Source organism: Magnolia sinica, chromosome 5, assembly GCF_029962835.1.
Source record: "Magnolia sinica isolate HGM2019 chromosome 5, MsV1, whole genome shotgun sequence".
In the NCBI taxonomy this organism is placed as follows: Eukaryota; Viridiplantae; Streptophyta; class Magnoliopsida; order Magnoliales; family Magnoliaceae; genus Magnolia; species Magnolia sinica.
The window spans coordinates 27497635-27569723 of record NC_080577.1 but is presented as its reverse complement, the minus strand read 5'-3'; the positions used below and the strand labels follow the sequence as shown (position 1 = coordinate 27569723).

Sequence of the window (72089 nt, the reverse complement as noted above, 5' to 3'; positions counted from 1 at the left end):
GGTTTAGGTTATAGGTTAAGGTTTAGGTTTAGGTTATAGGTATAGGTTTAGGTTATACATTAAGGTTTAGGTTTAGAAAATTGGGTTCGGGTTCAGGATTGGGTTTAGGTTTGGGTTATAGGTATAGGTATTGGGATTTGAGAATAGGTTTAAGTTAAGGTTATGAGTCTAGGTTTAGGTTATAGGTTATGGTTTAGGTTTAGGCTATAGGTATAAGTTTAGGCTATAGGTTAAGGTTTAGTTTTAGGAAATCGGGTTCGGGTTCGGGATCGGGTTTAGGTTTGGGTTATAAGTATAGGTTATAGGTAATGAGAATAGGTTTAGTTAAGGTTATGAGTCTAGGTTTAGGTTATAGGTTTTGTTTTAGGTTTAGGCTATAGGTATAGGTTTAAGTTATAAGTTTAGGGAATGGTTTAGGAAATCGGGTTTGGGTTTGAGATTGGGTTTAGGTTTCGGTTATAGGTATAGGTTTTGGGATTTGAGAATAGGTTTAAGTTAAGGCTGTAAGTATAAGTTATAGGTTAAGGTTAAGGTTTAGGTTTCGGCTATAAGTATAGGTTTTAGGATTTGAGAATAGGTTTAGGTTAAGGTTATAAGTCTAGGTTTAGGTTATAGGTTAAGGTTTAGGTTTACGTTATATGTATAGGTTTAGGTTATAGGTTAAGGTTTAGGTTTAGAAAATCGGGTTCGGGTTCGGGATCGGCTTTAGGTTTGGGTTATAGGTATCGGTTTTGGAATTTGAGAATAGGTTTAGGTTAAGGTTGTAAGTATAAGTTATAGGTTAAGTTTAAGGTTTAGGTTTCGGCTATAAGTATAAGTTTTGGAATTTGAGAATAGGTTTAAGTTAAGGTTATAAGTCTAGGTTTAGGTTATAGGTTAAGGTTTAAGTTTAGGAAATCGGGTTCGGGTTCAGGTTAGGGATCGGGTTTAGGTTTGGGTTATAGGTATAGGTTTTGTGATTTGAGAATAGGTTTAGGTTAAGGTTGCAAGTCTAGGTTTAAGTTATAGGTTAAGGTTTAGGTTTAGGCTATAAGTATAGGTATAGGTTATAGGTTAAGGTTTTGGTTTAGGAAATTGGGTTCGGGTTCGAGATCGGGTTTAGGTTTGGGTTATAGGCATAGGTTTAGGGATTTGAGAATAGGTTTAGGTTAAGGTTGTAAGTATAGGTTATAGGTTAAGGTTAAGGATTAGGTTTCGGCTATAAGAATAGGTTTTGGGATTTGAGAATAGGTTTAGGTTAAGGTTATAAGTCTAGGTTTAGGTTATAGGTTAAGGTATAGGTTTAGGTTATAAGTATAGGTTTAGATTATACGTTAAGGTTTAGGTTTAGGAAATCGGGTTCGGGATCAGGTTTAGGTTTGAGTTATAGGCATAGGTTTTGGGATTTGAGAATAGGTTTAGGTTAAGGTTGTAAATATAGGTTATAAGTTAAGGTTAAGGTTTAGGTTTCGGCTATAAGTATAGGTTTTGGGATTTGAGAATAGGTTTAGGTTAAGGTTATAAGTCTAGGTTTAGGTTATAGGTTAAGGTTTAAGTTTAGGTTATAGGTATAAGTTTAGGTTATAGGTTAAGGTTTAGGTTTAGGTTATAGGTATAGGTTTAGGTTATACATTAAGGTTTAGGTTTAGAAAATCGGGTTCGGGTTCGGGTTCGGGATCGGGTTAAGGTTTGGGTTATAGGTATAGGTATTGGGATTTGAGAATAGGTTTAGGTTAAGGTTATGAGTCTAGGTTTAGGTTATAGGTTATGGTTTAGGTTTAGGCTATAGGTATAAGTTTAGGTTATAGGTTAAGGTTTAGTTTTAGGAAATCGGGTTCGGGATCGGGTTTAGGTTTGGGTTATAAGTATAGGTTATAGGTTATGAGAATAGGTTTAGTTAAGGTTATGAGTCTAGGTTTAGGTTATAGGTTTTGTTTTAGGTTTAGGCTATAGGTATAGGTTTAGGTTATAGGTTTAGGGAATGGTTTAGGAAATTGAGTTCGGGTTTGAGATTGGGTTTAGGTTTGGGTTATAGGTATGGGTTTTGGGATTTGAGAATAGGTTTAGGTTAAGGCTGTAAGTATAGGTTATAAGTTAAGGTAAAGGTTTAGGTTTCGGCTATAAGTATAGGTTTTAGGATTTGAGAATAGGTTTAGGTTAAGGTTATAAGTCTAGGTTTAGGTTATAGGTTAAGGTTTAGGTTTAGGAAATCAGGTTCGGGTTCAGGATCGGGTTTAGATTTGGGTTTTCAAGTTTAGGTTTAGGTTTAGGCTAGGGAGTTGAGATTAGGATTAGGTGTAGGTTTAGGTTTAGGGATTTGAGAATACGTTAAGGTTTAGGTTTAGGTTTAGAGATTTGAGAATAGGTTTAGGTTATCGGTTTGGGTTTAGGTTTAGGAATTTGAGAATAGTTTTAGGTTATAGGTTTAGGTTTAGGTTAAGGTTATAGGTTTAGGTTTATGTGAAGTTTATAGGTTTAGGTTAGGTTAGGTTATAGGTTTTTGGTTAAGGTTTAGGTTATAGTTATAGGTTTTGGAATTTGAGAATAGGTTTAGGTTATAAGTATAGGTTTAGGTTAGGTTATAGGTTATACCTAGGGAATTGAGAATAGGTAAAGGTTTAGGTTTAAGAAATCGGGTTCGGGTTCGGGACCGGGTTTAGGTTTGGGTTTTCAAGTTTAGGTTTAAGTTTAGGCTAGGGAGTTGAGATTAGGATTAGGTGTAGGCTTACGTTTAGGCATTTGAGAATACATTAAGGTTTAGGTTTTGGGATTTGAGAATAGGTATAGGTTATAGGTTTAGGTTTAGGTTTAGGGATTTGAGAATAGGTTTGGGTTATAATTATAGGTTTAGGTTAAGGTTATATGTTAAGGTTAAAGTTATAGGTTTAGGTTTAGGTTAAGTTTATAGGTTTTGGTTTAGGTTAGGTTATAAGTTATAGGTTTATGTTTAGGTTATAGTTATAGGTTTTGGGATTTGAGAATAGGTTTAGGTTTAGGTTATAGTTATAGGTTATACCTTTAGGGAATTGAGAATAGGTCAAAGTTTAGATTTAGGAAATCGGGTTCGGGTTCGGGACCGGGTTTAGGTTTGGGTTTTCAAGTTTAGGTTTAGGTTTAGGCTAGGGAGTTGAGATTATGATTAGGTGTAGGTTTAGGTTTAGGCATTTGAGAATACATTAAGGTTTAGGTTTAGGTTTTGGGATTTGAGAATAGGTATAGGTTATAGGTTTAGGTTTAGGTTTAGGGATTTGAGAATAGGTTTGGGTTATAAGTTTAGGTTTAGCTTTACGGATTTGAGAATAGTTTTAGGTTATAGGTTTAGGTTTAGGTTAAGGTTATAGGTTTAGGTTTAGGTGAAGTTTACAGGTTTAGGTTAGGTTAGGTTATAGGCTTTTGGTTAAGGTTTAGGTTATAGTTATAGGTTTTGGGATTTGAGAATAGGTTTAGGTTAGGTTATAGGTTATAGCTTTAGGGAATTGAGAATAGGTTAAGGTTTAGGTTTAAGAAATCGGGTTCGGGTTCGGGATCGGGTTTAGGTTTAGGTTTTCAAGTTTAAGTTTAGGTTTAGGCTAGGGAGTTGAGATTAGGATTAGGTGTAGGTTTAGGTTTAGGGATTTGAGAATACGTTAAGGTTTAGGTTTAGGTTTAGGGATTTGAAAATAAGTTTAGGTTATAGGTTTGGGTTTAGGTTTAGGGATTTGAGAATAGTTTTAGGTTATAGGTTTAGGTTTAGGCTAAGGTTATAGATTTAGGTTTATGTGAAGTTTATAGGTTTATGTTAGGTTAGGTTATAGGTTTTTGGTTCAGGTTTAGGTTATAGTTATAGGTTTTGGGATTTGAGAATAGGTTTAGGTTATAAGTATAAGTTTAGGTTAGGTTATAGGTTATAGCTTTAGGGAATTGAGAATAGGTCAAGGTTTAGGTTTAAGAAATCGGGTTCAGTTCGGGATCGGGTTTAGGTTTGAGTTTTCAAGTTTAGGTTTAGGTTTAGGCTAGGGAGTTGAGATTAGGATTAGGTGTAGGTTTAAGTTTAGGGATTTGAGAATACGTTAAGGTTTAGGTTTAGGTTTAAGGATTTAAGAATAGGTTTAGGTTATAGGTTTGGGTTTAGGTTTAGGGATTTGAGAATAGGTTTGGGTTATAAGTTTAGGTTTAGGTTAAGGTTATATGTTAAGGTTAAGGTTATATGTTTAGGTTTAGGTTTAGGTTAAGTTTATAGGTTTAGGTTTAGGTTAGGTTATAGGTTATAGGTTTAGGTTTAGGTTGAGGTTATAGTTTTAGGTTTTGGGATTTGAGAATAGGTTTAGGTTATAGGTTTAGGTTTAGGGATAGGGATTTGAGAATAGGTTTAAGTTTTAGGTTAAGGTTATAGGTTTATGTTTAGGTGAAGTTTATAGGTTTATGTTAGGTTCGTTTATAGGTTTTTTGTTAAGGTTTAGGTTATAGTTATAGGTTTTGGGATTTGAGAATAGGTTTAGGTTATAAGTATAGGTTTAAGTTAGGTTATAGGTTATACCTTTAGGGAATTGAGAATAGGTCAAGGTTTATGTTTAGGAAATCAGGTTCGGGTTCGGGATTGGGTTTAGATTTGGGTTTTCAAGTTTAGGTTTAGGTTTATGCTAGGGAGTTAAGATTAGGATTAGGTGTAGGTTTAGGTTTAGGGATTTGAGAATACGTTAAGGTTTAGGTTTAGGTTTAGGGATTTGAGAATAGGTTTAGGTTATAGGTTTGGGGTTTAGGTCTAGGAATTTGAGAATAGTTTTAGGTTATAGGTTTAGGTTTAGGTGAAGTTTATAGGTTTAGGTTAGGTTAGGTTATAGGCTTTTGGTTAAGGTTTAGGTTATAGTTATAGGTTTTGAGATTTGAGAATAGGTTTAGGTTATAAGTATAAGTTTAGGTTAGGTTATTGGTTATAGCTTTAGGGAATTGAGAATAGGTCAAGGTTTAGGTTTAAGAAATCGGGTTCGGATTTGGGATCGGGTTTAGGTTTGGGTTTTCAAGTTTAGGTTTAAGTTTAGGTTAGGGAGTTGAGATTAGGATTAGGTGTAGGTTTAGGTTTAGGGATTTGAGAATACGTTAAGGTTTAGGTTTATGTTTAGGGATTTGAGAATAGGTTTAGGTTATAGGTTTGGGTTTAGGTTTAGGGATTTGAGAATAGGTTTGGGTTATAAGTTTAGGTTTAGGTTAAGGTTATATGTTAAGGTTAAGGTTATAGGTTTAGGTTTAGGTTTAGGTTAAGTTTATAGGTTTAGGTTTAGGTTAGGTTATAGGTTATAGGTTAGGTTTAGGTTTAGGTTATATGTTTAGGTTTAGGGATAGGGATTTGAGAATAGGTTTAGGTTATAGGTTTAGGTTTAGGTTAACGTTATAGGTTTAGGTTTAGGTGAAGTTTATAGGTTTAGGTTAGATTAGGTTATAGGTTTTTGGTTAAGGTTTAGATTATAGTTATAGGTTTTGGGATTTGAGAATAGGTTTAGGTTATAAGTATAAGTTTAGGTTAGGTTATATGTTATACCTTTAGGGAATTGAGAATAGGTCAAGGTTTAGGTTTAGGAAATCAGGTTCGGGTTCAGGATCGGGTTTAGATTTGAGTTTTCAAGTTTAGGTTTAGGTTTAGGTTAGGGAGTTGAGATTAGGATTAGGTGTAGGCTTAGGTTTAGGGATTTGAGAATATGTGAGACCTGACTCGAGTTCGCAGGTGTGCATATGCGTGTGTGAATGCATTCCATCCATCTTGATCCCGTGATCCTACCGGTCGAATCCCGGCAACCTGTAATCCTTGGATAGTGTTTGCGGTCATCCGTGAGCCCAGTCCTGAAGACCCGACTCGGATCGAGTTGAGACCTATGCCATTGTGACCGCATCGTCACCGCGATTCCAACGATGCGTCTTGTGTGTCCATCCGATGTGTGGATCATAAGTTATGTGTATCTCATTTGTAGCCTTTGAGCATGATCATGTGGCCCACCTAGTGTGGAGGGCATATTTTTCAAGGTGGCCACCCTCTTTTGTGTAAATTCCAACACACACTACCCATACACTACCTAAACCCCCAAATCTTACACCACCCACCTCTCACACACTACCCATTCCTACTCTAGCCTAGCAACATAGTTTATATCACTATAGGCTATGATGATTTTTCTCTTATCTAGGAGAGAGAGTGATGATTACTTTTCCTCTCTCTCTTTTCTAGCAAATTTCCATACTCTCCCTCTCATTTCTCTCTACTCTCTTCTCTCTTACTTTCCCTCTTCTCCAGCCCCTTCTCCCCCAAATCCCCTCCCATTTAACCTTCAATAATCCATCTCACCCATTGAAACATGTCCCTTGGAGCATAAAGAGAAGATTGATGTAACTTTGGAGTGGGATCCATTAAGGTGGGTGATTATAATTGCTGATATTCTTTTCTACCCTTTGATCTTATTTTTCTTTCTAGATGGATCATATGGGACCTACCAATCCATGGTGGGGATCCCATTTGATCCCATGGATGTGGCCTTATTTTTCTTTCTAGATGGATCATATGGGACCTACCAATCCATGGTGGGGATCCCATTTGATCCCATGGATGTGGCCCTTTGGCCCATCCTACATGCATGTCATGATCCATGATGGGGCCATTCTCCATGGAACCCATCATGATGTATTTAATGATCCACTCCATCTTAAGGTCATCTAGACCTTAAGGATCATGTTGGGATGGCATCCCAACCATCCATAACAATTATAGATCATACATGTAGTGATTTTATGTTGCATGTACAATCAATGTAGTTGTATGGGTATGATTCACTCTTGGGAGGGCCCACTAGTGGCAGGGCCCTACCCTCATGGCCAGATTACTCTCTTTCTTTCTTCTCTTTTCTCTGATGTATGGATGATAATGTGTGTGTGGCCCATTTATAGTGGGCCTTGGATGTCCCAAAATAAATAAAAATAAAAATCCAGCAAGGTGGGATGCTCTTACCACCTAACTCCATGATCATTGGACACCTTAATCAATGCATGCCAGTGTCCTAGTCCTAGTATGTGATCTGGACTTATGTGGGGCCCACTGAGGAAGGCCACACACCCTTTTTATGGCTGAGATTATTGAGATATAGGCTAATGTGTCCAGCCATATATTGCTGTCCAAAAACCTGGACTGTTGCATGGACTGTCATGTTCAATCTTTGGCATGGATTTTTGGATCATGATTACCATTATTTTCTTTATAATTATGGGTGTAATGAGAAGGTGTGGACCCCACCGTGAGGTGTGATGATTCATATCTTAGATGGCCCATGAAATGGTACCCAAAAAGGAGGCCCATAGGAGTAGGCGGTCCACTTTGTTGGGCTGTCCAGCCCACATGTATGGAGGAAAAACATACACTTCAGCTTGGTTTTTCTGAGGGATGAGCCACTTTTATGGACCATACCTTACTTTATTTTATGAAGAAAATACTAAACCTCCATTTTCTCCCTCTTGGATGAAGGTTGGGCCCACCTTATTGGGTAAACAATGCATGGATAACAACATCTCTTCCTGGATAGATTGAAATTCCTAATTTAATTAAAATATTTATGAGTATCTAAAAATCATAAGATTTTGCAGAGAGGTGGTTCACTCATGGTAGGACTCACCTACAAAATTTAAGGGCCAATGAACACCTGTACATACCATGGTAGTGGCTGGACCGGTTCATTACAATATGGTGTCCAGATCAGTCCGATTTTCTGGATAGTCTGTTTCATTTAAATAAATTAAAATATTTTTAAGCGTTTAAAAATTCTAAAATTTTGTGGGGGTGTGACCCACCTATACAAGTGTCACTCTGTAAAATTTTAAGCCCAACGGAAAATCGAGTTGACTGTGGTACGGCCTGTAAATTTGGGTCAGTTTAGGCCTTACCCAGGCCCATATGGGACGCCCCATGTGGGCTACCTGCTGGACTTTGGTCTAGCAATGTGGCCCACCTACTCCCTTCTGTAGTATGATGTAACCCTATGTGGTGGGGCCCTCTGACTTGATAGCTGGACCACTTGGGCTGATGTCCTAATTAAATGAAACAATTACTGGACTCCAATAAGCCCATAAACCTGTTGGGTTAAAAAAATCCAGCAACTTGTTATAATTATGATTGACCTTTGGGCTAAAATTTTGAGGAGTGGGGCCCACCACATTGTGAAGATCTTAGAGAGAATAATTTATACCTTTGGTTCCTTAAATGTTGGGCTTGATAAATGCACTTTTAAGGACCACCACAGTTGAATTTAATCGGGTCCATGAATGTAGCTGGTTGTTGAACTCTTTAGGCCCAATTGGGCTAGAACTTTTCAGATAAGCCCATTAAACTCTTGCGCCATTTTTACCATACTATTGTGTTGGGTTAGTGGGCCGAATTACACAAGTAGATGGGCCCTTGGTTGCCCACCAAATCAACTTTAATACTTGGGCCGGGTTGTAGGCCCAACTTACTTGACTAAGAGCATGACATTTGCCCATGTGGTTTGAGCAATGGGCTACCCACTAGGCCACCACAATATATGGGATTAGTGGTCTTTATGTTGAGCCCTAACGTTTCCCCTATGGGCCCATAGCGATATATATGGGTTGGGCTATATGTGTTTCCCTTGGACCCATGTTGTAGATAGGCCTTGGGTCGCCTTTCTGAAGCCCAACATAAGTATTTGTGATATGATTATGGCTGCCCGTTTCTTATTTCTGATGTTGCGTGGGCCTTGATCCATGATCAATTAGAGATGGGCTACCTCTTGGGGACCAATTGTGGTTGGATGTCCACATTGATTGCCCTAAGGTAGGCCCATGGGCTTCTATAGGTGGTTAAAGGCCTACCATAGACCCTTGCTAGGCTCGTTTCATCTATTTAGGCCTATACCATTAGTCTCATAGTCCTTAGTCTAGGTCCTTAGTCTCGTGGGCTACCCCAGGTATATGGGCCCCCACTAGAAGTTGTATTCCTTATGAGGAATTGGTTAAGTACCTAGAGCCTTCATAGTTAGGTGGAGAGTTCATCTTCACCTCATCGGCACCCCTATTCATCTTCATGGGCCACTCCCATACGCATCATATGCATGCTTGGTTGAGGTATGATTGGCCATGACTGTGTCATTGTGTAGGACATATTGCTATCTCCCCAAGAGATGGATGCCTGGAATTGATGCATGAGTGATTGTATGATTCATGCATCTGGCATTGCATAGCTTGTGGATATCCGCCCTTACTTCATCAGGGCCTTGGCTTCACAGGGGCATTCGTGGATGGCCGTATGTGTGGACACCGGAAATATTAGTTGAGCATACCGGGTGCATAGGATGCCCATGGGTGAAATTCTCAAAACTTTCATGGTACCAAGGATCTGCTCCAATACCGTGACCGGGTGGAATACATGAGTGCACGAGGGCCTTATACCTTTAGGCCGCGACTCCCACTATCGTGTAGTCGGTTGGATAGGGGTGTGGCCTTACCTGTCTGGTGTGAGGAGGCATTGCTAGGCTGAGTCTGACCAGCTCGTAAATGGGTCCGCTACCTTCAGGCCTTGTTGGTGATTGGTTGTCCACAGGCGGGTAGTGAGGTCTTTTACGCTCGTTTGACTGTGCGGGGTCTGCAGAGCGGCAGTCATTCAGCAGTGTAATGGACCCCGGTGATTTCCTTATGATTGAAAATGTACTTGACTTATGGTTTGGATATGAGCACTGACATTACTTGCATTGCATTAGCATTGGCTGTACAAGCCCTCCTTCATACATTGCCTTGGTATGGCACCCATTACTTATTGCATCGCATTCATGGTAAGCCTTGGTAAGACTAGTGATATGTTCATTGATCATGCTTCTCTCCTTATACCTCCTACTATTCTTCTGTGCACCATTGTCACACACTTACACCACCCTCTAAGCTTCTATAAGCTTATACACTATGATGCGTGCAGGAGACTCTAGGTAGGCACTGTAGCAGCAGACCGTAGAGTAGAGTTGAGCAGTGAGGACTCCAGTGTTGTTGATTTCTCTCTCTTTTCCTTTTATTCTCATGTATGTCCTTTTGGACCTTTTGGATGATTGTAAAAGTTTAAATTTTTAGTGGATTTTGCGATGTGTGCCTTTATTATTCTCAGATATACTTGCTGTGATCTTGGGTATGCTCGTATTGAAAATGATTATACTGTTATGAAAATCCTCCTTATAGGATCCTAGGATCGGAACCTACCTTAGGAGCCAAGAATGGTACTACGGAGGCTGTTGCGGCCAGAACCGGCCATCGGGTTCCTTATGAGTCCGGTTACCGAGTCTGGGGTGTGACAGGAGTACGTTAAGGTTTAGGTTTAGGTTTAGGGATTTAAGAATACGTTTAGGTTATAGGTTTGGGTTTAGGTTTAGGGATTTGAGAATAGTTTTAGGTTATAGGTTTAGGTTAAGGTTAAGGTTAAGGTTATAGGTTTAGGTTTAGGTTTAGGTTAAGTTTATAGGTTTAGGTTTAGGTTAGGTTATATGTTATAGGTTTAGGTTTAGGTTAGGTTATAGGTTATAGGTTTAGGTTTAGGTTATAGTTATAGGTTTTGGGATTTGAGAATAGGTTTAGGTTAGGGTTATAGGTTTAGGTTTAGGTTATAGTTTATAGCTTTAGGGAATTGAGAATAGGTCAAGGTTTAGGTTTAGGAAATCGGGTTCAGGTTCGGGACCGGGTTTAGGTTTGGGTTTTCAAGTTTAGGTTTAGGTTTAGGCTATGGAGTTGAGATTAGGATTAGGTGTAGGTTTAGGTTTAGGGATATGAGAATACATTAAGGTTTAGGTTTAGGTTTATGGATTTGAGAATAGGTTTAGGTTATAGGTTTAGGTTTAGGTTTAGGGATTTGAGAATATATTTAGGTTTAAGTTAAAGTTAAATGTTAAGGTTAAGGTTATAGGTTTAGGTTTAGGTTAAGTTTATAGGTTTAGGTTTAGGTTTAGGTTATAGTTATAGGTTTTGGGATTTGAGAATAGGTTTAGGTTATAAGTACAGGTTTAGGTTAGGTTATAGGTTATAGCTTTAGGGAAATGAGAATAGGTTATAGGTCCAGGTTATAGGTTATAGGTTATAGGTTTAAGAAATTTATTTGGGTTATAGGTTTTGGTTTAAGTTAAGGTTATAGGTTTTTGGTTAAGGTTTAGGTTATAGTTATAGGTTTTGGGATTTGAGAATAGGATTAGGTTATAAGTATAGGTTTAGGTTAGGTTATAGGTTATAACTTTAAGGAATTGAGAATAGGTCAAGGTTTAGGTTTAGAAAATCGGGTTCGGGTTCGGGACCGGGTTTAGGTTTGGGTTTTCAAGTTGAGGTTTAGGTTTAGGCTAGGGAGTTGAGCTTAGGATTAGGTGTAGGTTTAGGTTTAGGAATTTGAGAATACATTAAAGTTTAAGTTTAGGTTTACGGATTTGAGAATAGGTTTAGGGTGTGGTCCCTGCAAAAATAGATATAAACACGGCCGTCTCTAATTTGCCAGGCCCTTCCAATGCTGTCCATAGGAAATGGACAGCTTCATCATAGTCATAACAGCGGTTCCCATCTTCCAGGGACCCCCGCTCAACATCTGGATAGCTCCGATGCACATCCGGATCTACTCCATTTATTTCAAGCAAATACAGATATAAACACGGCCGTCTCCAATTTTTCAGGCCCTTCCAATGTTGTCCATAGGAAATGGACAGCTTCATCATAGTCATAATAGCGGTTCCCATCTTCCAGGGACCCCCGCTTAAGATCCGGATAGCTCCGACGCACATTCGGGTCTACTTCATTAATTTCAAGCAAATACAGATATAAACACGGCCGTCTCCAATTTTCCAGGCCCTTCCGATACTATCCGTAGGAAATGGACAGCTTCATCATAGTCATAACAGCAGTTCCCATCTTCCAGGGACCCCCGCTCAACATCCGGATAGCTCCGACGCACATCCGGGTCTACTCCATTAATTTCAACCAAATATAGAGAGTGGCTTATTTTATTATGAGCTCATCATTCATCTGTAAAATGTGAACAGCAAAACCAAACGATGCATTTTACAGGTGTTTCCTACAACATAAAATATTTTTCCACTAGTGTAATGCATTAGGGTGTGATGCATTAGGCCATCCTTTGCATTTGCAAAATAAAGGAATAAATTTGCAGATAATCAAAATTCTAGAGTGTACAATATGATTAAAGAAAATACCATTACTTTAAAAAAGCAATTAGCAACCCACTGAGACGCATGCCCAAAAGTTTATTGATTTCATGGGCCCTGCCATGATGTATGTGTTTTATCCATGTCAGCCATCTATTTTTCCAGCTCAGTTTAAGGCACGCGTAAAAAAAAAAAGAAGAAGAGGTAAATTCAAAGCTCAATTAGACCACACCATAGGAAACAGTGGGGGTGTAAAGGAGATTATAAAATTATGATGAAGGACGCAGAGCCCATCACAAAACAGTTGACCCACTAAGCATTGGGTTTTTAGGATTCCTTTCAACAGATCAACTGTAACACAGAAACCAACGTCTCATTTAAAACCATTAGGTTGCTTCAAAAGGTCCATCCTAAAAATACAAATGCAATAATGATCAAATTGGCCCCTTTTTACTTGCTTTTCCCTTTTCTGGTGTAGATTTAGGTTTAGAGATTTAAGAATACATACACTGTGAACCAGCAGATTTCCAGGGCACACAATATATAAGGTAGGCTATACGTCATCATAGACATGTGCCAGCTGGGTCATACATGCATTTGTAGAGGTAAGTAAGTCCTAAATATACTCTTACCTTTTTTTGTTTGTTTTTAAAGGATTCTTTTCAAGTAAATGGAGATAATGAAGGCTTGTCGGGTTTTTTTTTTGTTTTTTTTTTTTTTTTTTTTGAATATTTTTGATGGGATTAAACATTTTTATTTTCCAAAAAAAAAAAAAAAAAAAAAAAAAAAAAAAAGGAATTTAAGTTCATTATATTTTAATTCAAGAGAGTACAAAAAAATAATTGGAATTTATTACCACCAATGGCAAATTCTACCGGCAATGGCAGAATATTGCGGTTTAATCCTTTTTCTTTTCCCCGCTTTATTTTTCCTTTCTTTCCTTTTTAAAATAATTTAAAATAAAAAAGAAGATTATATTAAAGAAAAATAAAGAAAAAGTCCTTACCATGAATTTATTTCCTTGAATGTTCATTTTAAATTCCCAAAAAATTTCCATTTTAATTTTTGCCTTTAAAATTTAAGGGCCAAACCAAAAGGAATTCCGATTTCTTTCGGGTAAAATTAAGGAAAAGAATTGGGTTGAAAAACCAACTAAATTTTTTTTTATTAAACAAAATTTTGAAAAAGGAAAGCATTATGCCAGAGACAAGCCATGCACCCTTTCCCAACCACCTTTATAGAGGAACCCAAAAAATAATAATTTATTAACCACCAAATTGCTAATATTACAAGGAAGGTTCTTGGGTTGTCGGAAAAATTGGAAAGTAATTTCTTCCTGAGTTTTTCTTTAATGGGCTGGCCTTAAATTAAAAACTTAAGGCCATTGGTTTGGTTTTGGCAAATTTTTGGAGTAAAGATTTTTTTTTAGAAGACCAAAACCCAAAAATGCCCAAACCAAAAGGTTTGACCCTCAATTTTGGGAAAGTTTTAGCCAAATTTAAACAAAGGAAATCCTTAAAATAAATCAATTATTGTTCTTTTAAAAAAGGAAAAGTAAAAAAAAAAAAATCACCTTAGTCATCTTGAAAAAAGCATCAAAGGAAGGAAAACATGGAAGCCAAAAAAGGCACCTTAAACCTTAAATTAAAGATTTTATGGTACCAAATTCCACTTTAAATGAAGGGGGGAAAAATTATCTTAATTAGGCTTTTACAATTATAAATTATTAATCCATCTGATTTTATTTTTTTTGTTTTCAATTTTTTTCTTTGTTTTGAATTTTAACCCGTTTCTGATAGATCTCTCTTGATTTTATGTTTTCTGTAATTATCGGACTTTATATGGAAAAACATTGTTCCCTATGTTGTTTCCCAATCAACCAATTTTTTAAAAATAAACCAAACAAATTGGAATTGGAAATAACCATCAGAAAACAAAGAAGGGCCCAAAAATGGAAGGCAAACAATCAACAATTGTTTTGTTTTCCACCCGAGGAAATTCTCTTTGGAAGCAAAAGAATTAACCAAGGAAACTTTTCCTTGCATTTTCCTCTTTTTTCTTAGGAAAAGGTGTGGTGGGAATTTCCCTTATTTCCTCTTAAAAAATTACCAACCTTCTTAAAAATTTTATCAATTTGATCCTTTCAAATTTCCCCAAAATCCAAAATCCCTTTTAAATCCCCATTTTGGGGAATTCAAATAGAATCACAAAAGTCACAGACCAACTTTGAAATGGATAGATGGGGGAGAGATTTGAGAGAGAGAAGGAAATACCCCACCGGAATAACCCATTTTTGGGAGAGAAGGAGGGAGGGCTTTGCTTACCTCCAAATTCCCAAAAATCTTTAAAAAAAAGAGTTCAAAAAAAACCAAAAAAAAGGGGTAAATTCAAAGAGAAAAAAAATAACCCAAATTTAAAGGGAAAAGAGAGAGATTGAGGAGAGAATAACCTCCTTCTGAAAACTTTCAAAAGAAGGGAGGAGGAGGGAAGAAGGGCGTCCCGTTTAGGGCCTTGGAAGGGTTCCCAAAAATCCAAAGGGAGGAAAATTTAGGACAGAGAAAGAACGAGGAGAAAAAAGAGGGAGGATCAAAAGGAAAAAGTGGGGGAGAGGTGGAAACCAGAAAATTTAAAGGCCCCATAATTTTTTTCCAACCTTTTCAAAAGCTAAAAGGGTTGAAATAAGGGCAAAATGAAATTTACTTCACCAAAATTTCGTGGGCCCCCTTAGAAGTTTTTAATTTTTGGGTTTATTTTTCCCATTGTTTAAAAGTGTTTGGTTCCAGGAAACTTTGGGAATTTACCTTTGGAAATATTGGCCCAAAATTTTATTTTCCAAATTGGTTAAAAGGTTGGGATAAAAACAAAACATGGTTATAGTTTTTAAAACTTTCGTTCCCTTTAGAAGGTTTTTAATGTTGGGTTCCTTATTATTGTTTTTGTTTGGTTCAACTTTGGACCCTTTGGATTTTTTTTGGATATTCCCTTAAAATGATTTTAAAGGAAAAGGTGGGTTAAAACATCATTGTCGGATAAATTTTTAAAATTATTTTTTTTGTTGGCTTTAATCTTAAAAGGGTTTTAGATGCAATTGTTATGTTCAATTCCCTCGGACCTTTTTTTTTTTAAAATGGATTTTTTTTTTTTGTTGATTTTTAATTGATTTGGTTTGAATAAATATTTATTTTTAGTTTACTTTAAAATTTAGCATTGAGGAAATTTATTCTTTACTTTTTCTTGGGTTTAAATGGTTACTTTAATTTTTCCGCTTTAATTATTTTTAAAGTTATAATTTTGTTCTTTTTCTCCTTTGGTAATGGAAATTTATTTTGCATTTGGGAGGCCCCCAGGTTTTGGGCCTCAATAAATTATCCAAAATTATTTTTGTTCTTTCTCTTTGGTTTGGAAATTTATTTTCATAACCCCATGTTTTGGGAAAATTTTTAAAATCCTAAAAGATGGAAATTAAACAATCCCATAATGCAGAAATAAATCGAAATTTTTATATTAATTTTGGGATTTGGGCTAATGTTTTAATTAGTGTGAAAGTTTTGGGACCCTGGATTTTGGTCCCAATATTTTTTTAAATGGTGGGGCCATTGGAGTTTGGATTTGACTGTTCCCTTTAATCATCCCTAAAATTATTTCTCTTAAGGGCTTTAATAATCCAACTTTAAATTGGGAACAATGGACTCCTTTCGGTCAAGCTTTAAAATTAATTCCTTTAAATGGGGAATGGCCAAGTGGATTTAAAAAAAAAACTGGACAAATTTAAAAAGGGGATTGGTTTCCCGCTGGCCATTTTAGAAGGGCTTTGGGACCCATATGTTGTTTTATCCAAATTCATCCATTTTCCCAAATCATTTTATAAACCCAAAAAATAAACGGAAACCAAATAAAGGGCACGGTGGGTTGAAGGAATTTTAAAAGTTCTTAATCACTAAATTTTGTGGTGTATTTTTTTTCCTTCTTCATTTTATAGAAAATAACCAGGATTGATGGTAAATTCAAATTTGGATTTAGGGTAAAAAACCATCCTAAATCAATTTAGGAAATTAAAATTTTAAAGAAAAGTTAATCTAACAAGTTAAGAGAAGAAATTTTTCCTTCTTAGTTTATTTTATTTTATTTTATTTTCATGTGGATACATACTTTTGAAAAAGGAAAAAAAAAAAAAAAAAAACCAACAACACCTTCTAACTGGTCCTGAGTAGAAACTAATTCGTAAAAATAATAAATAAATAAAAGTTTAACAAAAACTATACTTTTCTTTCTTCATCCTTGTTCTTTTTCATTAAATATAAATCTTGAAAATATCAAAAGGAAATTACCGAGGATTTTAATGATGGATATCCAATCACTATTGTTTTCATGTGGTGTGGTCCACCTGATATTTATATACCTCTCATTTTTAGGCCCCACCATGATGTATGTTTTATATCCACACCTTCCACCATTATTCTACACTGTTTCGTGTGGCATGGTCCATTTGAGTTCTGGATTTACCGAAAATTCGAGATTAACAATCTTTCTGGAAACTTGCAAGTTTGGAAAGATTTATATCAATTGAGTACTCATTCAAGGAAAACCAAGTAACTCAAGTATCCAAGAGGGGGTTTTTAAACCTTGGTGTGCCCTTTGACTGCACATAGACAAGATTGTGGGCCCACCAATGAAAATGTATTGGTTTCCACCATTCCCTCCAATCCATTTTTTTACATACAATTTGGGTTGGATACCCCAAAAAAATAAAAACCCTTATAAATAGAAGCCAGTACAACAAGAGTAAGAGATGCTAAAAATTCTTTAAAATTCCTTAAGGTCCAGTTTTGGGTTATTCTTTCTTACCTTTGTTTAATTTCATTTTAAAATCAAATTAAATAAAAATTAAAACCGATTAAATTGTGGAATTTAGTGTAACTAAACTTTCGTGCCCCTGGGAAGTTTTTAATGGGTGGTCCACGAAAGATTTATTTCCCCTTTAAATTATGGGTTCCCAAAAATCAGCCGGTTTCCTTCCAAATTTAAAATATTTGAAAATTGCCTTAAAACATTTTAAAACCTTAAAAATTTTATTTAAAGGTATTATTTTAAATCCCAAATTTCATTTTTATTGGGGCCCAAAATAATTATGTTTTAATAGGGTTCCCCTTCAAGTTGTGGTGGGCCCAACCAAGTTTCAAAACTTAAATTTGATTTTAAAGGTGGGCCCCAAATTAGGGATATCCCAAAAATTTCACCATATTGGTAGTCCTCGATGTTCAACACTACAATTTAAGGGCCAAAAAAAAAACCTTTCCCCCCTTTTCTCTTCTTGGGCCCCTCCGTTCCAACCCACTTTCCGGATTTGTAACCCTATCTTTCCCCCCTTTAATTTATAACTTTTTTTTCCCTCTCCTTTTTTTGGTTGGCCCCAAAATCAAGGATTATTTGATTTTTAATTCCTTGGGGCCCAACTGGTTTCCCTCCGTTCGATTGGGGGATTTTGGAACCCGAAAAAAGGTTATCTTCTTTCGAAAAAAATTTTTAGATTCTTTTCTTCATGAAATGCATGGATTTGGTTTCATTTGTGGTGGTTTCTGTCTCTATTGGCGGTGAGATCTGGATGATTGGATTCGTTTTGTGGTCTGATATGCGTGGATTTGATGTGATCTGGTATGAAATTTGTGATTTTCCTTTGTTTTGAGGGAAAAATCTGAAATGTGCTTAAAAAATGCTGGACTTTGTATGGAAATATGAAATGAGCTAATGGAATTGAGTAGTGTTTTCTGTTTGGGTGGTAAATGTACTGGTCCTGCAGTTTGTTTGCATTTCTCTGAAAGAGGTTTCTGTGGGAGAATTGAATTGGAAAGGCTTTTTCTCAGTGTTGGTGTTTGTTACCAGTACTGAGGAGCTGCTGCATTTTTATTTGTCATCTCATGTTACGTGTCAAAAAATTCCAAGCTAATTTCAAGTCTCTAAATGACCATCTTAAGAGGGTGAAATGACCCAAATACATTTCATCTGCTAGAGCTTCTTCTTCTTCTTCTTCTTTTTATCCCACACTTGATTTCCTCGAATTTCCTTGAATTCATTTGGGCCAATGATTTAGGGCTATTGCTATGTATGGTATTATGTGGATATATGACTCATCCAAGTCAACTTGGACTCGGTAGAGTCCAATCCAGTTTGGCACTGCTAGTCAGTATTGAGAATAGCAACAATATCATCAAAAGCAGATTGTTTGGCCTTTTTTCAATGTGAAGTATGAATTATTGCTGTATTATCTTTCTTAACAGGGTCTTTGGTTGCACCAAATATCATCAAAAGCATCCTTAACCTATTGAAGGATCATGATTTCATCTTCCCGTGTGAGAGATTTTAGGTGCATTGGCCACGGATAGTCGGCCAAACAATATCAATGGCAAATAATTTATAAACTAGTTAATGCATGACTTCTTACTTTATTGTGGTTGTATTTTGTTGGGTCACAATTTATGGATTTTGTTCATATTCGAAGCCATGTTCCAAGGTGGGGCCAGGTCCGACAAACCTGGTGGACCATCCTATTATTTTTCATCCCTAATACTGCTTTTTTATTTTTAATTTTCTTTTCTAACAAAATTACATTTTCTTCATTTTAATGGGAAATAGAAGCAAAAGCTTGCGTTGGCAAAACTTTATTGTGTTTGTATTTTGTTGGGTCACAATTTATGGATTTTGTTCATATTCAAAGCCATGTTAGTCTGCATTTATCATGGAAGCCATTACTTCCAAATCTCACAATTAAGGAGTAAGATTTATTTACACAATTTGAAACATTTTCAAATATGCTGCCAAAGGATTTTTATGTAGAATCTAGGAACATGTGTTTATGATACTTAAATCAATCCACTTGGATGTGTGGTAATGATGCAAATATCAGCCCACTAGAACATGTGTTTGTTTCTAATGCTTAAATCAGTCCACTTGTCCACTTGGAATATGACACCCATACACATATACTCCAATTGTACACGTGGCATAACATATAAACACAAATTAACCACAGACTGCTTAATAAAAAATTTAGTGTCATGCATGCATTGGATGTGCAAATATTGAATTCTTAATAACTAACTTAGCATTTGCGTTTGACATGAGATATGTTTTCTAATACTTGTGACATAGTTCAAAATTGATTGTTTAATTTGACTAATATGGATTTGCTTTGTATCTAAATTTGAATTTACATTATTTTTCATTCGACTATTGTTGATATGAAGAATGTATTTCTTGTAGCAGAATATTTTTAGGATAAATTATTCATATATCATTTTCTTATCATAAATTATTCATATTACAGTTTATAGTTGTGACTTGTAATTTATAGATTTGTTAGTTAGATAATTAGTTACTCGTTTGAGGATTTCTATGTGGCCATACATAGATATTGTGTTGGTGGCATAGAAATCGCTCAAATTGTCCCATTTTTTGGACAATTCAATGTTAGATGGATAGTATGCTTTCATATAATCTATTTAAATTTTCATGCCTTCCATGGTTCATCTCCTCGTTTCTCTCTAGATATGTTTCTTCCGTTCTATGCAAAAATATTTTTAATTTTTTAGATATTTGGCATCGGAATGTAACGTAAGATCAACTTATCCGGAGAGGCATGTGGAAATGTTAGTTTCTAAAAGGGGAAAAAAATTTAAAAAAATTTTTTAAAAAAAATTTTTTTTTTTTTTTCCAAAAAAGGACATATATCACATATATTGATCAAAGAAAATGGGCACACCATTTTTTTTAAAAATTTTTTTTTAAAAAAAAAACCAAAAAATTGGGGGGTTTTTTTATTTGTTTTTTAAAAAGTAATTTCTCCCCCCCCGGGGGGCCCGGGGGGGGGAGGGAATTTTTAAAAAATTTTTTTATTGACTAAACAGAAAAAAGAAAAAGGGGTTTTTTTATTTTTTTTAAAAAGGGGGGGGTTGGGGGGAATCCGGACGGGGGGGAAGGGGAAATTTTTATGAAAGTTGGGTTTCCTTTTAATTGGAAAAAAAAATTAAAAAGGGGGCTTTTTTTTTTTTTAAAAATATAAAAAAATTTTAAAAACCAAAATTTTCTCTCTTTAAAAAATTTTTTTAAAAAAATTTTTAAAAAAAACAAAAACCTTTTTAAACCCTTTTAAACCTTTTTAAAAAACCCCAAAACCTCTATGAAACACAAAATAAACCTTTTTTTTTTTTCCCCCCCCAAAAAAACCTAAATTTTAAAACCCAAAAAATTAAAACCCAAAAAACCCCCCCCCCCCCTATGAAAAAATTCCCCAAAAAAAAAATTAAAAAACACATCAAACCAAAAAAAAAACCAAACCAAACCAAAAAAAATTTTTTCCCCCAAACCTAAAAAACCCCTAAACCTTAAAAAAACCTTAAACCCAAACCCAAACCCCCCCAAAAAAAAATTTTCCTCTTTTTTTTTTCCCCAAAAAAAACCTAAACCCAAACCAAACCTAAACCTAAAAAAATTTTTCCCCCCAAAAAAAATTTAAAAACCCAAACCCAACCAAACCAAAACCAAACGTTGAGATCTTCTTTCCCAAAAAAATTAAAAAAAAAATTTTTTTCCCCCCAAAACCCAAAAAACCCAAATTAAAAAAAAAAAAAAAAACCCCCCCCCCCCCAAAAAAAACAAGAAAAAAAAAAACCTAAACCAAACCTTAATTTTTTTAAAAAAAAACCTAAACCTAAACCTAAACCAAACCAATTTAAAACCCAAAAAAAAATTTTAAAAAATTTTGGGTTTTTTTTTAAAAATTTCCAAATTTTTCCAAATTTAAAAAAAAACCCAAACCCAAAACCCTAAAAAAACCCTAACCTAAAATTTTTAAAAAAACCCCAAACCCCAAACCTAAACTTAAAACCCCCAAACCAAACCCATTCCCAAACCCCCCTTTCCAAACCAAACCTTCCAACCCCCCAAAATAAAAAAAAAACCAAACCCCAAGAAAAACCAAACCTTAACCTAAACCAAACCAAAAAAACCAAAAAAAAAAAAAAAAAATTTTTTAAAAAAAAAAAAAAAACCCCCCCCAATTTAAAAAAAAAAAAAAAAACCCTAAACCAAAAAAAAAAAAAAAAAATTAAAAAAATCCCCAAAATTTCCAAACCCAAAAAAAAAATTAAAACCCTTTTACCAGCACTAAATAAACCTTAATTTTTTTTAAAAAAAAATTTAAAACCCAAAAAACCCCCAAAAAAAAATTTCCTTAAAAAAAAAAAAAAAATTTCCAAACCTAGTTTTCCCTAAAATTTAAAATTAAAAAAAAATTTAAAAAAAAATGAAAAACCTATAAATTAAACCAAATTAAACCAAAACCTTAAAAAAACCTGAAAAAATTTAAAAAAAAAAATTTAAAAAAAAAAAACCAAAAAACCAAACCAAACCAAACCAAACCAAACCAAACCAAACCAAACCAAACCAAACCAAACCAAACCAAACCTAAAAGTCTCAAATCCAAAAAACCAAACCTTAAACCTTAAAAAAAAAAAAAACCCAAAACCCAAACCCAACCCCAACCCCAAACCCAAACCCAAAACCAAACCCAAACCTTAACCCTTTTTTTTTTTTTCTTAAACCTTCATTTTTCCCAAAAAAAATTTTTTTAAAAAATTTAAAACCTATAACCTTAAACCCCAAACCCTAAACCAAACCAAACCTTAACCAAAACCTATTTTCAAACCAACAATAACTCAAAAATAATAACTCACCAAACAAAAAAAAAAAAAAAAATTTCCAAACCCAAACCTAAACCAAACCTTAAATTTTTAAAAAACCAAATTAAAAAAACCAAATTAAATTAAAAAAATTTTTTCCCAAAAAAAAAATTTAAACCAAACCAACCAAAAAGGCTTAATTAAATTAAACCTAAACCTAAACCTTAAAATTTTCCAAACCAAACCAAAAACCTTAAACCTTAAACTTAAACCCCCCCCAAAAAAAAAAAAAAATTTTTTTTTAAAAAAAAAAAAACCAAACCTAAAAAAAAAAAAAAAAAAAAAAAAAAACCCAAATTAAAAAAACCTCTATAATCACCCCCAATACTAAAAAACCCAAAATTAATCAGCCTGTATTTTTCCCCCCTTTTTTTCCCCCCCAAACCAAACCTTTAAAAAAACCTAAAAAACCCCCAAACCCAACCCAAATTTCCAAAACCTTAAACCTTAAACCCCACAAAAAATAAAATTACAACAAAAAAAAACCAAACAACCCCTTTCCAAACCCCAAAAAAAAAAAAAAAAATTTTTCCCCCAAAACCCAAACCTAAACCAAAAATTTTAAACCTTAAACCTAAACCTTAAAAAAATAACCCCCCCCCCAACCCAAATTTTAAAAAAACCTTAACCTAAACCAAAACCCAAAAAAACTATTAAACCTAAAAACGATCCACCAAACCCTAAAACCATTAAACAACCAACAAACCCACTAACAATTAAACCTAAACCTCCATAAATAGGTGAAGGCTTTAATGCTAACCCAAGACAACCAACCAAAAAAAATTTTTTTCCTTTCCCTTTTAAAAAAAAAAAAAATTAAACCAAATCAAAAAAAATTTAAACCAAACCAGAACTTTTTAAAATTTTTTCCCAAAAAAATTTTAAAATTAAACCCCTTTTTAAATTAAACCAAACCCCTTTTTTCCAAACCCCCAAAAAACCTTAAAAATTTTTAAAAAAAAAAAAAAAAAATTTTTAAAAAATTTTTTTTTTTTAAAAATTTTTTTAAAAAAAACCTAAATTTCCCTAAAAAATTAAAAAATTTTAAACCCAAATTTAAAAAAAATTTAAAATTTTCCCAATTTAAATAACTTAAAAATTTTCAAAAAAAATTTTTAAAAACCAAACCTAAACCTTTAAAAAACCTTTTTTTTTCCCTTAAAAAACCTTTTTAAAAAACCAAAAATTTTAAAATTTTAAATCTTTAATTTTAAAAAAAAAACCTTTTAAATTCCCAAACCAAACCAAACCAAAAAAAAAACCAAGATCCGTCAAAAAACCAAATTAATGTATTTAAAATTGTTTAAAAAAAAAAATTTTCCCCCCCCAAAAAAAAATTAAATTGGAAAAAAAAAAAAACCCGGGGAAAAAAAATTTTAAAAACCCCTTTTTTTTTAAAATTTTAATTTTTTAAAAAAAAAATAAAAAAAAAAAAAAAAAAAAAAAAAAAAAAAAAACCAAAATTTTTGAAAAAAAAACCCCCAAAAACCCCAAATTTTTTAATTTTTAAAAAAAAAAAAAAATTTTTTTCCCCAAAAAACCCCTTTTTAAAAAAATTTCCCAAATTTTCTCAAACCCTTAAACCCCAAAAAAAAATTTTTTTCCCCCTTTAAACCCCCTTTTTTTTTTAAAAAAAAAAAATTTTAAAACCTTTTTCCCCCCCCAAAAATAAATTTTAAAAAAATTTAAACAACGAAGCAGCCAAAATTTTTTAAACCTTTTTTTTAATTTCCCAAAAAAAAAATAATTTAAAAACCAAACCCCCCTTTTCAAAAAAAAAATTTAAATTAAAAAAACCCCCAAAACCCTAGAAACTTTCCCCCAAAAATTTTTTTTTAAAAAACCAAATTAAAAAAACCAAATTTTAAAAAAAACCCCCCCTTTTTTTTTTAAATCCCAAAAAAAAAAAAAGCTCTAAAAAAATTATAAAAATTTTTAAATTTAAAACCTAAAAAAAAAAAAAAAAATTTTAAAATTTAAAAAAAAAAAAAAAAAAAAAAACCTTAACAAAAAAAAAAATTTTTTTTTAAAAAAAAAAAAAAAAAAAAAATTTTTCCTTTTTTTAAATTTGGGAAACCTTTACACCATCAATTTCGAGCTAATACCTTTAAAAATTTTTAAAAAAAAAAAAGGAACCCTTTGCGGGGACTTTTTTTTTAAACCAAAAATTTAAAATTTTTTAATTTAAAAACCAAAAAAAAAAAAAAATTTTTTAAAAAAACCCCCAAAAAAATTTCCAAATTTAAAAAATTTTAAACCCAAAATAAAATTTTTTCTTTAAAAAAAAATTAAAATTTTAAAAAATTAAATTAAATTAAACCATAATCCTTTTAAAACTTAAAAAAAAACCCAAAAAAAATTTCCAATTTTTTAAAAAAAATTTTTAAAATTTTTTAAAATTCCCTTCAACTTCTTTTCCTTTCCCCTTTTTTTTTTTAAAGGATTTTTTTATTTAAATTTTTTGGGGAAGGAAAGGGAATGGTTTTGGGGTTTTAAACCGGGGGGTTTTAAATGAAATTTGGGAAAGGGGAAACAAAATAATTTGGGGAAAAAATTTTTTCCCTTTTGGGAAAAAAATTTTTTTTTGTTGGGTTGGGCCAAACCAATTGGGGTTTTTTGGTGGTTTGGACCCTTTAATTTTAAAAGGGAAAACCCTTTTTGGGGGCCCGGGTTTGGGGGAAAAGGGGAAAAAGGGATGGTTTTGGGGCAAAAAAAACCCCGAAAAAAGGGGGGAAAAAAAAAGAAAATAAGAAAGTATCCGATCCTTGGGGGGGTTTTAAAAAAAAATTTTTTTTTTAAAAAAAAGCCTTTTAGTAACAGGGCTTAGTGGAGTAGCTTGGGTTTTGGGTTTTAAAAAATTATTTTAAGGTTTAAAATTTTAAAAAGGAAAAAAAAAAGGAAGTTTTTGGTCAAAAGTTAAAAAAGGGTTTAAAAAATTTTTTTTAAAAAAAATTGGAAAAAAAAGGGGGGAAAAAAAAACCTTTGGGGGAACCATTAACTAGAATTGAGAATTTCGCTAAGCAAACTGCAAGCACTGAAGGGGAAAAAAAGGGGTTTGGGGCCCCCAAAAACCCCCCGGGGCCCGGACCCAAGCCGGAAAATTTTTAAAAAGGTTGGGGTTTTTTTTTTTTAATTTTTGGGATTTTGTAAATAACGGATCCCCCAAAGGGTTTTTCCCCTTTTTTTTTGGGTTTTGGGGTTTTTTTTAGCTTCCACCTCGATTTTGGGTTTCCTTTTTTTTTTTAAAATTTTTTTTTTCCCCAAAAAATTTTTTTTTTTCTTGGTTTTTATTGGCCCCCCGGGAAAAAAAAAAGAAAAGGGCCGTAACGGCCGATACGTTGGGTTTTCCCTTTGGGTTTAAAATTTTTTCCCAAAAATTCCAAAATGAGGATTTCCCAATTGTTTGTGGGAAGTTTGGTAGAGACCCACTTCTGAAACAAGGGGAAAGGGGAAAAAAAAAAATTTTGGGAAATTTTAAATTTTTTTTAAAAAAAATTTTTTTTTGGGAAAAAATTTTTTTTCCCCAAAAAAGGGAAAAAAATTTTTACCATTAAGAAAATTTTAAAAGGGGAAAAAATGAACCTCGGGGAAAAAAAAAATTTTTTTTTTTTAAAAAGGGGAAAAAAAATTTTTTTCCCAAAAAAGGAAATTTTCCCCCAATTTCAAAAAAAATTTTTTTTTTGGGCCCGGGAAATTTTTTCTTAGGGATAATTCAGATTTTATTGAAAAGAAAAAAGCCCAAAAAAGGGGGGGGGGTTTTTTTTGGGAAAATTTTTTAAAGGTTTTTTTAAAAGGGGGGTTTTTTTTAAAAGGGGTTTGTTTTTTTTAATTTGGGGGAATTAAAAAGGGAAGGGGAATTCCGGCCCCCGAAAGGAAATTTTTCCCGAATTTTTAAGGGGCCCCCCCCAAAACCCCAAGGGAAACTTTTCCCCCAAAAAGGGTTTGGGTTTAAAAAAAAGGGGAAAATTTTAAATTTTTTTTAAAAAAAAGGGAAAACCTTTTTGGGGTTATAAAAAACCCCCACCAAAAGGGGGGGGAAAGGGGGGGTTGGTAAAGGAAATTTAAATAATTTTCCTTTTCCCAATTTTTAATAAAAAGGGTTTCAAAGGAAGAAAAGGGCAAATGAAGGGAAAAATTAAAAAATTTTGGAAATTTGCCAAAATTGTTTTTTTTTAAATGGGGGTTTTTAAGATGGGGTAATTTTGTATTTTAAAAAAAAATTAAATTGGGTTTTTTTTATTTTTTTTTTAAAACTTTTTGGGGTTTTTTTCCCCCCTTTTTAAAAGGAAAAGAAAAAAAATCATCTCGTTTCATTTTCCCAAATCTTTTTAAAGGGTCTTCTCTTTAGCTTGGTTTTTAAATTTTTTAATTAAAATTATTTAATTAAACTTTTTCCCAAAAAATATTTTAAAAAAAAGGGAAGATGTCCCCCCCCCGGGGGGGCCCAAGGGTTTTCCCCATTTGGGCCCGGGGTTTTAAAATTAAATTTTTAAAAGGAAAAAAAAAAAGAAGCCCAAAAAAGTGGGTTTTTTTTTTTAAAGAATGGAGGAAAAAAGTTTTTTTTTAAAAAAAATTTTATTTTTTATTTTTAAAAAGGGGGTTTTTAATTTAATTTTAATTTTCTCCGAAAAAAAAAAAACCCCAAACAACTTTTAAAATTTAAATTTAATTCCCTTTTTAAAAATTTTTCCCCCCCCAAAAATTTTTTCCCCGGGGAAAAGTTTTCCCCCAAATTCCCCCGGAAGGAACGGAGGACTTTGGTTTTTCGAAAGGGGGGGTTGAAAAATTAAAACTTTAATTTTTTTTTAAAAAACCTTTTTTTTTTAAAATTTTGAAAGGAGGAATTGGCCCCCCGGGGTTATTTTAATAAAGGGGGGGGGGGGTTTTAAAGGACACTTAAAACTTTGGGAAAATGGATTTTTGGTTGGGGGGTTTTTTTTCCCCCCCTTTTTTGGGGGGATTTTTTTTTTAAAAATTTTTTTTTAAAAAAAATTTTTTTAAAAATTTTTTTTTTAATTTTTTTTTAAAAATTTTTTTTTTTTTAAAACCCCAAAAAGGGGGAATTTGGGCCCCCCCCCCTTTTTGGGGGTTTTTTGGGAACCCAAGGAAACCCCGGCAATAAAGGGGGGGAAAAGGGGCCTTTGGGAAAAGGTTTGGTTTAAAAAATTTTGGGGGGTTTTAATTTTTTAAAAAAAATTTTTTTCCCTTTTTAAATTCCAAATTAAACCCAAGGGAAAATTTTTTGGAAACAAATTTTTAAAAGGGAAAGGTTTGGGAAAAAAAAACTTTGGGGGTTTTTTTGGAAAAATTTTTTTTAAATTTAAATTTTTTAAAATTTTAAAATTTTTTAAATTTTTTTTATTTTTAAACCCCTTTTTTAAAAATAATTTTAAAAACCCTAAATTCCCAAATGCGTTCTCCTAAAATTTTTAAAAACTTTTTAAAAATTTTTTAAATTTAATTTAAAAAAATTTTTTTTATTTTAATTTTTGGGGGGGGCCCCCCCCTTTCCACTCCCGGAAGGACTAAAAGGACCCCTTTTCCCGGCCCCCCCCGGGGGGGGGGCCAGGGAAATTTAGGGTTTTTTTTTTGGTTTGTTTTAAAATACCCTTTCTGCAGAACCCCCTTTACTGGGCCCCGGGGGTTGTTTAAATTAACAGGAAGAAAAGGGGGGGAAGGGGAGGGGCTGGGAGGGCCCGGAGGGGGGGGGGGCCCCGGAGGGGGAAAAATTTTTCCCCCCCCCCGGGGGGGAAAAGTGGAACAGTGACCCATTTGCGAGAAATTGGGAAATTAAAATTTTTTTAAAATTTTTCCCCCCCCCTTTTTTTTTTATTTTTTTTTTTTTTTTTTTTAAAAAAAAATTTTTTTTGGGGGAAAATTTTTGGTTTGGGAAATGGGGGGGGGTTTTTTTTGGGGGGAAAAAGGGGTTTGGGGGGGGAATTTTAAAAGGAGTGAAGGAAAAGGGGAAAATTTTAAATAAATTTTTTAAAATTTTTTAAAAATTTAATTTTAAAATTTTAACAAATTTTTAAAATTTTAAAAAAATTTTTAAAAAATTTTCAAAAAAAAAAAGGGGTTTTTTTTTAAAATTTTTTCCCTTTTTTTTTCAATTCTTTTGGTTTTGGTTTAAAATTTTTAAAATTTTTCCCAAATTTTTTTTTTTTTGGGAAAAAGGTAGTAGCAGGAAAAAAAAATTTTTCAAAAATTTTTGCTCAAGGAAAGAATATTTAAAAAACCAACAATTTTGGTGAAAATTTTCAATTTAAAATTTTTTTTTTATAAAAAATTTTTTTAAAAAAATTTTTTAAGGGGAAATTTTCCCCAAAGGGTTTTTTTTGGGTAAAAATTTCCCAAAAAAACCCTTTTGGGGTTTTTTTTGGGGTTTGGAATTTTTTGGCCAAAACCCTCCCAAAAAACGGGTTTTAACCCGGGGGTAAAAGGGGAAAAAGGGGCACCTTTTTAAAAAAGACCCCAAAGAAAAAAAAAAGGCCGGGCCGAGGAGGAAAAAGGGGGGGAAAGGGGGGAAAAAAATTTTTTTTCGTTGGCAAAAATTTAGGTTTAAGCCCTTTTTTAAAAAAATTTTTAAAGGTTTTTTTTTTTTTTCCCAAAAACCCTTTCCCAAAATTTTTTTTTTTAAAAAATTTTTTTTTTTTTTTTTTTTTTTGGTAAAATTTTAAAAAATTAAAAAAATTTTTTTGGGTTTGGGGGGTTTTGAGGAATTTTTGGGTTAAAAAAAATTTTTTTTTTGGTAAAATTTGAAAATGTTAGCTTGGGAAAAATTTTGGGTTTTATGATAGTTAATTTTTTAAAAACTTTTTCCCAAAAATTCCGGCCCGGGTTTTTTTTTTTCCCTTTTTTTTTTTTAAAAAATTTTTTTAAAAATTTTTGGGGGAATTTTTTTTAAATCTTTGGAATGGTGAGGAAAATTATCGTCGCTAAAAAGGAACGAATTTTTAGCAGCGAATATTTTCGCTGCTAAAAGTCTTGTATAGTTTTTTTTTGCGATAAAAATATTCGTCGCTAAAAACTGAACAACTTTTAGCAGTGAAAATTTTTGCTGCTAAAAGTCTTGTATAGTTTTTTTTTGCGACGAAAATTATCGTCGCTAAAAAGGAACGAATTTTTAACAGCGAAACTTTTTGCTGCTAAAAGTCTTGTATAACTTTTTTTGCGACAAAAATATTCATCGCTAAAAACTGAACTAATTTTAGCAGCAAAAATTTTCGCTGCTAAAAGTCTTGTACAGTTTTTTTTGTGACGAAAATTATCGTCGTTAGAAAGGAACGAATTTTTAGCAGTGAAAGTTTTCGTTGCTAAAAGTCTTGTATAGTTTTTTTTGCGACGAAAATTTTCGTCGCTAAAAACTAAACTACTTTTTGCAGCAAAAATTTTCGCTGCTAAAAAGCCTTGTACAGTTTTTTTTTTTTTTTTTTTTGCGAAGAAAATGATCATCGCCAAAAGTAATGAATTTTTAGCAGCGAAAATTTTTGTTGCTAAAAGTCATGTATATGTTTTTTGCGACGAAAATATTCATCGCTAAAAACTGAATAATACTTTTAGCAGCGAAAAGTTTCGCTGCTAAAAGTCTTGTACAGTTTTTGTGGCGATGAAATCGTTCGTCGCTAAAAGTAACGAATTTTTAGCAGCGAAAATTTTCACTGCTAAAAGTCTTGTACAGTGTTTTTAGCGACGAAAATTTTCGTCGCTAAAAGCCTTACTTTAGTGGCGATTTCAATTTTTCGCCGTTAAAATCCATGCACGTCGGTCTTTTAGCGACGAAGTTAGCGACGAAAATTTTCGTCGCTAAATGTATTTAGCTACGAAAATCTGACTTTTAGCGACGAAAATTTTCGTCGCTAAAAGGGGTATTTCTTGTAGTGTCAGTTCAAATCTTCAGCTACTGGTTCAGTTGAACCGTTCTAGACCACACCGCTGGTCAGTTCTTCAAGCTAAGGTTTAAGCCTTGCTATGTTGTTGGAAACACTAGAATATATGAGTGGAGAGGGGCTGGCTGTCTCAGTTCGTATGGGTTTGCTGGAGTGAGTTGAGATGGTTTGGAAACCCATCCAAGTCCTCCTTTTATAGGCTATGGTGGCTAGGGGGTTATGGTCCAGAGACTTAAATTCCATTAAGCTATTTCTGGCTGTTGGAAAATTAGCCGTTTTATGACCGTTTTCTGACTGTTGTGCATGGACCATCAAGTTGTTGCATGCTGACTATTGTGAGACAACAGCTATCCGTTTTCTAGCTGTTGGGCTAGCCATGCAGCAGTTACAGTTGGACCCTGCACTAATGGCTCAGCTGTTACAATTTCTGTTGCAACAACTCTTTTCAGTCCCTCTATTTATACTGAGAGATCTCTCTCTCAGTCCTTTAGTCTCTCTACTAACCAGCCACCTGCCATAGCCACTTAGTCGTACCGTGACTCACACACGTCTCGCTCCGGTTCGCTCGAAGTGCAAAGTGCGCCACTAGCGCCTCTACAGCCACACTGCCTCACATGCCCACGCCTTCACACCGAGCCCGTGACCGAGACCGAGACCGAGACTGAGATTGAGCCCGTGCCCGAGCGCGAGCGGGAGCATGCGCGCGGGTGTTCCAGTGCGTAGCACTGGAACACGCAAGGTTCATAGTCCACGGACTACGTAGGTAAATATTATAATATTCCACATCCTTCATATAAACTATAGGTTTTTCTCTTCTCTTTTCCATGTGGGACTATTCCTAAAAAACCCGTAGAAAAGTGTTTTTTCAAAAACAACTTTTTATATTATATTTTATTTTATTATTAAAATAGTTTTTATTAAAATTAATATTTTTGCAACAGGATGTACATTAAACGGGGAGGCAGATTGCCTGGTGACCAAATCACCGTCAATATCCCCGAAGACCCAACATGGCAGGATGCAGATTGCCTAGCATACCGTGGGTCCTACGACAATGTCTGCATTGTTCATATTGTTCATCCATTTTACCAATTCCTTGCATGGCATGAGCGCATAAATAAAGCACTTTAAAGCTCAAGTGACCACATGGGAAACCGTGGTAATTGAATTTCCCCACTGAAAACTTCTCTAAGGGCCATATAAGTTTTAGATCAATTTAATATTTGTGTTTTCCTTTATCCAGGTGGGTAACCTTATGAACAGGTTGAATGACAAATAAACACCATGGTGGGCCTTAAGGAAGGTTACACCAGTGTGTGTCATTATCCCCACTGTTTCAAATGGTGTAGCCCACTTAAGTTTTGGATTTGGTTCATTTTTAGGGTGTGGATTTTTTTTTCCTTCTCGTGGACATAAAACACAAATATCTTAGGGCGTGTTTGGACAGGCACGCTGGATGGGATTAGGTTGTATTAAGGTGGATTGCACGCCGTCCAATGCATTGTCAGTGGATTACATGCAATCCCACCGGATTGCTGTATCCAGCGTCCCAGTCATGGCTTGTTTGGACGGGCACGCTGGATGGGATTGGGTTGAGTGAGTGTGCGTTTGGACAGGCGTGGGATTGGAGGCCATCCAAGCACTTCAACAAACACAGATGCAAAGGACGGTTATAACCATCTCCCGCCAAAAACACCTGCTTCTACCGAGAAAACGGATTCGGTACACCCCCTGACAGCAGCCTTTGGCTTGTGGTCGCTGCTCCGTGGGACCCACCATGATGTACATGTCTCATCCATGCCGTCCATCTAATTTACCATATCATTTTAAAATTGTCTGAAGTCAAATATTCCTATATCCCAATTTTAAATGGACCAGATTACAGGAAACAGTTTTGAGAGAGCATTGACCGTTAAAATACAATTTCAACCGATAATAGTTTTGGATCAAGCTCATTTTTTCATCCATGCCCTTCATCCACTTTGACATGACATCTTACACCGTTGTCCCAAAAATCAGCAACATATATCTCAGGTGAACCACAACACCTCAACATATGGCTAACTGTTTTTTTATTTTACCACTTTCAGATCAAATCTGTTCATACCGCCATACAAGCCCAGATGGAGATATATAACAGATATCAATATATAATGAAGTACGTGTGGACCAAATTGGTATTTTCCAAGGTCATAAAATTGTGTGGGGCCCACCGAAGTATGTCTCATGAAATTGGCAAATAAAAGTGAATTCAATCAACATTACTATCAGCAGAAATCATGTCCACGTAAGAAGCATAGACCACATCATGTGGCAGTGGTATGATAGAGATAGATCGCAGAAAATATACAACCTAGAATAACGATGTATGAAAACCTGAGAACCATGGCACAAAGAGAGAAAAAGAATCAAGCAACACAATAAGAGCGACAGTCATCTAAATAGGGCTAGAATTTAAAAATCACAAGGAAGGCAAAAAACAGGACTACGACGCCAACTAGAAGAGCACAAAATATCTCTCCATCTGATCGGGGTGATGGGGGAATATCATCAGTCGACACGGCCCTAGATACCATGGCAGTCGACTCCTGTGACGTCGGCATCGTTTGTCCGCTGGAGTGTGACGAAGAATGGCGGATGTAGAGATCATTAGAAAATGCAGCGACCTGAACCGCATGAGATGCCGTGCAAGGTCTTGACGGTGTACATGCCTTGCTGAAGTGCTCGTCCCAATATGCCATTGCCTCTTTCCAGTTCTTGAATGCGCGGTGTCTCGCTCCACTATAACCCTCCACCTCTACCCGAGCGTCGTCCCAAGATATGTATATGCCAGGCCGTCGCCCCACCAAGACGACGTAATATTTGTCCTTTCCCATCTGCAATGAGATGGAGGTAATTGGCACGGGATACGTGTGTTGGAATAAAAATCCCCAAACTAAGTGGACATGCAACATTCTCCTATCGAATAGCATCGGAAAGTACGAAAAAAAATTTACTAAATGAAAACAAAAACCACTCGTATATACGTACCCTTCCAAGCAAGCGGATTGTATGGTCTTCGAGTGTCTTAAGTAAATAAACTAACCAATGGATGCATGTGAAACCATAAAAGTATCATTGATTACATTAAAGTCATGTCCATAGCATAATTGTCATATTCGTATATACTACCATGTGTTAGTCCCAAAAATTAAAGCAAGTTATCAAATCATCCAAAAAAATCATGTAATTCAAAGTTATTACAAACCAATAACTAACAGCCAAAACAATAAACCCAGAAATGCGAATCCTCAGATGGATCCGACACCTCGATCACCAAAGTGGTCATGAAGTGTTTTCTTCAACCAGTCAATGCGACGCTCAGGTCGCAGACTCACGAAAAACGACGCCAGATCCTTGTCCTTACTCAAGAGCTGACCAACCTCAAAGAACTCTGAGTTGGTCAAGCCCTGGACCTCTTCTAGTATATCAAGTACTTTAGAAGTGCGATTCACTGACTTGCCGAGGCCAAATTTAAGCATTGAGTCGGCAACGATTTTTAGAGAGGCCCCGAGTACTTCACAAGGACGAGTAGGGCGCGATCGTTTCCTGCCTGCGCTCCCACTTTGAGTGGCATTGGAATTAGACGTGTGAGTGGGAGTGCTACGTGAGCCGTGTTGTCCAATCGAAGGACTGTCTGGCGAAAATGGGATGGTCCTTGCAGAGTCTGTGACAAAATCATCTGACAAGTCAATTGTATCATCGAGGTCATCATCCAGCTCTCTCCATGCATCATTGAGTTCTTGTTGAAGACGAGATGATGATGCTGATGCGGCTATAGTCCTACTGCCTTGGACAAAACGTCCCGATGCCTGGTCGGAACCGACGATAGTTGCAAGATCATCCATTCTCTCAATCCGTTTACCGCGGAGTTTCTCCGCACGGGGGTGAGACTGCAGCCGTACATTAATGAGTAGTAAGTACAGTAAGAAGTGTATACTGATTGCAAATATTTTCACTTTATTTTGAAAAAATTATACCTTGATATATTCCTCCCAGACTTCATCAGGAGCCGTCACCACCATCCGCTCGTTGTCCCATCCGAACCCGCTCGCCGATAGCATATCCTTCACTGCAATGTACTCCCTTTTGTAATACCTTAGTCGGTTAGAGACATTCTGCCACTTGAGGACTACATTGGTATGCTTTGTAACGGCGTCGGCGGCACTTTGGTACGCCTCACGTTTGAAACCGTTGTCGCCTTTGCGTCCCAATGCCACTTGTTCTAAAAATATGTCGATCATTACCTGATCCATATCAGGAGTCCACTTTATTTCGATGCTCGGGACGCAGGCTCGGCCAGGGATTTCGCCGTCCTCGTGCGTGGGGAAGATCGTGTGGGCACCACTGGTGTCTTGGCCGGTGAATGTATTGGTGTCGATGGATCACTAGACATCCTATCTGGCATACCACCTGCATATCAAGTACATATGATGATTTGCATAAAGTCAACCATAATCATAAGAATATGATCCATGTTTTAAAAGATCGATTATCAAAAACATCATCTGTTATCTCCATATGATGACTCTACCATCTTAGAGATTGGAAGATTGCAATTCCTTTGATAGGTACGTAACATGATTTAGAAAGCAAATAACATCAAGTCATAGAATTTGTAACAAATAGCGATAAATTATCTAGTCCTACTATTTTGTTGCGCATCTTCCCACAATTTGTTTGCTATAGCATCGCGCACACAATTCCAATCATCTTTTTCACGCTGAGATGCGCGCAGTAACCATTGTCGCTCGTCGTTCGTTGAAACCTCGTGAGGCGTTGGGTTACTCTCCCCATCAGTGGCAGATACTCCAGCGTAGGCCATCTCTTCTTGAGATTCTGGTCTAGTACGTATGAAATTGTGTAAGACGCAGCAGGCTATCACAATTTGAATCTGTGTGGGGAATTCATACTGCATGGCGGTCTTCAGGATGGGGAATCTGCCTTTCATAACACCAAAACAACGCTCAATTGCATTGCGCAACTGTGCATGCCGATAATTAAACAGCTCCTTCATGTTGGCAGGTGCTCTCCCGGTTCGATACTCCTGTAAGTGATATCGAACGCCCCGGTATGGAGCCATAAAACCGGGTGAATGTGCATAACCGGCATCGACAACGTAATATTTTCCTACACATTTGAATCAAAGTCCCATTGAGTTTACAATAATATAAGTCAACGTGATGAAATAGACTGGCAATCTCTTAAAAGATAACCAAATACCATGTGGGACAAGCAAGGGATCATCTGATCGACTCAGAGCATTGTGTAAGACCCTCGCATCCGAAGCAGAACCCTCCCAACCAGCCAATATGTAAATGAAGTTCATATCAAATGAACACGCCGCCAGTACGTTTTGGGAGAGGACCCCCTTCCGATTGCGGAAGCTCGCATGGTCACCGGCAGGCACATGAGCAGGAATGTGTGTACCATCAATTGCCCCAATGCAATCCTAAATACATTGGATAAATGTGTGAATGAAGGGTAGTATAAAATACGTTTATGGAAATATGACCCTCCATAATTAATACCTGAAAGTAAGCAGCCCAATTTGTGTTTGTCTGAATCTCAGATGGAGTCGCTGGTCCAGCCTGTTTTACGAAAATTGGGTACAGCGACACAATTGCATCCAATACACTATGAAAGTGGCGACTCACAGTTTCACCCGATCGAATGAATCTATGACCAATTACGCGATTGCGAACATTGTGCCCCAATGTATGTAGGAACATTACTAACTGTTCTTCAAGACTCACACGCCGAGTATCACACAACACGGCCTTCTCGCGTAGCTGGGTACATAGATCGAAGAACGTCGCTCGATTCATCCTAAGTTGTGTGACACAATCCCGGTCACTGGCCCTAATGATAGAGTTGATGAACCTGGCGCGCTCATCCTCTCCATGACGAGAGGGCTGTTTGAATATGTATTCACGACAATATTCTCCGACAGCCGCCACACAAGCCATCATCGCCCTTGCAACCATGACACTATCTGTATCTTCTCCCGATTCTTCACTCTCCATCGCCAACTGATAACCAACACCATCGGGTTCGTATACTCAGATTGACAATAATGGGTAGAATTTCTCCCATGTTATGGGGAATAATGGGTAGTTATAAGTCAAGCAATCTTGCATCGGAATGTATTTGGAACATCTGAAGTCGTTCCATCTACTCTTCGAGAAAAGGTTGAATAATTTATATGGTGGAATAAGTTTACATATGATTACATGTTAAGAAGCTCACATTTCCCAACCCATTATTTTTTGACAAATTCTGAAGAGATGGATTCCAATTGAAAATCCTGACCCATGTCTAGAATCTGGTTCGAGGGTTAAAATAAATAAGATTATACGACAGAATTCTGAAAAACCAGCTGAATAGGAGGCAGAGAGTTTAATTAAAATGATATAATATGCAGTGAAAATTGCAAATGTCAGTTTTCCGATATGAATAGAAGTGTAGAACCGTACCTCCTAAACGTCCCTGTAATGAATAAGAACGGGGTGCTCAACACTGTTTCCTGAAAAATGGAACAACATGTAATGGAAATATTCCTTCAGTTAAGACATCACATGACTATAATAAGGAAGTCCCGTCAGACACCATTGCATATACAACAAATACATTGTTCGCATGTAGGTCATTGGCTTCTCCCATATGAATGGAGTGTGCAATATTAACTACTAGATCATTGCGTTTAAGGTAACAAATCAGGCTATAACAGATAGAAGTGAGATTAGAGAAACCATACCAGCTAAACTTCAAGGAAAAGCAACCATACTGCAATTAACGAAATTCATAAGATAATCCACTAATGAAAATCAAAAGATAGTTATGGGATTTGAAATTTCATCATTTTTGAGCAAAGTATATAATTCGACGGGCTTATAAGTACCATTGTGTCAAACATTGCATCAGTACACTAATTGGAGATATTAAAGTTGATTTAGCAATTACATTCAAACCCCTTGTAAATATACCATGCATAGCTACTTTTGGATTACAGGATTCTGAATCCTGGGTGCCAAACACAATAGGTGGATTTCAAATCGAAGGGGTTTCAAATCCATGAGGTTCAGAATCCTCACTCCCAAATAGTCCCTAAGATGCATAAAGGATTCATTAGTTTGAAATCCAAGGTGAAGCAGCAGACCAACTGTTTTAGTTGGATTTTCTGATTCAAATTACATAGGATTTTCTGCAAGGCCATTAATAGATGGAGATTGGAGCATTTTCAAATATCAATGAATTGAGAGTCTTTCAGTTGGGAGAGTGATGTTTGGACATTACATTTTCAAATGCAAGTGTCAAAGGCCCTGTTTGGCAATACCCAAAACAAAATGATGTTTGGAATGAGACCCAAACAAGTGGTGGCATTTTGGATTCTGCAAGTAAGCCCTGGGAAGGAGGATTGCCTTGCACTTTGTCATGCAATGAAGAATACCCAAATTCCAAAATAACCGGCCATGATGAGATCCTTCAATTCACATTTTAGGCAGGGCCTCATCCAAACACGCCATGATCTTAGTTCTAACCTCAATTCAGTCAAAATGAATCCAGTTACAATGATAGCTCTTGTGATCTTCTCCCCAAGGAAAAATGTGTGATTAAAGATTGAAATTAAGTGAAATCGGAGGAGATTAACATCTGTAATCAAAATAGTGTTATTTAACTATCTTCTGAAAAATCAACCTCTTTCGCAGAAAAAGCAATCTGTGGGCAAAATATTATCAAAAGAACAAAACAATCATTTTAGATTTTTTTTTTTGCCCTTTTATTCTCCCAAGTGAAATCAACATGTGGATGGTTAAAATCATGAAAATCTACGCAGAAGGGAAACACAATATTCATGGATGTAGAGATATTGGTCTCTCAAATCTAGTAGACTCAGCACCCACCATAGTTAGTCTCAATAACAAGAATTTCTCAAGAAACATATGGGATGCCATAAAAATTAAGGTCTCCCGCTCGGTACATGAGCTTGGTGGCGACAATGTAGTGTGTGTGAGTAATCCAGGTTTCAATCCCTGGTAGTGTTACTTTTCGAAGAAAAAAAAAAAAAGCCCTAAAAATTTAAGAATCTAAATAAATATATCAAATAATAATTTTAAAAAGACTATAAAAATTCACTCATGAAGTATCTGAAATGCTTCAATCATCAAGCATGTGGGAATGCCAAACCAAAGAACAACTTAAGAAAGACAAATCGTCCCAACAATATCAAAAAACACAAATGTATATGCATATGAAAACACTTACATCCAATAAGAATGGAGAAAAGGAACTAAAAAATAGATCCAAACAGAAAATAAAAATAATTGTGAAGGGATGCCAGGTCAACCGAACCACATGCACAGTCTTGAAAGCCCAAAATATTCTGAAGTTTACTTGAAAAAAAAACAAAAAAACAAAAACAAAAACCTATGAATGCATCCAAGAGAACCTCAATTCAAGCAAAAAAAAAAATTAAGTTGAATTAAAAAAAAAATTCAACTTTTTTTTTGAAGAGTAAAATTAAAAAACAAACATGGTGCTTCTTAAAAGCTCAAATCATCCCCGAAGTCCACAATGAATACATACAAATACATACATTGAAAGGATATTTTAAGGGGGAGATATGGAATATCACCATGCAAACTACACATGAAATCATGCATAATTCAAAATTGAAAAGCTTGAACAAAGAAGCCTGTAATCAATGTGAAACGAGCATTCAAAAGATAGTTAAAAGCCTGCATCCATCAACGAAACACAAACATATAGGGGTGGCAATGGGTCGGGTTCAGCCCATAATCCTGGTAAACTCAAGGAGACAGATACCAGAAAACCATCTCATAGATCCCAGGACACCATATCATTAAAAAAGCAGAAGACACCATAGACTGAATCTTAAAAAAAAGAACAGGAACAGCATGACAGGAAACACCGTTAACCCGGCGACGAAAATCCCATAGTTTGATGAAATTTTTCATGAAGATAGGTGCGACCAAATACACTGATATATAAAATGAGATGGACTCATTTTTAAGTAGAAGCCAAACAGGGCCTTATCCATTAAAACTGGCATGCCATATTGCAGCTTGTTTCTATTTTTTGTTCAATATGGCATGAAATTCCATCGATTAGATTATCTTAAACACTCAATCAATTGCCTACATTTTGGTCATTATCCATGGTGCATAGAAAATGTATATTTCACAATCGTTATCGCCATAAACATCTCATTTCAGTAATGTTACATGAGGAATACCAAATACAACACTGGTTTTAGAAGAGAAATATAAAGAACTGTTAATTTGTATACATGTATACATTGATAGAAGTATCATGTATACATGTATTTTAAAAGACAAAAAAATTCATCACTGGAATCCAAGGAGAACAGTGCATAATCAGATGAATAGTGTCTAAATAAACAGCATGCATGTATACATTGATAGAACTGTCATTTATACCATGTACAAGGAGCCACAAAAAATCATGCAACTGGATCACAAGGCATACAGTCCATTCCCTGAACAAGCCGTCAAAATCCATATGACTCATCTATACACTGATGAGACTATCATACATGTGCAATTGGAAAGAAGAACCTAATTAATCAAAACAGGAATATGATGTCCAAGTGAAAAATCCTGCAATAGGAAATCCAGATGAGATATAGCAACAAATCTTAAATCGTGCAATTGATATACGAACAGAACACACCATCTGATGTAATCCTGGGAATTCCATGTTACATGTAGCAGAATCTATCTGGTATATATCAGGAAATTTAGTACATAGAAGAAGAAGATACATATAGACTCAATCCAAAAGAAGGGAAGGAAAAGAATGAAAGGAAATGACAAAAACCAACAGTCAACACTAACACCAACATAAGGACTTCTAACATATATTTTTCATGGCAGAGACAAAAGATCGAAAATGTATATTTCACAATCATTATAGCTAAAACCAACTCATTTCAGTAATGCTACATGAGGAATACCAAATACAACATTGGTTTTAGAAGAGAAATATAAAGAACAATTAATCTGTATACATGTATACATTGATAGAAGTATCATGTCTATATGTATTTTTAAAGCTTGAAAAATTCATCACTAGAATCCAAGGAGAACAGTGCATTAACAGATGAATAATGTCAAATTAAACAGCTTGCATGTATACATTGATAGAACTGTCATTTAATCCATGTTCTAAGAGCCACAACAAATCAATCCACTGGATCACAAGGCATACAGTCCATTCCCTGAACAAGCCATGAAAATCCATATGACTCATTTATACACTGATGAGACTATCATACATGTATAATTGGAAAGAAGAACTTGATTATTCAAAACAGGATTATGATGTCCAAGTTAAAAATCCAGCAACAGCAAATCCAGATGAGATATAGCAACAACTCGTAAATCATGCAATTGATATACGAACAGAACAAACCATCTGATGTAATCCTGGGACTTCCATGTGACATGTAGCAGAAATCTATCTGGTATATATCAGGAAATTCAGTACTTAGAAAAAGAAAATAAATATGTACTTAAGTAAAAAGAAGAGAAGGAAAAGATTGAAAGGAAATAATAAAAACCAACAGTCAACACTTCTAATATATATTTTTCATGGCAGATACAGAAGATCGAAAAATGGCTAAAAATTGCGCATTTTGCAAGGAGTTAGCTATCCAGATATGAAAATTACATAAATGAGGAGGCTTCAACTATAGTCACAATTGACTTATCAAAGAGTCTAAAAATATACACTGTATGCAACCCAAACAGACATCACTAGAAGAGGGTTCACAGAATAATTTCCTTGTAACACTGAAGGTGATCCCAGAAATTCCACAGATCATGATTTCCAGCCATTTGTTTGGCCGAGAAAGGAAGCCATAAAAATTCATAACTGCCTTATCAAACAGATATCAATAATTCATATATAAATGTACTTTATATGGGAAAAAATCATCTGCAGAACATGATTATAAATAGCAGATATATAATGTGCAAGTGTAAAATCCTGCAACGGAGAATCCATCTCATATATAGCAACGACTGAGAAATCACGCGGTTGATCTACCAACACAGCAAACAATCTGAGATAATCCTGGTAAACTCAAGGAGACAGATACCAGAAAACCATCTCATAGATCCCAGATCACCAGCTCATTATGAAAGTAGAAGATACCATAGACTCAATTCAAAAAAATAACAGGAAAAGCATGACAGGAACCACGTTTGAAAACAGAAGATAAAAATCCAACCCCGTATAAATCGGTATGTGAAACAATGCTGTCGGAGCGGAGGACAAAGGCCGACTCCATATTGGAGGGCCTGTATCGCCTGTGACGAAGCCTCATACAAGACAAGCATGAAAAACCACCTCATCCCACATCTCAGCCGCAACACAGATCAGGCCAAGATCCAACATGCAATTCAAATGGGGGTTTACTCATAGCATTTGGGCGAGGAAGAGGACCTACCTACGCCGGAGAAGACCGTCAGTTCGCGATGGCAACACCGGCTCGACTGGTGACGGCCATCGCGACCTAAAACGGCTTATTATAACCCCATTTTCACGCCATACCTCATCATCTCCCGCCACAATCTCTTCCTGACCCTCCCGCCAAATCCCAGCCCATGAAACCCCAAAGATGAGATTTCAACGGAAAGGATTGACATCGGGAAGGAGGAAGGCAAGCCACATGAAAATAGAGAAATCCAGCGTCGAATCCCGCGGGATTGCGCCGTACGGGCGATAACCCTTCGAATCCAGCGACGAAATCCGCCCCAATCCAGCAGATTTTCTCTCCAAGCTCGAATCCACCGCCTGTCCAAACAGGCGGCTGCTCTGACGACGTAGGATTGGAGTACCCTATCCAGCCTAATACAGGCTACTCCAACGCAGCGTGCCCGTCCAAACACGCCCTTAGTGGACTCCAACAATGGTGAATCCACTTCCATGAAAAAGTTGAGAGGTGTGTACACAGATTGTGTGGTGACCAACCCGATGTGGTAGGATTTGATTGTGCTAGATTTGATTGTGCTGCATGCAGCTGTGAGAAATGAGACTCGCCAGCAAAAACATGTTTAAAATTGTTAGGTAGCTGCACATCTCTAACAATAGCACATGATATAAGGTTGACTGTGATGTGTGCATGACATTCGTTCATCATGTGTGCCCTGTGTTGTCCTTGACACATAAACATGAGGCTGATAAAAAAAATCAGGTGGGGAACCACACAGAACAGTAGGGATGGGAACACCAAAGTACAGAGGCCTTCCAGACTGTGTGGATCCCTCCATATTTTCTACATTCCATCTAATCCATTCAGAAGATGTGCCCTGCCACAACGAGTGGACACTGCAAAAATCAGCTAATTCCGAAATTCAGATGGGCGACACCACATGTTTTAAAGGTTTTAGGAATGATTTTACATGTTTTACCCCACCTGAGCATTAGATCAGCCTCATTTCTGAGCGCACTGGAGCACATGGTGGATGGATCAGATGTCATACGCATATCATAGTAGCCCCGTACAGCACCTTGCAGGTACTTAACTAGAAAGCTTTGCAGTGGATCCGGCCTCATTCATGAATGATGATAGCATGAGACTGTTAGCAAAATTCACTTATAAGATCCCCATTGACTGGATAATGTGATGGGTGGCATGATCCAAACCGCTCATCCTGTGAGAATCACCGTTAATTAACCATGAGCAAAAACTCACTCTAATGCAACAATCCTGACCATCAGATTCGAGAACGTCTGCTTCTGGGCTAGCAAACAGATAATTAGGATCACCCAGTCATTTCTCTTTGAAACAGCTGATCCACGGAGAGGCCCACTGGACGAACGGTCCCAAATCATGCCCACACCAAAACATTCTAGCTTCCCAAGAAAGATCGGGATCAAAGGAAATGATACTGAAGCTTGATTCCCTGAAGGCCAACACATGCAAGGAGATCACATTCATTGAAACGCATGCTAATTACCGTAAGTCGAGTTCCATGGAGCCCACCCGTTATGTGTAGAGGGAATCCAAACCATGCATTTGGTGAGATTCCTCATGTTCACCGTACATTCGTAAAATAATCATGATCCAAAACTCAGGTGGGACATGCTACAGGGGGTAATGTACAATCACGCTGGAAACCCATATTTTCAGGTGGTGTGCCCCTCCTGAGATTTGGAATGGACTGGGTGTTGGTATGTCCCTTCATCCCGATGAGCTAACCAACTGACTGGGTTGGATGGACCTCATAATCCATCCAGAAGTTTATATGGCGGGCATTACCTTCCTCAATCTCCCCCATTGTTACCCTCGGTGTGGTCAACTGAGTTATTGATCAGGACGAATTTTGGTCCATTTCGTATAACATCGGGTGTGCATCTAATGGACGGGTTGGATGGTACTCAGACATCACAGTGGACCCCATACAGATCTAAAATATGGTAACTACAAAACATACGTATATGATCATTCCCACACATTCAAGTGCAGCTATAGCTGCACCTTATAGCCGTGCAATTCTCTCAGGGCGGGCGGTGGGATTAGAAGGGATTACGTAGGATGGGATTCAAAAAAATATAATTATTACCCATGGCAGCGATTGTCCCCCGTTGCCATGGGATAAGATTAATGCCATGCTTGGTTGATAACACGTCAGTACATTGAAAGGATATACCCATCATCATTTAAAATTAATGAGAATAACACACATGTATTATATTTAAACCGTTCATTTGTTTTGTAACCTCATTTTATGGCATGGGCCTAAAAATGAGGTAGATCCAAAACTTATGTGACCCCAAAGAAGTTTTCAACGGTAAGTATTCACTCCTTGTTGCTTTCTATGGTGGGGTCCACTTGAGCTTTAGATTTACCTTATTTTTTGGTCCATGCTCTAAAATAATCTCGATAAATAGGTGGATGGTGTGGATATAGCTCACATATTATGGTGAGACCTACACAACTTGCTAACATTGAGTGAAATTGGAACGAACCCAGTGCAATTCCATTTAGAGCCTCTTTGTTTTTCAAAGAAATGAAAAATACCCGGATAAATGGTAATAACTATTTTCCTCCGTAGTTGCCGCACACTTTCCCATAATTAATTTGATGGCCTACTTTTTTAAGGTAAAAGTGACAAATATTGTAAAACATTTGTGGGTCCCACCGTGATGCATATCATATATCCACACCGTTCATCCATTATGTCAGATAAATTTATGATATAAGCTAAAAAAATGAGGCATATCCAATACTCAAGTGGACCACGCCATAGAAAAATGTGAATTAAATACTTACAGTTAAAAACTTATTAGGGCTATTGTTTCTTTTGATATGAGCCACTTGAGTGTTGGATCTAACTCATTTTTCTATTCATATCTCAAAATGTTGTGATAAAATGGATGGACAGAACAGATATATCAAATACATTGAGATGGGGTCCTAAAATGACCACTAGTACTTTTGAACCAGTTTCTAAGAAGTGAAATCCTGTGAATATTCAAACAGGGGAAACGGTAATAGTTACTCATTTGCAAGGTATTTATCTTTTCCCGGTGAAACGATGAAAATCAAACAAGCCCTTTATGTAATTTCAAGCTTTTCCATTTCTTCCCAAACATGGAGGAACCAGATGAATCCCATCCCACCTAATCCCTTCTAATCCCACCGCCTAAACAAGGCCTCAGGTTCACGATGATGTTGGCAAATATGTTGGAAATACTTAAAAATAAAAAAATAAATAAAATCAATTATTTTTATTTCACCAAACCACGTAAAAAAAGCTGTCATTAGACTACGCCACGTGTGTGTACGTGCCCAAACTAACGCCACTACAAATATACTGCCCTAGCCCTTATCCGAGCCCGTGCGTTCCACTGATACTCCAAATAAGAATACTACCCCTCCACACATGAATCAGAAGTTTTCCTTTCTCATTTCCCATCGGTGGGACAAAAGCAAAATCCGTACTTTTCCATTTGAATTTTTCAAAAACGTTTCGATGGTAAAAGGAAAAATTCGGAAATTTTGATTTTCAAAGAACCAAATTTCAACGGTTGAGAAATGGGCCCCACTTGACACACCAATCCTGACCTTCATGCCTTACAACTGAGGTCACTGTAAGGAAAGCTCGTACTAACTACCATCGTTTTCTACAAGCTGCTCATGAGTCATGATAACAATTCAAATATAGGCTGTGGCAGCCATTGTTATAAGTTCAAGAGCTGAGATTTATATCTGCAATTTTACACAAGCATGTTTTGAAGAACATATTGGGAGGATTGATAGAAGCAATTTATTTTCATTGAACCCGATTTCATTTCTGATGTGAAGCGCCTAACTGTAAGAATGACATTCGGTTCCGTCTGGAAAGACTGCCATTCGCTGCTGCACCGTTTACCTTGCCATACCATTCCAATCGGATTTCTTGATGAACGGTGATTGCCAGCCCATCTGCACGGTTAGTAGGAAGTAGTCCACACACGATTCATGCTCACATCCGTCTTTACATCCGAAGTTAGAGAAGAACCTCTAGCTGTACTGTTAGAGGCAATGATTTTTAGAGAAGAAACCTCTAGCTGTACTGTTAGAGGCAGTGGTTTTCAGTCGTCTAATTCCATCTCACGGAACGGCAATGGCACCGTCTTCTCTGCCCTGAACATGCCTACATTGTTCAGGTGCTCGTTCTCCAACCTGTTTTAACCATAAGATCAATAAACATTAGAAGAGTTTTTCCATTTTCTTATTCGCTGTGGAGGGGCGTGTTTGGATTATCTGTTAAAATAAAATGGAAATTACTGAAATGGAGGTCAGGTCATTTCAATTTGTAGTGATGACCAATCTCCCATTGCAATTCGAAACGTTTCAAGTTGGATTTGAAATGTTTGGACTCACTTTGGCCATTTTCATTATATTGAATTGAATTATTGCAATTCAATTCAGATGAGCATCCAAACGGGGTGAAGCTTACTGCCTCTCTGTCCTAACAGCAGGGCCGCAAGGGTCGATCTCATAAATACAAATACCATGACAATGAAGTGGAACACGAGTAACTTTTCCTTGTTAATACCTGTAAAAATTCCAATGGCCACGACGTATTATCTCCAATGACGCCAAGAAAAAATCAAGTAGCCAATTGTTTACCCTTCCAATGTTGATGTGCATCACGGTTTCGACCCAAGCAAGTCTCAGGACGAAGTTAAAAGCCTGCAATTCATTTTTATTTTTATTTTTAATAATTTTTTCTTCAGAGATTTTGTCCATGTAAATTGATAGAAAAGATAGAAAAATGAGAAATGAATGTGTCAAAGAAACCATAACTTACAATAGATACATAGTATATGCTTTTGTTCTTTAGAATCAGTTCATCCCTAAGCCATGGGTTCTTTGATTTTGGTTTAAGAAGACCCCAGTCCTTAACAAAATCCCAATACAATTGATAGACAGTGGCTATTGAGGAAGTGACAATGACCATGGCTAGCCATAGTGGGGTGGGTTGCATGGCGTATGTCAGCCTGGCGCCTGCAGCCAGCATGGCCGAAACGTACTTGCCCAAGTTAGCCACGTGGTCGATGTCGCCATCGTCGAACCATCTCCTTGCACACTAGGAAGCACAAACAGAAGCTGCAAGTCAGTCGTGGCATAAATAGGTTTTCTAATATATTGAAGATCTATCGCATTTTAGAAGCCGTGTGTTTTCTTCTTAGTAAATAGTATTTGACTACTATATGCATTGGGAATCATTTGCTGATATTTCCATTGATGACATGAAGAACACAGATTTTACTTCAACATCAGCAGGTTTTTCAATTTACATTGTCATCAAGGGTTCTTTGATTCTTTTTTTTTTCCCTCAGGTTTTGCTAGCACAAAATTCCTCCCACAGTAAGTTCAGTGACCTTGCTATGCACAATTCATTCAAGCAGAAAATCTAGGGCAATTAGGCAGTTCCTATTTTAGCCTTTTAGAAGTATTCGGATCTTTCATATGCTTAAAATCTCTCTATTTTGATATTTCATTGGTCATTTTTGGGAAAAGTCCTAATGTAAATGTTTTCTTGTGTTGGTCAGCTACAGCTCTGAACATGAAATGCAACATGGTCTGGGAAGATTAACCTGTTACTGTCGGAAAACTAGCTTAATGGTGTTTGACAGATATGGATCTATGTTGTATGCTTGCATTTATTTATCCATGTATGAGATGCATACATAAGTGGGTGCATAATCAAATCATGAAAACACCATGCTCTCAACATTTTCAGCTACACATGTACACATTTATGCGGATGTGCATATACACATGAAGGAATTGGTGACTATACCTGCATAGCGCGCCAGTAGTAAGGCATGAAGGAGATGACATAGGCGAGCTCCTTGTATAGTTTGCTACTGGTACAGGTCTGGGTTTGGTGTGTTTTGAAGCCCCCTGCCATAAAATAGCAGGATGTAAACTCCATGTGCCTCAGCAATGGAATCTGAAAGAAACAAAGAAAGGAGAATACCATCTCATCAGTAAGCTAGAAACAACGTGGAAGAAAAAGAGAGAGAAAAGGCCTCAAAACATCATTCTCTGAGAGGCTGTTTGGCAGACGCCTAAAAATGAGTTCATCTAAATTTAGTCAATCCTAATCACATATTAGAGAACACGATCATTGGTCATCAAGATCTTTTTAATCATCATAAAAAAGAAATGTGATCTCTAAATGAGATGAACTTACATTTAGGCACCTACCAAACAGGCCCTAAGATTTTTGCTAATTTCAATCACTTGGGTTTGTGTCTGGATGCTGAATTGAATTACATCGCAAGAACTAATTCCCAAATCACTAGCCTTGGGGTAATGGTCCCAGATTGAAATTACAACCGTTCCAGGTCAAGCTGGAAAACAACAAGTTCTCATTGTGAATTAAAGAGGTTCCACCCCCGCTTCCAGCATTTCTCTTAAATCAAAACGGATAATTGCAGTTTAGTTCAATTGATTGTCCAAACACACACTAAAGTAACTCATTATCATCATCTAAACCTTATCCCAACTAATTGGGGTTGGCTACATGAATCATTTTCCACCATTTCACTCTATCAAGGGCCATAGATAACTTCAGTCACGCTCAAGTAAATACTACATGCATACGTGTACATGAAGGTGTTGAATTTATATAGTAGCGAAAGTTCACCTGGCTAGTTAGCTGGTCAGCCATGAAAAAGTCTACCATCAATACCTGCAACACATCACAATGCCCATCTCAGTTGTATTCAAACTACTGTCATGCATTATATAGACCATGGAGGGCGAAAAAGAGATAATAAAAAAAACTTTGCCTTGTAAAATGGTGAGCAAATGATGTTGCGTATGACCCGCAAGAAGCAATAGCGGGTCGAGCGGTAGAAAACATTGAAAGGGCAAATTAGCAAGCCTGCAATCAACTGAAAATAAAGTCGTGGAGATCAGACTCGAGAGCTGAAATGTTACGACTTGAATAGAATAATCAAATCATGATTTATTTTGGCAATGATCCCACATAGACTTATCTAAGAAAATTGGAACTTAAGTATAATAAGCTTGTGGCCGCTCAATCACTGCGATTTGTCTGCCCTGACCACTATAGAATGGAGCAATTGAGCCCAATTCTATGGGATTTCTTGTGGCATGCACCAGGAAGATGATATTTATACCCTTTGTTTTTATAATACACCCATATTTTCCTGAGCATATGAGCAAGACAATCATTAGAATGTGTACGCATAGTGGTGTATCTATCAAAAAGACATTGAGTGAAAAATTCATTTTCCTTGAATTTTTCTACAAAGATTCTCATACAGTTAACTTGGAAAGGGGAATAAAATAACTAAAAGAATGAAGGGTGGGGATTACCAGGAAGAGGATCCCAGGGATGGTGTCAACATGACTTGGCGAGAACCCATTGGATCTTAATAGGAGGTGAATGACCACGGCCCCCACAACCATGGTCATGAATGAGGTGCAGATGAGAAAGGCATCCCTGTATCTGAGGGCTGTGCTTGGAGAGAACTCAAAGATGAAGTTGTAGTTGATTCTAGTGCTCCTCCACATGAAAAGGTTGCACCCATACAAAAACACATGCAAGCTAAGCAGAGCAAACATGCTGCACAAAATCATTCCCACATAAGTTAAACCAGCTATAGTTTTTTATTTATTTATTTTTTATTTTTTACCCCCTTTTCAACAACAACAAAAGCAGTTATGATTTGGGGACCACGAAAACTCACTCCACAGTGCAATATAGTTCCCTAAACCATGAAAGCAGTTTCCTTTCTCTTAATCACAGGGCGTGTGGGGCCCACAACAACAACCACAACAACAACGGAAGTAGTGATTTGGGGCCCATAAAAACTTATTCCATATTGCACAGGTTTCCTATGTATATATACCAACAAAAGCGCTGTTTACTTTCTCTTTCTCAAATCTTTTTAGAGTAGTGATCCAGTGTGTGATTGGACTACACTAAATTCTAAGTGTTAGTTCTTTTTTCTTTCATCAGTGGAAGACATCACAGCATGTGTGGGGGCACACAACCTCCGAGAATCTGATCTTTAATCACCGTCCAGTTTAAGATCTCATGGTGGGGATTTGACTCGCTGAAAGTTGGTGCAGTCAACAGAAACCCATGCATCACCCCTGAGTAATTTCCTGATGCCCCTGTCCATGCAAGTGGGTCCCATGGTCTGATGATCTAGATCATTGACCCGATTGGCCCATCGTATATGGGGATGCCGCAAAAAGCTCTAGGGGTTGAACATGCCAAAGGTGGAACAGAAGAGACAGGCGCCCCGCAACCAACTTACTTGATACTAACTACTAAGACTCGGCCGAGTCCTGTGTGAGTAGTCTTGAGTTTACTCGAACTCACACCTATGTGGTTGGACACAATGAGTTACCTGGACGAGTCATCCCCGATTCAGGTGAGTTGCAACTTGACTCGAGATGGACGAGTCAGTCCGAGTCGCCTGAGTCTCTTAACCATGCATCATGATACAATGTTAAGAAAGGGGTCCACAAATTGAACGGCTTGGATCTTTCACCAATTTCAACTTGGCAGTTAGTGAGAGTAAAAGAGGAGGAGAATGTGATGGTTTTGGTGGGGCCCATACCTGAAAACGGGGTAAACGGCTTCCATATAACCTACTTCGGTTGTAGCGGAAAACATGCCATTTAAGTGGGCCAGTATGGCATATATGCTGAATAGCGTTACAAAGCAACCCGTGAATAGACCTGCACATGATCATGGAAAACCAAGCGTAATCAACAATTCTCTCAAAATCCTGGCAATGTAAATGGAAAACCAAGCGTAATTTACAATTCTCTCAAAATCCTGGCAATGTAAATGGAAAACTCAGCTCTCTGTGCAGCAGCAGCACGTGCCAACCTCGAACATGTGTCAGACATCCCAGCCGTGTATAAGGTGGGGCTGAACATACAGATGATCTGGCCGAAACTCAGGCTGTTCACTATGAGGAAGGTAAGACATGTAAGAAAATAACGAATATCCTAAATTAGGAAGTCCTTGAGACCGTGCATTTTTTTTTTACATGTGTTGCCAACCTAATACTCGAACAGCCTGAAATTTTAGCCAAATGCTCTACATGGTTTCTGGTAGATAGATTTGCACGTGCGGCTGTGACGGGGCCAATCAAAGCAATTAGGGAATGTTTGGATGGGAGGAACTTGACTATGATAAAGAAGGTAAAAAAAAAAAAATGCTTCAGTGCTCTCATAGCTATTTGCATAAGTTCACCTAGACAGTTCCATCGATTGATCTGAAGCGTCCATTATCTAGAGCACAGTTCATGGGCCATGATGCAAAAATGGCACCGATCGTTACCTTATTTTCTATTCTTGTTCCATTCAATGGATAGGATGGTTATAATTGGCTAGTAAAAGTGATTCTTTAGAATCATGAGCAATCCATGCTTGTGTGGTAGCTCGTGAAATGTGCCCTGAAATGCAAAGACTCATATAGTAGTAAATGTTGTAAACAAATATCTTAAATCTTGTATTCACCGCGCTGCTCAACCAGTCGAGGAGGTTACTTGACCAGTCGAGGCTAGCTCAACCTGAAGTCTAGCGTGTTTTTCTTTTGGGTGTTTGGCTGCTCGACCAGTCGAGGGTCGGGCTCGATTAGTCAAGGGTTACGCAGCTCATACGCGAACTGCGTAAATTTAAGACAGTTTCCGAACTTTTCTAAAGGAGGTGCATAAGTGGAGTTTCCTAAACTAAAAATAGGGGTCTTTAGGGCTATTATAGGGCATGCTAAGGCTTTCTAAAAATTTTTCAAGGGTTCCTAAAAGGGTTTTAGGATTTCTAAAGGGTGTAGTAAGGGTGAGATTCGAGGTTGTTCGAATCGGGTAAGTCCTTTCTCTTTGTAATTTATGCTTTCACAGTGGAATTCTGTCACTTTGTGCCGTGGTTTTTTCCCGCAAGGGTTTTCCACGTTAAATCTTTATGTTCTCTTGTGTTTGCTTGGTGCCATTGCATTGCTATCTTAGATCTAGGTCTGTGTGATTCCGCAACACAAATCCCCAACAGTAAAGGCCTAGGTAGAATTTCGCGCAGGAAGAACGTTTGCTTATGGAATGATGTGAAATAAAATGAACATTTGCATAAAAAATGCTGACCCATGCAAAAACATTTCATTGAAATTTTGAGAGGCACAAACATGGTAAAATTGTATACAATTGATTGATGTATGAAATTTGTAAATTAAAAGATCTATCAATGACATGTTCGATGCCATCAAGCAGACTTCAATGCCATCGTAACCAACACATCCCACATGCAAATCAATGTGTAAAGTATTGTCCAAAATTGGTATAATCGTCCATGAATGATGCAGCTGCGTCGGCTCGCACCATACCAAAATAATCCAATATCGGTTGTGAAAGGTATGATCCTTGATTCACTTATTCTAAATCTTGATGTAGATGGAAGGCTACTTTCGGTTGCACAAAATATTAATTTCATGATTTATGTTATTTGGTGCAACCAAACGCACCCTAAATGACGCAAAGTGTACACTTTACTAATTTAAATATGAAAAAGGGGAAGAGAAAAGACAACGAAGAAAAGATGGGTGATTTTGAGTTTTGGAAATGAAACGGCTTCTAAGTTCCTTTATTTAGTTTAGTGTATTATACTATGGTTTTCACTTCTGATAAGTGGAGCTCATGGTCCTGCAATCCATACCATTGATGTATCAAACCCCAGTGCAGATGGACCATACCCCAAAAAAAATCCTGAGTCTGCAAATTCATATCTTAGACTCTTATTTTTCAATTGAATGTGGACATTGCCAGATTTCTCTTCTTAGCCATCTATTTACAAACCATTAATCGAAAGGCTAGGGTTACCATCCACTTGGGGTATAACGATCAATGATTTGGATGGCCCAGCATGTTAGAGGACACAAAAAAACCAAGAAAAACAGAGGATAATGTGAGAATCCTCGGGCGAGGATTTTATATGAGAGCTATGAATATTGTTTTATTACCGACTAGAAAGGTGATCATGTGGGAATCTTTGTGCTTTTGTGGTCTCAAGTACTGCATTGCCCTTTTCCTGTCGTTGTTAGCAAAGTGCTTTGTGAATATGGACTCCACTTCGTCAGAGAGCCTAACCACCTGATGAGAGAGAGACGGTTATTGGAAACGCGTATAGACGCAAGTAACTGTAAATACTACAGGTTTGTCAGTCCCACGCGCTTGCAGGGCACTGCACATACACACGCAAGCAGGATTTGCAAGCTTCTATATTTCATTGTAGCAATTTTAAGAGAAAATATATACATATCCATTTTGTAAAGAGGAGTCAGTGATTCGCATTGATCTGACCATCCAATCGATGGCCACCGCTTGGATGCGTCATAGCTGGAAGATACAGCACCGCCAACTGGATGTTCCCAACCGTTTGATCCGCAGCTTGACTTTGGACTGTGGTTCCAGTGGTTCACATACGATATTTGTTGAATGGTTAGGATCACCAGGATAAATATGGCTATTCCCAGTAAAAGGTGGTCAGTTGATTGGACAACATTGATAGATAGGCATGCTGCGATTGGACGGTAGAGGGAATTTTTACAATCAGCTTCGGTGCACCGACGATCTACATAGCCAGGACCTTCCATTGCAATTGCTGAGAGCAGTTATCTTTCACTCTCTTAAACCGAAAGGTTGGACCGTGAAAGCAATGATAGATAAACAGCAAGTTAAGCGCTGCAAAACGTTAGGTAACTACTATTCAATTTCATCACGTTTGCTAGCCCAACCAATGCACTTACGCACGGGCACATGTACTAATACTGGTGGCAATATCTATGTACAAGCTGGCCCAAAATTCAGGCTAGTCCAGTCATTCAATGTACATGTGCGGCCTACCCAATGAGAGTACCGGTGTGATTTTTGGGACAGAATATTTGGGTGCACCTGATGAAGGAACCACTATTATCATTTAAAAGGAAAGGTGGAAGTTATTTATCCATATGGCACGTATTTGTAAGATGGTCTGATAATAAAATGGTATTGACCATATATGTGGCATGAGTGATACAGAACGTTCATCTAGTGCCCTTCAAGGATAGTTGGGAATAGAGATGGACAAGAGTCCATTCAATCAAATGTCTAAGATCATTGTGCTACGAAGCATCCGTAATTTAACTGACAAGACGAACAGTCAGGATCACCCATCACCACTCGGGAGAAAACTATGTAAGGATCAGATGAGCCCCACGATATCTTTCTCTTTGGTGACCTCTCGTGAGAGACATGATAGGGCTATGAACGGGCCGGGCTGTGATAGGATTCTATCATGTGGGTCCCGCTCCATGGACCTTCTGTCCTTCAAACTAGTCGGTTTCATCCCTCATGAGAACCATTCGAAACAAAAAGATGGTTATTAAAAAAAAAATTTCTTGTTTTCTGTACTGTGGCCCACCTGAAGTGAAACGTCTTGCTTTTCAAGCCGAAAGATTTAATTATTGTGGCCCACCTGATGGGAAAGATTGGATTTAAACCCGCGTGGCCCTAGCAAACCTGACCTACTTTTCGTACTTATAATTGAGAAATAAAAGCTCGCATGGCCCCCACCGAATCGGATTTATAGAACAATGATTTCTAGCCATCATCGGTGCACTGAAAGAGAGGGTGCGCATCTATGCAACCTGCGTTTGTTAGACGACATTGGCAATATGGAAAACAGCATCTATGTATCGTTGCATTTTTACCTTATCGGAACTTATGAAATGCGATCTCTTCACTGCTTTTAGATACGTTCCAGAAGCTTGTCGGTTTGATACCTGCGGAAATAATCTCAGTTTTATAACTATTAAAATAAATAAATAAATTTCACAAATATCTGAATTTTAAGAGGAATGCCTCTCGTGTGTCATTATTGAGGTTTTCTTTTGGGCACACGTACCAACTTGTCACACGAAGCGATCGTTTGTCAGGGGCCCACCATGAACATGCCGCCTCGAAAATTAGGCTACAACACTCGTCATGTTTGCGGGTCGGTGGTTGTGCTGACATGGCCATCCATTTTCATGGTACGCACGTGTCCTAACGAGTGGACTGGCCTTTTGGGACAGGGAATTTTCACAGTTTTCCCCACCTGATGAACGTCAGAGATCTCTCACACGTGGGTACGTAGGCACACGAACGAGATGGGACAGAAATGGAGACCGTTGGGACGTTGAACTAATACCGTTGCAGGGTTTCATGACATCCACGTGAAAAACGGATGTCGTCATTCCATGCATTTTTTTTTATAGGTAACAGGCTTATGAGCAACAATCGCCCCTTCTTTTCCCCATATCCAAACCGTCCATCCATAAGTTGCCATTTTCTATGGCCCTTTTAGAGAAAGTCCTATTGTATAGAGATCCACGCCATCCAAATGAAGGTGAGTTAGAAGCTGCTTTCCAGGGCCGTTGATTTTTAAATCGCTTCATAGGAATCCTTGATGAATGGGATTTTTTTTACATATGGACCATCCAAGTGAGAACTTTTAGACGAATGGTCTGGATCATCACGATGAGGCAAAAGTAGGCAAATCAATCAGATTGGGAGAGCCGCGACTAGCAAACCTCTAGCGAAGACTAACTTACTCTTTTCTCTCAAGAGATAAAAACGACCATTAATCAGACGGAAAAGATTGTCCGATTAAGGTGATATTTAAAGCAACGCCATTCACCAGCGTGCCTATAAGATGGATGGTCCGGATCGTTCGGTCTATGCATCCATGTGGGCCCGATCAAAGATGGTCCACTTTGTGAACAGCCTACGCATCGGATCTGACCACTCGAGAAATTCAAAACACTTCATATATAAAGGTAAAGAGTAGGAAATCACCTTGTCAAACTTCTTAAGTATCTTTGTAAAAGCCACCATATTCAATGAGCTGCAAAAATACAGAGAAACCATCACCTCACGATTTCCAAATGACAAAGCCGCGTAGTATGCATGAAACACAGTGAGATCAAGGACGTTCATCAGGTGGGCCCCACTATGCATTTTTCGAGGGTGAAAGAATAGGTTGGTTCTTCCTGGTTGGATGCATATACGTTGAACTGGACCGCGGATCAGCTGGTTAACAGCACATTTTTCCATATACGTGGTCCACCTGATCAACGGTTCGGATCTATAAGGGATGCGACTTTCCTGTAACCCAAACCTCCATGAGGCCCACGGCGATGTCCCTGTGACATCCAATCCGTCCAAAAGTTTCACCACCTCATGTTGGGACGTGGTCCCAAGAAATGAGGAAGATCCAAAACTCTCACGTGCGCCACACCACAAGAAATATTGGAGATTTAAGGAAACTGATGGACAGACTGGATATCATAAGGACATCTGTGTGGGCCCCACAGAGTTTTGGGTTACAGAACACCCTGAACCCCTGTTGCAGAAAACTCACGTCCGTCTCAAAGAGATGTGCGTGTGAAACGTGAGCACATGTGACTGCGAGTAGGTTTTTTCTATACGTGGGAAGCGGAGTGATGAATCATAACAGCCTTCCTTCACATCAAACGCAAGGAGAGTGTCTGGTGAATAAATTTATTTTACTTACTACTTGTGGAAGTCTGGTCATGATTGGACGGTGGATGGTAATTATAAGTGGAGGAATGACCTAGTTTGGCGGGCCTACCCATCAGACGTGGTGAATGTCATATACACCAACCTTCATGTGGAAATTGCTGATTCCACGGAGTGACCAGAAAAAAAATAAAAATAAAATAAAAAAATTACAGAAGCAAAACAGTCATTGCATTGAAAACTCGTTTTTTACGTAGAAAGCTGTAGCATTCGCTGTAGAGCAAATAACCAGCTTGCCCTCCGAGAAGTGAATGCCATAGTGACAATCTCATTCTCGGTAATTTCGAGGGAAATTTCAAAATTTTGAGATTTTTATTGGGGTATTATGGGAAAAATCTTGCTAGAAGTTATTTAAAAAAAATAATATTCATGATAACTAACAAAAAGTCTAAATTTTTTGTAAGTTCATGCTAATATCGAGATAATAACACCATAAAACCACATAAAAAAAAATAATAATAAAAAAACCTGCAGATATTTTGAAAATCTTGCGATATTGTCATTGTAGTGTCGTCTAGTTAATTTTTTGCAAAATTTTCGTGAGATTTTCAAAATCTCGGCCGTATTTGTCTCCATGGTGAGAACTCAGTCCCTCGAGCAATTGTGAAACCGGAAAGATCATCGTGGTGGGGCGACGCAATCAAAGCCATCTGAAAGATCGCCGACCGTTGAAAGTGGAACGCTCCAAAATCAGAACAATCCAACCATCGTGTGGGCATACGGAGAATTTGGACGGTTTTAAGTGGTGTCCATTGTTTTACGATATGACGCAATTGATGATTGTACGGACCATAACTTTCGAAAATCCCACTATCGTAGTGGGGCTCACTTGATGCGCAGGCTACATCACATAAAAAACAAAATGGTGGGCCGCACTAAATAGAACAATGGACAACCACAGAAAAAAACTCTCCAGTGAACGTAGTGGCCTTCATGTGTTGTGTGGATGGGCCGTTTTCCAAGGCATCCCGATTTCATTGTGGAGAGACCCTTTCACTGTGAAAGAAGAAGAAAGAGAGAGAAGAACCTGTAAGTTTTCAATAGGCCAAGCCCTCTGTAGAGCTCCACGAAAGCTCCTCTAATCATCTTTTCAGCACACTGGATCTTCCTCCTATTAATAAAATCCCCTGGATTTTCTTTTTTGGGATCGTTCACTAGATCTTCCCACAGCATTGAGGTGACGGCCGAGATCGTCCGGGTCGGTGTGGTGGCTGGGATGTCGATCCTCATGGCCATCTTTGGCTTCCCTTTCTTTGTCTTCGATCGGGGGAAACCGATGTAATTTACGCCATTTCTTTCCAGCGCTGCGATCGCACTGTCTGTCGGCGAGCTCTCCGAAGGTGGCTCGGCCGATTCCCCAGCGCTCTCTGGCAATAAACGGCACAATTTCATTTGGATTTTGGTTAATCGAGTTGGGCTGATTCTACAGAGACCTCTACAGGCATGCATACATGCCAAAATCCTATACGTGCAAGATCGAAGCCGCTAATCATGCGGGCCACACAACGTAGATACGCTGGCCCAAGATCAGGCAAATCTACTCTAATTAGGCAGGACACACGTGGGAAAACGATGGACGGTTAAAAGATAACCAACAGTCCCCAGCCTGAATTTTAGGCCAAAGGCATCCGCACGTCGGGCCCACCTGATGAGCACGCGAGCCTGCGCGTGTACAGTTGTTAAGCGAGTTATTTGATACTCTGCTGCGTATGAAACTTGATACGCAGGCACTTAGAAAGGGTACACGCGGCACATACTAACACAATTAAACCGACTAAATTTAAAAAACCAACTGCCGCTGAGTTACATAATAAAAATTGGTTCGGATAAGCAATCCTATCCTCTGATTCGTGGACACTTATTAGACCACTGGATATTTTTTTTATTTTAACCGTCCAATGAATATCCACCAATCTTATATTCAGATAACCAAATAAAAGTAATCTTGGTTAATGATACGAATAAACTGGTACCCATATAGTTTGAATTAATTTATGCCACGTGTTCAATTTCTCATTAATTTCAAACTGCCTGCATATCATCCCTCACATTCTGCCAGAGTATCAAAGTGTTTCTCGTTGTTAAAGTGCAGATCAGCATAAAAACGTAGTTAACTGCACTTGAGGCGCACGTTAGCGAGGCCATTTACGCGTAAAAAGTACCACGGGAGGGGGATATGCGCGGGATATTCGAAATACGCATTCCACCCATCACTACTGTTCTTGAGCCGACAAACAGGCCGGAGTGGAGAACAGAGCAATGCAAGCAAAATGCGGGTGCCTTTAGTGCGTACTGCGCACCATACGCACGTTAGCGTAAAAGGGAATGGACGCCTTACCGGAGTATTCGGATCCTCTGAGGGAGGAGGAGTTGGAGCGTGGGAACGACCCGCTGTCAGATCTCCCGGAGAAACTTTTCCGGCGACGGTCGTGTAGAACCTGCTTCGAGTCGACGAGAAGTTGTAGCTGTTTATTGAGAGTTTCTCCTTTCTCGAGAATTTCGCTTTCCTTCGTTTTGTAGAAATGATTTACTTTGTTCAGCTCCTCGTCTAATCTCTCGAAAAACTCCTTTATCTTCCCGCCCCAAAAAAATGAAAAAAAAATAAATAAAAATAAATAAATTTCGAAGTTGATATTTACACCCATATTTTTCAATACATAGACCCATTTCTCTACTTTTGTTAATACAATAGAACAAATATGTACGAACAGGGTGAATGGAAATATCAGTTTTCCTTAAAATATCAAATCAAAATGAAAAAGAAGAAGATATTTACGTATTTACCTCGTCTGCTTCTGAAACTAGCTGCACGAGATCGGTTTGGTAGAGATCTTCCTCGTCTCCTCCCCGATTCTTTACCTGCCAGAAATAAACCGCGAGATATTCAATTTATCGTGTTTTAGTTGATGGGTGTGGTCCACGTCCACGTGAATCAATGGCCAAATGATGAAAGCCGTCCATCTTGTGCGCATTACGTGAATGACAGCTTCACCGTCCGTATGCCAGGAGTGAACCAGGAACGTCCATCTTTTGGATCGTACCATGGATGGTCCCATCGGGTAATAAGTCAGCCAAAACAGATGGTCCGGACCATTCAATGGGTGGCCTTCCAATCGACGGTCGAACGCAAAAGGAGTTGACGGTTGTGATTCGTGAGAAAAGTGCAGACATGAACACATCAACGTTCATCTAAGGAACGGTCACGAACACAGCTTACCCTTCCACGTGGAGGGCGGAAGATGATTCGATCGTACTATGACAGACGTCTCTATCATGTCATTTCCCTTTTTGAAGGAATGTCTGAAATCAAAAGCATTTCATTGGCAACATTCATTGATGGTCAAGATAATCTGGTCCGTGCGATTCTGGACCCGATCAACGATCATCACTGGCTGCGATCATCCAAACTCCACGTGGGACGTCACGAGTAATGTCTCAGTTTCTCGCGGTGGTTTTAAACGAGAACTTGGAAAGGGGAAGCGATCAGTTCTCGTTTCCCGGTAAAATATCACGAGCTTTTCGTGATAGGTAAAACAACGCTTTTGCCGTTTCTCTTTGAGAGAGCGGGAAAGGAAACAGAACAGAAGTCTGAGTAAAAAGACAAGGTCGCCGGAAAATGACAACGCTCTGCCGTTCTCTGCGAAAGGGAGTGTTCTCCGACATCGAGACCACAGGAAATTACGGTGTTTTGTTCAAATTCGCCGGAAAATGATGACTGGTAGCTAACGTTTTCGGCGTCGTCAGGTCGCGCCGGAATATAACACTGCCGCTGACATTTTCCGATACTTTGAAGTGAAAAATCGAAGACTTCCTGAAAAAGACTCGCCAGAAAACGGTTGAGATATCTCGATTCCCGGAAATGTGAAATCAATGGAATCCTGGAGATCTGACGCAAAATCTCGCCGGAATGCAGCAACGCTTCCGGCATTTCCGGCGCATAAAACAACAAAAAGACGCGGAGAAAATGACAGAATCGGCACCAATCAAAAGCAACAAAACTCCAAAAGAAGAAAGAAAGAAAATCAAACGATGAAAACGACTCAAGCAAAAATCTCGCCAAAAAGTGACAGAATCGCCGGAGATCTGAAAAACCTCGCCGGAATCTGACAACACTGCCGGAAAAGTTACCAATCTATCTATTCATCTATGCATTGCTTTCTTCGCTCATCCTCTCTACCTGAATAGTCTCGTGTTCCTCTCCACTGCCACCGGAAAATCTTCCGGCGATCTTCCTTCCAATATATCGGATGGGATCGAAAATCGAGAATCCGAAGTCTCGATTCACTTCGAGTTCGGGATTCGTGCGATGGATCTTGATCCTCTTGATGTTCTTCTTCAACTGCCAGTAATTCACGAACGCTTCTTTCCATTCTGGAATCAGCCGAGCTTCCAGCTCCTTCGAGAATTTCACCATTTCCTACTCTCTCTCTCTCTTCAGGAAAATAGTTTTCCTGAAAATCAAAAGAAGAAGGAAGAAGAGGCGATGGAAGAAGAGAGGCTTTAACATTGGCCGATATATAGAGATGGAAAAAGGTATAGTGGTGTATTTAAAAAATTAAAATAAATAAAAGAGAAATGGTAATTCACACGCACCTCAACTAGACATGGGGCCCACTTGTTGAACCGATCATCTGACGGGAGTGGCCCACCAACTCATGCGGCGCAGATGATTGTAACCATTTGATGAGATGAGTAAGAAATAAGTTGATCAACGGTTCACATTCGATGGGTAGAAAATCCTCCATTTAAGCAGTTCGTATGATTTTTTTTTTGGCTTATGGCCCACCTGTGATGTGCTCCCTAGATGAGTGTTCAGGATTTTCGGACAATTTGTTCTTATTATTATTTATTATTATGATGAAGTGGAAAGTTGGAGATTGGGAGGAGTGGAGTATTCGATACGCTGCTAGAGCATGACCATCCATGCGCATGCACGTTCTCTGTACACGTAGCCTGCATGTACGAAATCAGACCGTCCAAATCACTGGGTCCACCATTTTGACAGTTGGAGATGCACTTGATTGTAAGTGTACGGTGAAAGTAGTATTCTCCCATCGTTTCAGTATTTTTGGGGTAGTCATGGCGAGGGATCTGATCCGTTCGTACGACAATGACGGAAACCTTATTCTCGTTGAAGAAAACGTTGATACTCTGGCAGAGTGTGATGGATGATAAACAGGCACTTAGAGATTACTTGAAAGGGAAAAGGTACTATGCGCTCGAGCTGATGGGACCGTCCCATGATGTCGAGATGTGTGGGTGCGTTTCGAACATCTACCCATCAGTCAGATGCACCATTCCATCATGTGCCTATTTCTCAAAAAGCAATTCAATCCGTGACTTTTGTGGGCCACCCCACATACAGAAGTGGGAAGGAGCCGTGCACCATTAAAACATTAATAATAATTTTTTGGTCTCACAAAGATGTGGTTTTCAAATCCAGCCCATCCATTATGTGTGTACCACTTGTATGAGGGTTCAGACCAATTTTCAACAGCATTCAAAACTCAGGTGGGCCCCACCAAGTGCTTTTATATGTTTTTGGCATGTCTTCACATGATTTTAGATGGTATGGCCCACCTGAGTTCCGTATATGGATGATTTTTGTGATATCCCATAATTTAAAGGGAACCCATCAAATGCACCGTGTTGATGGTCGACACGCATTACGGTGGGGCCCACACAGCTCGACCTCACGGGAGCTTATCGTGAGGTCGAGCGCATAGTACCTTTTCCCTACTTGAAATTACATAGGTTTGGCATTCTAGTAGATTAAATTAAACCTTCCAAATAACAGTGCCCAATTTAGAGGTACCATTAATAAAAAAAAAAATTATCCTCATTTGATAATATTACTGTTGTTGGGTCGGTGGAGATTTATTGGACGGTTAAAAATGAAAACATCCGATCATCATATTTCAACAAGTGTCTGTGGTTTAGTGAGAGTGGGTTCCATATTTTTGTCGGTTTCATTTGACTTAATGTATACCACGTGTACAATCTTAAGTGCCAGCGTATCAAGTGCCACGCTGCCTGAGTACTTTGGTTTGGAGAAGACATTATACACTGAGAGTGTATGATCTTCCAAACGCAGGCGTTCAGTAACTGTGAGATGGTTGTACGAAATCCAAAGTATTTAAATCATTAGGCTCAATGTAGATCAATCATAAGTTAAAATGTTCAATCAAAAGATTATCCTAACCGTCCGATTGGTGGCCATAAAACGGATGGCTGAAATAGTTTCGGGTCCATTTTCAACATCAAATGTCCATTAATAAGAGGCGAGGATCCTCCGATCAATCTGACTTGGGGCCTATACCCGATCTACATTGGGAACGGCAATTTGATTAGTTTCTAGCGAGGCATGTATCTGCCACGTGTAAGGCAATAAAGTGCATTGTTACGATGGTCCTACTCTAGCATTGCTGTGACGAGTGACTAGCAAACAAGGGGTGTCAATGGCCGGGCTTGGGCCTGAAAATTCAGAAATTTGAAAAGATCCTGCCCGACCGCCCGGCCCGAAACAGTTATAAATCCGGGCCGAAATCTACCTTAGGCTCGGCCCCTTTACAGCCCTACTACCACGGTCTAAGAGTGCAGTTAAGGGCCTGTTTGGCCGGGCAGATTGGATGGGATTGGAAGGGATTGGAAGATAGATCTCGGGATTGGCTAGGCGTGCCAAACAGACACAGGATCTTGATCCCGGGATATGGATATCCCATGGATCTTAAGACAATTCACTGACATCACCATCATTACCTTTAAATCCCATCCAATCCACCCAAATCCCTTCAAAATTGCCTGGGACGTGTTTGGTTCGAGGGATTGGAAGGTTTAATCCCGGGATTGGCCGGGCATGCCAAACAGACCCGATATAGCAATCCCATATATCTTTCACCAATCTACTGACGCAGCTAACATTATCTTGAAATCCGTGCAATCCACTCTAATACCATCCAATCTGCCCGGCCAAACAGGCCCTAATTGATACTCTGGCAGTGCATGATGGTTCATACGCATGAGTCCGTCCAGGTAGGGGGCAGAGCGCAATACGTGTCCACCTGATGAATGTTCCGGATCTAGTATAGATATACGATACGTTTGCAGTTGTTTCTACGCAGCGCGCATACTCATTCACCTGTATCCTATTTTCCTACAACCGCCGTTGCAAGAGGGGCTCCGATTGCGTAACGGAGCACAAAGTACAACGTCCGTACTGTTTCTGGAGAAGCTCTGTGGGCTCCACAATGATGTCTGTGTTTGATCCACACCGTCCATCAACTTTTCCAGATCAATTTAGTGCATTATCTAAAAAATAAGGTAGATACAACTCTCAGGTGGACCACGCCACGGGAAGTAGAGGTGATTAAACACCACCCATTAAAAACTTCCTAAGGCCCACTGTAATGTTTATTTACCATCCAACCTATTGATCAGGTCGCACGGACCTGAATGAGGGAAAACACAAATATAAGCTTGCTCCAAAAATTTTGTAGAAGTTTTTAACGGTGAGCATTCAATCACCAATTTTTCCATGGTGTGGTCCACCTGAGATTTGTATCTGTCTCATTTTTAGGTTTATACCTTAAAATAAGCTGGAAAATTGGATCGACCTCATGGATAAAATACATACACCATGGCAGATCCCACAGAGCTTTTCCAGTAGCACACCGTACGAACATGCGTGTTGTCATTGTGGGAAACGGATTGGCTGCTCACCCTGCCGGTGCTCTGTGGGACCCAGGATGATGTATGTGTTTCATCCATGCCGTCCACCCATTTTTTCATATCATTTTATAGTACGAACCCAAAAATGAGGTTGATCCAAATCTCAAGTGGACCGCACGGTATTTATTGAACGCCCACCATTAAAAACTTCTTGGGCCCACAAAAGTTTTGAATCACTGGAGCCACCTTGACGTTTACATGTTTCCTTCATTGTGCGTGTATGACAACCGACCCGGAAGTTGGATGTCCCAAAAATAAGCAGATCCGACCATCAGGTGGACCACACCTGAATTTGAAGGTTTTGGGTGGTTGCTAATTATTTTCTAACGTGTGGACACCTGACATGCTTATTTTTGCAGCATCCTATATTCCCATCATCATGGTGGGGTTCACTTAATGCACCGGTTGGATGGATACGCATGGTTTAGAGGGCCCCATGTAGGCAATAATACACAAAAGCAAAGGAGAATTCATATGAATTGGGGTGAATAACTTATAAGATATGCTTAATAAATAAAGACCTGCAGAAGAACCAGCCTTTAGAATACATTCTTCAATCATATGCCTAATTGATTCCACCCCCGTTTTTAGAACCTGATACACCGTCGTAGAACATGTCCCTATAAAATCGAGGTCTTAGGTTCGAAGCTAACTTACACATAGATATCTACAACCTACGGGCCTATTTGGTTCATGTACCCATAAATAAGCTCATCTCAAAGTCTATCGGAATCGTATATTAATTAGATATGTCGATTTTTATCAAGATGGTTTCTAATCCTCATCTCTAAGGTGCATTTGGTTGTCCAAATATCAGAAAATATCGTAATATTTTACGTACTCTTGTCTTTATGGCTTGTTTGACACCATGGAAATGATAATAATCAGCGGTGCCGAGTGATAAAAGCATAAAGCAAGTTCATTTTGTTAAAGGTACGGCAATGGTAAATAGATTCCCATTATCCTAATTTCACGTGTGCTTTTACCACATAGCTAGAGGAATGGTTTCGATTCCCATTATCATGGATATTATATAGTAAGCTTGACTTCAACAATTGGTGGATGCCATTGCAATATTAAGTGAAATCCACCCGGATCACTTGATGCGTCACCCTATTTTAATCGTAGGGCCCAAAGATGAACCATGTACATGATTTAGATGGGTATATGAAAGGAAACAAATGGGAGATGATTGCCCACCTTAGATTTATTTTTAGGGCTCACAATGATCATTATATGAAATTCACTCCAACTGTCAAATGTGAATTTAAAATGCAGGCTTCCGGGTTAAAAAGAAAAAAGCTCATCCTTAATTCCAGTGGGTCACTGGAAAGGAAATAGACTAGAGAGTGAGTGATACTGTTTTTCTTCATATGACTTACCTAAATCATGGGTCGAGATTCATTTTTTTTTTTTTTGCCCTAAAGCTAAAATGGGGTGACATGCCTCTTGATAAGGGTAGGTTTTACGTAACATCATGGTGGGCTATATCTGAGATTTTTTTAAGTGTGGATGGGTTCATATTTTATAACTTCTTCACCACATGGAATAAATTTGACTTTATGGATTGGTGGGTTCCACCATGATGTTTAAGTGAAATTCACACAAATTACTAGGTTTGTCACCCCATTTTAGATATAGGGCTCAAAATTCAGTCTTATATATGATTCAAGTGGGCCATACAAAGGAAAATAATTGAGAGAGGGACATGTTCTATGCTATTTCCAATCATATGGTTTACCTGAATCATGAACCGATCTGATTTTTTTGCCCCACTACTAAAATAGATTGACTCACTTAGCAATTAGAATGATTTCATTCAAATTTCACAATAGGCCGTGTGTGAATTGGTAGAATGCATATCATGCATGCAAGAAATGTTATAAATGTAAATTTTAGATTCACATGGAATTCATTTGGATAGTGCCAAACACAATTAAGGATTTTAATTCATATAGATTTTATGCTGTGAACAACTATCAAAGACCTTTTAGTGGACCCACCTCAAATACATACAACTCCAGCTAAAGGAATGGACAAACTACTACTCCTCAAGGATTTCCTAACCAATTCCTGAATCAAGGGAACCTTCAAGAGGATCCAATCTTGACACACCTTCAAAATCAAGAGCTTTTCAATCAGAGTATATTGCAAGCTATTCAAGACCTTTCAAAGGCCATACAAGGATGTGAGACAAAAATTTTGATTGGGGATAAAGGAATCTTTCTGGCCTAACCTCTTCCTAACCCTAAACCGCAATACAAAATCAGTGACCCAAGCTCTTCAAATCAATATGTGGAACAATCTAAGTCTATCACCACTCTTAGGAGTCGTAAAATAATTGACAAATTTATTCTGGTAAAGACTGAAAAATCTAAGGACTCGGAAAAAGATACGGATGATAGACCTAACATTGCACCACATAAGTTAGAACCGGAACCTTAAGGCAAGTCGATTGCTTTATTCCTTCAACGGTTGATTGCACCAAAATCTCTATCAAACTCTCAGGATATTCTAGAGGTGCTTAAGCAAGTGAAGGTCAACATTCCTCTACTAGATGTTATTAAACAAATCTTTTCATATGTCAAAATTCTAAAAAATCTATGCACCACCAAAAGATGGCAGACTATTAAACAGAAAAATTTTCTGACAGAAAAGTGAGTGTCATTCTGAAGCAAGATGTGTCACAAAAGTACAAAGACTCTGGTAGCCCAACCATCATTTGTGTAATTGGGAACTACCGAATCGAGCATGCATTTCTTGACTTGGGAGCAAGCGTTAATCTGATTCCTTACTCGGTTTACGAACAACTGGGCTTAGGTGAATTAAAACCCACCTGGACCACATTATAACTTATCGATCGATCAGTTTCTGTACCAAGAGGGATAATTGAGGTTGTGTTGGTTCAGGTTGACAACTTCTACTACCCAGTAGATTTTATCATCCTGAATACTCAACCCATCGTGGACGTGAGCACTCAAATTCATGTTATTCTTGGTCGCCCATTTCTTGCCACATCAAATGCAATTATTAATTATAGGAATGAGGTTATGAGTTTATCTTTTGAAAATATGACATTGGAGCTCAATATCTTTTTCAATATGAACAAACAGGAAGAGGATGATGACGAGTCTTACAACATTAACATAATTGACTTGTTCGTGGAAGATAGAGCGCTCCTGACTCTATACTCTGACCCTCTTAAGACGTGTTTGGCCTACTCCCCTGATTTGGATGATGACACGATTAGAGAGAGGGATGTCATGCTTAAAACTGCGCTGGTACTTGAAGTTAATTGGTGGAGGCCACAATTTGAAGATTTGTCCCAAACTGATGTAATGCCTCTACTGTCTAGCTTTAAGACACCGAAACTTAACCCAAAACCTTTGCTCGCTGATCTTGAACAGGTTTATTTAAGTCAAGAAGAAACATACCTGGTGGTGATTTCATCCCACCTTGAGAAAAAACAGGAGAGTATGCTCATTTCTACTTTCGAAAAATATAAAGGAGTTATTAGGCATATTATCACAGATCTCGATGTGGCGAATGAACTCCTCTCAACTAAATGTTTCGACTCTCTGAAAGATTGTTTGGCCTACTCCCTTGATTTGGATTATGACAATGTAGATTTTAAGTTAGGGATGTGGATTAGGCAAGCTAATAAGTTGTTTTCTTAGTCTTTGGGCGAAGTTGTGAAAAATTAAGAAAATTTTCTGAAATTTTTACAAATTTAAGTGATCTCGAAGTTACTACATGAATTAGAATTACAAGATATTTAATGTTGATGCCTTATGTCTCTTGAATTTTAGTTACTTGGGAAATCTTAAAATTAAGTTAAGTCATTAATCATCGATTAGAAATTTTAAACATTGATTGAGTCATGATTTCACATGTCACAATTAGCTTACACTTTAAAGTATCAGTTTGATATTAAATTGTTAAGTTGATGATTATTAAGCATGAAAGGAACCAACCTGAGGAATTTGTCCATCATGTTCAATGGGAAGAATTGAAAAGAAAGAAAAAGAAAATACCCAGCTAAAAAAAAACAGTTGTCGTCGAAAAGGGCTGCCTATTAAAGATCTTTAAAAAGGTTGACATAGCATGAAAGTCATCAATGGAAAAATCAAAAGCTGGAGGAATAAAAGAGGGAACTAAAAGATGAACTGCAAGGCAAGTTTTGGTTTAGGTTTTGATTGTCCTAAATGTTCTCTTAATTATCAATGTTATCATGAAAGTGACGAATTGAACCTTTGATTCTGACAAGTCTAGACTTCATTATACACCCATGAAACTCAATGTTTGAAATTGTTCTAATTGGAGGATTAATTCTTTAAACTTGATTATGAAATTTACTGAATATTAGAGTTTAGGAGAAAGTAATGCACAACATTGATGTATTTTAGAATTCTATTATCTGTTTTATTTTTTTTAAAAACCACTTGAGCTTATAGAAATTATCCTATGGTTCTCGAAATATTTTTCGCATACTTTGCTCGGGACTAGCAAAATGCTGGTTGGGGATTGTGTTGATGGTCAAATATTTCATATTATCCTTCATTTATATCTTGGTTTTATGAACATGATAATGCTTAATGTTATATGTTACTCATGTTTGTGTTGCAAGGTGAATTTAAGAGCTTGGATTAAAAATGGTGCTAAAAGCATGGATTTGATGCTCAAGAATCACCAAGGCAAGTGATAGATCTTAAGAAACCAAGGTAGAAGAATTCACATGTCAAAGATCCAAGAAAATCAAGTGAGGAATGAAGAGAATCAAAGATTTGAAGTTAAGAAAAGGAATCCTGAAATCGTCTCGAAAAAGTATATTCTGAAACTCTGGGTGATTTTGTGAAATTGCGCAGAGTGAAGTTTATTTTAGCAAACTGCGTAAATTTGATGCGGTTTCTAAAATTTTCCAACTAGGTGCGAAAGTTGGAGTTTCACAATTATAAATAGGACTCCCTAGGACGTTTCTAGGCATCTTCTAGGGTTTAAAGAGTGGAGTAAAAGAGTGGAGAAGCTGTCGCCGAGAGTTTTTCTTCTTCTTCCTTGGTTGTTTTTATATTTTTCTTAAGAGACTTTGGTCTAATCATGTCTATAGTTGACTAAACCTCTTATCTAGGGTTAAGAAGTAAAGCTTGTAGCATGATGGGATATTTCTATTGCTTTGATTCATATTTACGTTGAACTCCATTGATTCTAATTTAATACTTAAGAAATATTTTAAGTTTTTAATGGTTTATTGTGACTCAAATTACAGTAGATCTGCAATAGTTTTGAGTATCTTCTTTCCCTGATTTGAGATTATGAAATTAGTAAGTCATGTTGTTTACCATCGTCCCTTGGGCATGGTAGGGTGATGCAATCCTTCTTAATATTCATAATTCTCCTGCTTTGAGATTATGGGATTGGTAAATTATGTTGTTTGCCATTATCTTGTCTCCTGGGCATGGTTTGGTGATAGAATCTCTGCCAATTATCTTAGTTCTCCTTCATTGAGAATTAGGTCAATAGAAGTTCGGATTTGGTTTTATTGATGTATTTTTCAATTAGATAAGATATGACTCCAATTCTAATTGTGTTACTTAAATCAAGTAAGGGGGCTCCCTGATCACTATGAGTGGATCCTTGACACCCTAATTTTCACCTTTAAATTCTTAGTTTTAATTACTTAATTCACAATTACTCTCTCAATCACTTCAGAATTAGCTTTACATTTTCTTCTAGTTGTACTTCTAGTTAATTTTAGAAACGCACAAAATTAGTCCCTGTGGATTCGATCTCAGTCCTACCAAGATTATTACTGCATCGCAACCCTACACTTGGGGTTGTGAACACTACCCCCACCAGGACCTAGCTAGAGACGGACGGTCCAATCAAGGGCTATGTGGTGTCGTCATGATATATATGTCTTATTCATGCCATCTATCCATTTTAAAAGATCATTTCAGGGCTAGGACCCAATAAAGAGCCAGATTGAAGGCCTAAGTAGACCATACCACTGAAAACAATAGGGATTGAAAGCCTATAGGGTCATTTGGCATCATGGATTTGGGGGGGTTTAAAGGGATTTTAAATCCCTTGGATGTTTGGCACGTAAAGTAACTTGGGGTTTGAAATCCCCTCAAAGAGGGGGTTTGAAATCCAAGGCGAAAGTTGATATTACATTAAAATCCTTCTAAGAGTTGCATGTGTAACATGTGTGTCACTAGGCTATTAATTTATTGGACACGTGGCCCATTGATGATATCCCAAAACAATTAGATTATTAATTGAATCACTATAATTACTTTAATACAATGATCTGCACCGTCCAAACATTGTCTATGTAAATCAATGGTAAAAAAAAGTTGGTTAGTCACTCGGATGTGATCATATGCTTGGGGCTCATCCGAGATTTGGGATTTCATCATTTTCGAGGAAAGTATATATTTCAATAGGCTTATTACAACCACTATATCAAACATTACATACTTACACTAATTAGAGATATTAAAATTGATTTAGTAATTAAATTCAAATCCCGCTAAATACACTACATAGCTATGTTTGGTTTATAGGAAATTCTGAATTCAGGGTGCTAAACATAACCAGGATTTCAAATCCAGAGGTTTCAAATTAAGGGAGTTCCAAATCCAGGCTCCCAAACAGGCCCTACCGTTGAAAACTTCTTAGGAGAGGCCACAGAAGTACTGGATGAAGATACTATTTATGTTTTTCATTAATCCATGTTCATATGACCTTAGTAACATGTTAGATGGCAAATAAACATCACGGTGGGCCCTGGGGATTTTTCAACGGTAGGAATTCAATCCCCACTGCTTCCTGTGGTGTGGTCCACTTGAGCATTGGATCTGCCTCCTTTTTGGTCTCATGGCTTAAAACGATCTGCAAAATATATAGACAGCATGGATAAAACACATACATCACGTTGGCCCCACAGAGCCATTAATAGGACTCTCCTTCTCTAGTTGTGGATCAAGATTATCTTTATTCTAACCCTTCATCCATGTCTTTTTACTTTATCAACGGGTTGGATGGAAAATAAACATTATAGATCTGCTTACAGTGGGCCTGGGAATTTTTAACAGTGGGCATTCAATTACCATTGTTTCCTCTGGTATGGTCCACCTGAGATTTGGATCTGCTTCGTATTTTATCTCATGCCGTAGAGTTTTAAGTAAAAGCAGATGGACAGCGTGGATGTACAACACATCATCAGGGTGGGCCCCACAATAAGGGTAACACCTATTCCGCTCCACCGTTGGTTGGGGGTAATATTCAATCCTCGTCCTTCGTTTTGATGCCAAACCGACGCGCATGACGATGGGATGCCCTATAAATGAGGCAGGGAACGACAGAAAGCAATAGACATCTACCCGAAAACTGTTAAACTCACGTGTGCCCTACATTACAGTTGGATCGGCCTCATTCAACGGACGCGGAGTGGGCACTACCCCCTGCTAGGACCTAACTAGAGACGGACTGTCCTGAGAGGGGCTCTTTTAGGCCCATCTTGATGTATGTGTTTTATCCATGCCGTCCATCTATTTTGACAGATCATTTTAGGCCATGAGATAAAAAAGGAGGTAGATCTAAGACTCAAGTGGACCTCACTATAGGAAACAGTGGGGACGGAATGCCTACCATTGAAAACCTCATAGAGGGCACTGAAGTTTTGGAACAAGCTGGTATTTATGTTTCCCCTGTCTGACCTTATGACCAGATTGGATGGCTACTAAACATCACGGTGGGCCGTTGAAACCGGAAGTGGCTGGCATTGTCACCACTGTGGTGTGGTCCATTCAAAATTTTGATCTGCCTCATTTTTGGGCTCATGCACTAGAATGATCTTTCAAAATGTATGGACGGCGTGGATAAAATTCATACATCACGGTGGGCCCCACAAAATCCCTGATGACAGGACTGGCAGTATCTAGGTCCTGGTGGGACGCGGTCTGACTAGTGACGCCGCCACCAGCCAGGTGGCTAGTGGTCGTTGCTATGTGGACCCCTCCATGATGTATGTGTTTTATCGACGCTGTCCATACATCTTGAAAGATAATTTTAGGGCTTGATGCCAAAAATAAGGTAGATATAAATCTCAGGTGGACCATACCATGGGAAAATAAGTAGTGATTGAATTTCCACCATTAAAAATCTCATAGGGCCTACTGTAATGGTTATTTGACATCTAACCCGCTGATTAGGTCATGCATACTTGTATGAAGGGAATATATATATATATATATATATATATATATATATATATATATATATATATATATATATATATATATATCAGCAAAATCCAAAACTTTTGTGGCCCCCGATAAGTTGTTAATGGTGGGCATTCAATCAATACTGTGTGGTCCACTTGAAATTTGGATCAAGCTCATTTTTGGGCTTATACCATAAAATAATCTGAA

The 72089-nt window shown here is 37.6% G+C and overlaps 3 protein-coding genes across 4 annotated transcripts; all 3 read right to left on the bottom strand.

The window, feature by feature from the left end:
- Window positions 1-32980: 32980 nt before the first annotated feature.
- LOC131245843 (uncharacterized protein At2g29880-like) lies at window positions 32981-34032 on the bottom strand. Its single transcript, XM_058245569.1, has 2 exons — window positions 33765-34032; window positions 32981-33677 (listed from the first exon to the last, which is right to left on the bottom strand). Exons 1-2 carry the CDS (start codon window positions 34026-34028, stop codon window positions 33036-33038), a joined length of 906 nt encoding a protein of 301 aa, XP_058101552.1. The 5' UTR covers window positions 34029-34032; the 3' UTR covers window positions 32981-33035.
- A 22-nt stretch (window positions 34033-34054) lies between these two features.
- LOC131245842 (uncharacterized) lies at window positions 34055-35990 on the bottom strand. The gene is made up of 4 exons (XM_058245568.1): window positions 35316-35990; window positions 35008-35236; window positions 34435-34914; window positions 34055-34197 (listed from the first exon to the last, which is right to left on the bottom strand). The coding sequence occupies exons 1-4, from the start codon at window positions 35808-35810 to the stop codon at window positions 34055-34057; spliced, it is 1347 nt and encodes a 448-aa protein (XP_058101551.1). The 5' UTR covers window positions 35811-35990.
- A 9306-nt stretch (window positions 35991-45296) lies between these two features.
- Window positions 45297-60406, bottom strand: LOC131245841 (phosphate transporter PHO1-like). Of its 2 annotated transcripts, XM_058245567.1 has the most exons (15): window positions 60107-60406; window positions 58714-58788; window positions 58268-58502; window positions 56957-57296; window positions 55186-55234; window positions 54060-54131; window positions 52332-52461; window positions 49936-50056; window positions 48680-48929; window positions 48127-48231; window positions 47982-48026; window positions 47130-47282; window positions 46134-46412; window positions 45879-46015; window positions 45297-45502 (listed from the first exon to the last, which is right to left on the bottom strand). In XM_058245567.1, exons 1-15 carry the CDS (start codon window positions 60341-60343, stop codon window positions 45412-45414), a joined length of 2319 nt encoding a protein of 772 aa, XP_058101550.1. In that variant the 5' UTR covers window positions 60344-60406; the 3' UTR covers window positions 45297-45411. The 2 variants fall into 2 exon arrangements, with proteins under 2 accessions (XP_058101550.1, XP_058101549.1); XM_058245566.1 differs by lacking the exon at window positions 48127-48231.
- Window positions 60407-72089: the final 11683 nt, after the last annotated feature.

Coding starts and splice junctions, on each gene's coding strand:
- LOC131245843 (XM_058245569.1), bottom strand. CDS start 34,028: ATGATCGACATATTTTTAGAACAAGTGGCATTGGGACGCAAAGGCGAC. Junction 33,678..33,764: donor TCTGGGAGGAATATATCAAG/GTATAATTTTTT, acceptor GTACGGCTGCAG/TCTCACCCCCGTGCGGAGAA.
- LOC131245842 (XM_058245568.1), bottom strand. CDS start 35,810: ATGGAGAGTGAAGAATCGGGAGAAGATACAGATAGTGTCATGGTTGCA. Junction 34,915..35,007: donor TCCCTTGCTTGTCCCACATG/GTATTTGGTTAT, acceptor TCAAATGTGTAG/GAAAATATTACGTTGTCGAT. Junction 34,198..34,434: donor GGAAGATGCGCAACAAAATA/GTAGGACTAGAT, acceptor CTTGATATGCAG/GTGGTATGCCAGATAGGATG.
- LOC131245841 (XM_058245567.1), bottom strand. CDS start 60,343: ATGGTGAAATTCTCGAAGGAGCTGGAAGCTCGGCTGATTCCAGAATGG. Junction 46,413..47,129: donor ACTACTGGCGCGCTATGCAG/GTATAGTCACCA, acceptor TGTGCTTCCTAG/TGTGCAAGGAGATGGTTCGA. Junction 45,503..45,878: donor GGCCATTGGAATTTTTACAG/GTATTAACAAGG, acceptor TGGTTAAAACAG/GTTGGAGAACGAGCACCTGA.